Raw genomic sequence first — 72,089 nt, 5'->3', positions numbered from 1 at the left:
AGGCAGGTATCGGCCGTCGGGAAGGAGGCACACGTGGACCTTTCAACAAGGATGTCTTCCGTGTTGGGGTGACTTGGCCAGCAGATCGGAGCAGAGCGGAAGTGGGCGCAGGGGGGACCACTCACCATCGCCAGGGTGGAGAATACCCTCCGTCGGGCAGAGAGGCAGAGTTCCTCGAGGAGACTTGCAGGGAGTTTGAGAGGGGCACAGTGAAGTCCCTGTAAGCCCTCGAGGGGAGAGCACAGGCCCGCCTAGGGGAAATCGACGCAGAGTGCGACGATGCCCTGGCTGAGACTTTTGGGGGGAAACAGTGTGTCACATGACTAGCCCGCTGCCACTGTGCATAGTTTTTTTAGGTGTAAGTTTCCTTTTGTTATTTTTTTCTTTAGACTTTGTGACTTTCCTCCATGCATTGTACATAGTTCTTTGTTATTTTGGTTCTTTTTTGGACATGGTTTGGGACAATGGACCCTGAATTTGTGTAAATAGGTCTCTTTTGAACAGATATTTTTCATTTCACCATGGAGCAATGGTTTTCTTTTGATTTGTCTTTTGATTTATTCACTAATGTAGCACATCTTTGCTTTCAGCTTCATTTGTTAGACTTGCAATTTATTTTGTTTTTGACAATCTTTTATTTATTTGCTCATTTGGTGCTCAATTGGTAAATTAGTTTTATATTAGTTCAATACTGTTTTTAATACATATTATTTTTATTTGAAATCAAAGTGTGTCTGTTCATGATGGTTTAGGACAAGTTTTGCTGTTGCTTACTCTATTCTATGTCCATGATGCTGGCGGTTGTTGTGCATGTGTGTGCACACATGCATGCATGTGTCATGTTTCACTTTCATTGGCATGTGGCATGTTGTGCATGTACAATGGATCGGTGTTAAGGTGCACTTGGAGTGTGCAGCGTGTGGTGGCTTGTTACATCTGCTGCATTCATGTCTATCGGTCCACAGTGTGTTGGGGGATGAGGGGACATGAGTCGGGGCCTGCCTGCAGGTTTCCGTCACAGGTGGGGGAGTGGGGACATGAGGCGGGGCCTGCATGCAGGTTGCCGCTACAGGTGGGGGGTGGGGACATAAGGTGGGTCCTGAATGCGGGGTATGGTCACGGGTGATGATGGGATCCCATGTGTTCTGGTCTGCCTGCGGAGTATGGTCATGGGTGATGGTGGGGTCCCATGTGGTGTGGGCTGCCTGCAGGCTATGATCACAGGTGATGAGGGGGTCCCATGTGTTGTGGGCTGCCTGCGGGTTATAGTCATGGGTGATGGTGGGGTCCCATGTGGTGTGGGCTGCCTGCGGGCTATTTTCACTGGTGATGGTGGTACCATGTGTTGTGGGCTGACTGCGGGGTATGGTCACGGGTGATGGGGGTCCCATGTGTTGTGGGCAGCCTGCGGGGTATGGTCACGGGTGATGGGGGATCCCATGTGGTGTGGGCTGCCTGCGGTGGCTGGTCACAGGTGATGGGGGTCCCATGTGTTGTGGGCTGCCTGCGGGTTATGGTCATGGTCGATGGGGGGTGTCCATGTGTTGTGGACTGCCTGCAGGGTATGGTGACGGGTGATAGAGAGGTCCAATGTGATGTGGGCTGCCTGCGGGGTATGACCATGGGTGATGGGGGGGTCCCATGTGTTGTGGGCTGCCTGCAGGGTATGGTCACGGGTAGGGGTTTAATGGTATAACGGTATACCGGTATAGATACAGTGAACAGCTTAATTGAACTATAATAACGGTCATGTTGTTTATGCCGGTATACCGTTTTAGGGCCTGCAGCTATTAAGTGAGCTTTTCAATCTTATTTGGAAAGGCTGCAGTAAGCAAGAGCTGCACATTCTGGATCTTGCACTGTGGGATGTGGCGTTTGACAGACAAGAGCATAGGGAAAGTGAGGCCACATTAGTAAATACAGCTTTGATGCTGTGACCGCTCGTTCTCTCTGAATAGAGTCGGGTTAAAGATCAGCCCATTTGTAGTTTTCCCACCAATTTACAAGATGCGGAACTACACATCCCAGAATTCAAAGGGGGAATGAACTGAATGCCCTTCTGATGCATGTCCACAAAACACGTTAGCTCTGTAGACTGTATGAACACTGGGCCTATCAGTGCTTTGTGCTAGTATATAAACTACCCCCCCCCCCACTGTCCTCTGCGTAGATATTTACACATTGGCACCAGTTGCTTCGCTTGATCCTTCACATGCCTTCTGCATATGGCACTGTACTCAAGCAGGCAGGACAGATTCTACATTCAATTTGAAGTATCCAGAGCAATGGGGGTGAGATATTTCTCCAGTCTATCCTCGATTTGTGACACCATCAATGAAAGCATTCCTTCGTCTCAACTCACACGACAAGGGTCCTAATGCGCTCAGTCCTGGGAAAATGGTAATGATGGGGCTGTGGTGAGGTGGTGGTCTAAGCCATATTTGTGCCGATATATATATTTTAACTTTGTCATTTTCGAAAAGTTTTTGTGCCACTATCTTTAAGAAGGAAAATTAACATGTATTGCAGGAATCAAGATAGAAATCAACAGCGCCCACTGAACGCTTTCCTGTTAGGATTACATGGTCAGTGGTGACTCCAACATCCGACCTTTAAAATACACCAGGCAGATGGTAAACAAGCTATAGTGACACTTTGACAAAAGAAACACAAAGGGCCTCATTACGCGGTAGGAGGTAAAGGATTACCAGCACCGGTAAGGGTGCCGATGCCGGTAATCCCTTACCTCTATATTCCGAGGTCCCTTAGCGGGTCCCTTCCTTAACGCCTGGTCTGACCAGGTGTTAAGGAGGGTACCCGCTAAGGGACTTCAGAGCTAATAACGGTACCGCAAATTGCGGTACCGTTATCAGCTACTTCCCCATTCCCATTGAGCCCTATTGGGGCTCAAATGGGAATGGGGAATGGTTATCAGAATGGGGACTTACCGGGTCCTCCAAGGTTGGAATGACCCGGTAAGTACCCATTCTGAGAACCCGGACCCGGTATGCGGTAAGGGGGTAGCCATGGCTACCTCCTACCACGTAATGAGGCCCAATGACATGGGCTTTCAGACCTCACATGAGTGACTTTTCTCGCTTTAATGGGATAAAGCGTTATCAAAACAAACTTTTATGACTGATCGCAGCGAGGGGTCATGATGCCCATGCCACGTGTTTCCAAAATAATGCAGGTTGAGGCCGATTTTCAAAGCGATGACCTGTGACTGAGCAGCAAGCTCATTGCTCAAAATGTGCATTTTAACACTTCCACTAGTCACTCTTTCGTACAAGACAGCGCCATGAAAGACCAAATCTGCAGCTGCCTTAGATTCCGTGGAGAATCACCAAAAAAATAAGCAGAGACAAGTTTCAAAATGCTGACAATTTATGACCTTTAAGAAAATATTTGTTAAGATTAGTTAACTCCACCTGCTATACCGCGATAACCATGATATACCGTCATTTGGTAAGAATGTTATCATACCTCCATAAAACCAATACCATGACACCCCTAGCTCAAGGGTGATGCTGGAGTCCCATGTGTTGTGGGTTTCCTGTGGGGTATGGTCACGGTTGATGGCTGCTGCGGTGTGGCTATCCCATCAGTAGGCGTGTGATTCCAGGGGATTTGTGCATGTATTGTGGGGTGGGCGCAGGCCTTTCCACGCGATTTGGCTGCTGCGACCGGGGTACGCGATTACGGTGGGGTGCGGACGCGATACACGCAGGTTTTTCCACGTGATTTGGCTGGTGCAATCGGGGTACGCGATTATGCTGGGGTGCGAACAGGCTACGTGAGGGGTACGCACAGGCTTTTCCAAGCGATTTGGCTGGTGCGACCGGGGTACGCAATTACGCAGGGGTATGGACGGGTACACCCGGGCCTTTCCACGTGATTTGACTGGTGTGACCGGCTACGTGATTACACTAGCATGCGGGACGTGGTACGTGCAGGACTTTTCACGTGATTTGGCTGGTGCAACCGGGGTACGCGATTATGCTGGGGTGCGGTAGAGCTACGTGCGGGCCTTTCCTCGCTATTTGGCTGGTGCGACCGGGGTTTGCAATTACGCTGGGGTGTGGGACAGGGCACGCATGGGACTTTTCAAGCAATTTGGCTGGTGCAACCGGGGTACGTGCAGATTTCTCACGCTATTACGATGGGGGGGCTGTGTGCTGGGCCATGGATGGCGTGGGCCTTCCACCCTATTTGGCATTTCACTGGGTTTTCCTGCGCACAGGGGCGTGTTGGGGGCGTTACTGGCACTGCTTAATGTTCATTGTGCCACGGCTACTGATGCCTCAGAAAATCCATGAATATGCGTGCCGTGCAATTGCTACTTTGTGCCACGGCTAGTGCATGCGTGGCACATGATCTATCTCGGCCCGCGGCGCGTTCTACTTCTGTGCTGGATTCTATGAATTGGGCCCTAAGTCAAGTATCCAAGAGGGAAACAAGGGCTTACATTACAGTAAGTGTCTGTACTACTGCTCTATACATGGCAGAGGAGAAGCACAGAGGACCCCAGCCAAGATTCTCTATTGTTGGTAGCACTGGACGATCAATCAAGGCCTAGCTTCTCAGGAGGTGATACGGGCTGGTTCTTAAGTACAGTGTAGTCCCCAAGCACCCACAAAGGAATGTCCACACACTGTATTAGTTAAAACACAGTCTTTATATAACAAAGGTTCACGATTATATATACTATCATGATAACTCACTTTGTACTCGGTTAATCTACAATGGCAAATATATACAGTTCTACGTGGTACCACAATCATTATTCGATCTCTTTCAAGTGCATCAACTGTATGGTTAAATGCCACACAAATCAGTTTGTAAAGGAAACCAACAATAGATATAGGAGGAAAGCAGTTGGTTAGAACAATAGGCAGAATACTGGCCCCGCTACCTAGGCACAGTTCCGTGTGCAGATCCCCCCCCATCTGGGCAACCTGTAAGATAAAGATATACTACCAGCCCAGTCCATATATTGTTCACAAGAGTCTTTCCAATAGTTCAGCAATTCCAAAGTACCTGGTGTTGTAGAATTCCTCGCCGGGAAATCAACAGCCCTTCTTGAGGGCACTGCCTTTAAGGCAGGAGCCACGGGTCATCGTACGTCTGGTGATGAACAGGGTGAACTACGGCAATGAAGTGGCAACTTCGTTCCTAGCGGTGCTCGTCGACGATGGAGCATAGACGTCCTGCAATACCATATATGGAACTTCCACCCAACAGCCAGTCAGGTGGAATGGACAGAGTCAGGGCTTCTCAGGACTTTGGGAAAACAAAGTAACAGGCAATAGAAAGCAAGAGGCCACAGGGGTCATCTTGTTTCCTATCAGGAATCAACTGATTCCAATGGCAGGACCTGGGTATCCCAAAATGGAGGATACTCAGAGCACCTGTCAAATTCAGCATGGAGCTGCCACCAGCCCATACCCTGCTCTGTGGGCCACACACAGGTGCCCGAAAACATACACTAGGTGCACATGGTTGTACCCCCCACCCATGGGTGCCATAAGGGTATCCCATGGGTCTGTACATCAAACCAAAAGAGAAAGCTGCACCACCAGGAGTCCTACATGAACTCCTGCGTGGAAAACACGACAGAACACATAAAAAAAAGCAGTAAAGGACAAGGATGTGGAGGCCCTGTCCCTCTGATGCATTTCCAGCATCACAGTAAGCAGTTAAAGCAATAATGATATGTCATTTGTAACGTGCATGTACGCAAGTCTTTCAAGGCGCGACAAGACAAAGAGGGGAGACAAAGGGAGGACAAAGCAAACAATCTTACTAGGCCTTTTGTCATTTAGATCGTGCAAGTGCGAGGGGGATGGAAGAGGAGAAGTGCCAAGGGGAGGCAGGGGGGAGAGTGCAATAGGCAAGCTCAAGCAACTGCTGCCGGGGTGGACGGCTCAGGTAAGTGCAAGGAGGCAGGGGAGTGTAGAGTTGCAGATCCAGTCCCTAAGTGCGTGGGAGGCCCAGGTGCAGTGCAAGGGACTACTGGTCGTGCAGAAGCCTGGTGCCGTTATGTTCAGAGGATGGCCAAGTAACCAGATACAGGTATATCAGCAGGGCGGAGAGAGAGAAAGTAGAAGTGAAAAGGAAGGTATTTAGTTGCTTCCAGAACCTCTAGGTTGGTCCTGCTCAGGTTTGAGAGAGACAGGGAGGCTGTTCCAGAGGGAGGCCCCAGCTGAGGACAGAGATCAACCCCCCCCCCCACTCTTTGCCTGGAAAAGCGACTGACCCTCAGAAAGTTGGAGTTGGATGAGCAGAGAGCTCCAGAAGGAAAATGCTTAGCAAGAGAGAGTTGGATGTAGTGTGGCCCCGGCCACAAAAAGACTTGTGGACAATGCAGAGGGTCTTGAACTTGATCCTTGCAGCCACCGGGAGCCAGTGGAGAGATTTCAGGGCTGGAGAGATATAATCCCTGGGCTTGAAGCCAAGGACAAGTCTTGCAGTCCAGTTCTGGATTAGTTGCAAAGGGCAAACGTAGAGGCAGGCAGATTTAGAAAGCGGCTATTGCAGTAGTCCGGCCTAGAGAGAACCAGGGCTCTGGAGATAGTGAGCTTCTGGGGGAAAGTGAGAAAAGGTAGAATACCTCTGAGGAGGTGCAGCTGGTAGTGGGACTTCTCGGAGATGTCTGTGATGTGAGGAGAAAAGGAGAGGGGTGGGGTCGAAGATGACACCAAGGTTTTATGCCTCGCAGGAAGGTGCAGGTAGAGGGCCGAGGGAGGGTAACCAGAGTGAAAGAGGGAAAGTGGGAGCGGGGGTCCCAATGAGAAGGATCTCAGTATTACTACCATTGAGGCAGAGATCATTGGAGACACACCATTCCTGAATCACGGATAGACATTAATGGATGAGCTAGAGAGGAGTGGAGGCAGAGGTGAGCCTGAAGAAGAGCTGAGTGTCATCTGCATAACACTGAAAGTTAGGAGAGAAGGTAGAGATGAGGTGGGACAGAGGTGCCAAATAAAGGTTGAAGAGCCATGGTGAGAGGTTAGAACCCTGGGGAACAACACATGTGGAAAGAGAGTTTATGGAGAGAAAAAACCCCAATTGGACCCGGGAGGATCGATCGGGAGGATGGAGGTTAACCAGGCTAAAGCCTGACCTGTGATTCCCAGGTTGTTACGGAGACGATTGATCAGGATGGCATGGTTGAGCCTGTCGAAAGCAGAAGATAGATCAAGCAGGTTGAGGACAGAAGGAAGGCTAGAGTCAAGATTAGAGAGCAAGTCTTAATGGGTGTTCAGGAGAGCAGTTTCCATGATTCTGGCTGCTCTAGAGCCAGACTGCTGGTCATGGAGACAACCAACAGGTTCATTATGGAGAGTAAACTGGGAGATGGCCAGCTTTTCCAGGAGTTTGCCCACGAAAGGAGTGATAGAGTTCGGGCAGTTTGCCGGAAGACGAGGGATCGGCAGAGGGCCTCTTAAGGAGGGGGTGCACACTGGAGTGCTTTAGGGGGAGGGGAAAGTTCCAGGGGCAAAAGAATGATTGGAGCGAGGGTGTGGATGTGGTCCTTGATGGTTCTGGAGGAGCAGGGGAGCACCTGCTTGAACAAAGCTTTCATAGATCAGACTTGTCTAGAAACATCATCAGGAGAGAACACGTGGAAAGGGTAGAAAAGAAGAGGAGAGGCAGCCAGAGAGGGGCCAAGAGAGGTAGAACGAAAGGAAGATGAGAGACGGACAGGATGTCCTGAGTTTTAGTGGTGAAGTGAGAAGCCAGTGCCATGCAAAGAGCCTTGGAGGGAACAGGAGAGGTAGAGACTGCCGCAGGACTGGCCAGCTCCTTGCTGATTTTGAAGAGTTTGGCCATCTTGTTAGATTCCACAGAGACGCAGGCTTGGATGTAAGCTCTCTTCTTGGACAGGACAGAGAGTCTGTATTGCCTTTGGAGCATGCAGCAGGCCAGTTTGTCTGATGATCAGCCTGATGACCTCCACTTCCTCTAAAGAAAGTGGTCAGTCCAAGAGAGAGGAGTGGTGAGGGCGTTAGAGAGGGGGATGTCTGAAGAGATGGGAACATCCAGGGTGTGCCTGGCAATGTGTGCAGGGCCAGAGGGTAGAATAGAAAGAGAGAGAGAGAGTCGCAGAGATTGTGAAAGAGCCCTAAGGAGGGGCTAGAAGCATCCCGGTGGATGTTGAGGTCTCTGAGGAAGAACAATTGAGAGGTAGATGCAAGGAGAGAGGAGCAGAGGTCGGCCCAGTCAGAGAGGAAGAGGGTGAACTGGCTGGTTGGCCTGTAGATGGTGGCCACAGTAAGAGAGTGGCTGGTAGAGATTGAGAGTACTCAGACCAGGCATTCAAAGGAGGAGTAGGCCTGCAGAGGAATGACAGAAGCAGGGATCCACTCCAGGAAGATCAAGGCTAGTCCACCTCCTGGACCGTTGGTTCTCGGTTCAGAGAGGATCTTGTAGCCATCATGGGGGAGAGTGGCCCTCATTACGACCCTTGCGGAAAGCGACTGACCGGAGCGCCACAGCGTAAATAGCGTTTCCGCCATTGTACGAAGGAGCAAAGTGCGGCCCATTCCGACCCATCGGGCACGAGCACCACGCCACGGCGGAAGTGCAAAGTCCGCGATGGCGGAAATGACCCCAAAACGGCCCACACCGCCGCCGTACGGCGCCCTAGGTGCAATACCGCCACCCCTCTTAGCGCTCACCGCAGTGTGCGCCTACCGGAAAGTACGGTGCCCGGAAATATACGGAAACGGAAGTTAAAACATGGGCCCGGAACGGGAAACAACCCGGCGTACACCTATAAAAACACCAAAACCACACAACCACTAAAATCACTACCCTGAAACACACCCCAACCCGTCAACCACCCTAGCGAAACCAAGAAAAATGGGAAAAGTAGCGAAGAAAGCGTGCGACCGCAAGCGGCAGGTCCACTTCTCCCGTGAGGAACTCACCGTGCTAACAGAGACCCTCCTGGAGAATGCTGCCGTCGTCTTCTCCACGCAAATGACCAGGACGGCACTTGCAAACAAGAAGGCCATATGGGCTCTGGTGGCACAGCGGGTAAGTGCGGTGGGGACCGCACCCCGCACCCCACAGCAATGCCGCAAGCGATGGGACGACCTGCGGATACGCGTCCGCAGCATACTCTCTGCCAACCGCAACATTGCCACAGCCACCGGGGGAGGTCCTGAATCACCCATCAAGTTGACCCCCTGGGAAGAAATCTGTGCCTCCACCATCGGAATGGAGAGCATAGAGGGAGTCGGAGGGATGGAGAAAGGAGTGCAGACATCCGAAGATTCAGGTAGGTGGGCCAGATAAAACAATGCCAAATCCACAAAGTCCAACCATGTGAAGTACCATGCGTCCACATAGTGCAACAGAAACACATGTCCAGGAGAACGTCCACACACATCGGCCTGAAAGCGCACGTCAAAACCCACAATAAATACATAAATAATTAAAAACCCCTAATACACGCACTACACGTGCAGCAGGCACACCCTAACTGCAGGCTGCCAAACAACTGCACCCTCACTCCACACACAAATCAAAGCACCTCCAAGACCCCGACCCAAATCACCCTCAGGTACCACCCCAATGCATGTGATACAATGCCATTCCAATTCCCACTGACCCATCAATAACCCTCGCCCTCCTTTACTCCACCACAGGGTCCGATCCAAACGACGAGCTACAGGACACCCCTACCAGCACACCTGCAAAGAGGGCCAAGACCAACGGCCAGAGACCCTCCACCTCAGCTGCACGCATCAAGACACGGCAGCAGCACAAATCAGGTGGCAGCACAGAGGAGGGAACATCAACAGGCACCCCAGCAGCCAGCATGGCCACAACACCACCACCACAGGTCCCCCCAATGGATGCCACAGAAGGCACTGCCTCTGGTGGTAGCAGCACCATAGGTGACACCCCATTGATGGCAGCATGCTCGGACACAGAAGACGGGGATGTCGAGGTCAGATCCATCCATGACCTGTCCCAATCCCCCTATCTGTCCCATCCCGTACAACATGAGGATACCACGCAGGTGCAGCCACAAGACGACGACTGGCCATCCCCCACAAGCCCTGTGGCAAGGCAACATGAGGACAACAGCCCCTCTGTGACACCACCGCAAATGGCCATGGCCCAGCAGAGGCAACAGTCCCTCGACAAGTTAATCGTCCAACAGCAGCAAATGGCCACACTCCTCAAGGGCCATGCCGATGAATGTGGGGGCACCAAGGCAGACATAGAAACATCAACAGAGACACTTAGGGCAGTAATGGAGAGAGGTACAGAGACGCTAAGGGCACAAATTGAGAGTAGCACCGAGAGCCTGAGGGGGGAACTGCATGCGACGTCCAAAGACGTATGTGCCGAACTTGCCGCAGTGCGCCGTGTGCTCACTGAGCTCTCGCAAACCCTTAGGGACATGCATGGACGTGAGCAGGCAGACACATCATCCGTTGCAAGTTCCGTCCAGGGCAGCCCCCAACGTAGATCTGGAAGGAACCTGCGCTCCACAGGCAGGGGTGCCCCTGATACCCGCAGAGGGGGCATGCAATAGCGACAGCCCACTGACAATGAGCATCTTTGGACACTGGTGTTCGGGGGGGAGGTAGGAGGGTGGAGGGGGTGTGTTGGGCTCACTTGGGTGGCGGGTCGATAGGGTGTTCAACATGATATCACATATGCCATAAAAAGTGCACGATCAACCAATGAGAAGTGTGGACATTGATCTTTGTGTACTAGGCCATCATAGGCGTACAGTCCATATTGTGCATGTCCCAGACACACGCAGTGCCACGAGTCCCGTGTCCATGTATCAGCCACCAGGCGTGAGTGCTAGAAGCATACATCAATGAGATGCTGACGAATGTCACGGCCCTCCGGTGCCTCGCAGACTCCATGAGGTGCTGCCACATCCCCACCCTCATCATGACCATCATCAGGTGCTTGCAGTTCTGCGTCAGGGGGCATGGGCACATTTCTACGTACGCACATGTTGTGGAGCATGACACATGCCATCACCATCTTTGCAACCTTCTCATGGCGGTACAGGAGTGCCCCGCCAGACCTGCTGAGGCAGCGGAAACGGGTCTTCAGTAGGCCGAATGCCTGTTCTATGACTACACGGGTACGTGAGTGGGCATGGTTGTAGTCCTCCTCATGCTGGTCCCGTGGGTTCCGGACTGGTGTGAGGAGCCATCTCTTCAGTGGATATCCAGCATCACCTGTATGTGGACGAGAAACGTATGATGTGGAATGCCATTGATACGTACGCACACCCCCCCCCCTTCCTGGCAGGTCATTGACAATTCACATACCCCACATCATCATGCATGTAATGAGACTCACCGAGTAGCCAGGATCTGTTCCCTGCGTGTCGTTCCATGTAGCGTGGTATTGTAGAGTTCCTCAAGACCATAGAATCATGGGTTGATCCAGGGAATCGGGCACAACAATGTGTAATGATCCTGTTGGAGTCACACACCATCTGTACATTCAGGGAATGAAATTGTTTTCGGTTGCGGTACTGGGCCTCCATGGCATGTGGGACGACCAATTCAACATGGGTGCAGTCGATGGCACCAATGCAACCCGGTATGCCGGCAAGTGCATGGAATCCCACTTTTGTGTTGGTTATTTCCTGCTCCGAGCGTGGTAGAGAGATGTAGTCGTCTGCGTGCTTCAGGAGGGCATCGAGCACTTGCAATAGTGTCCGTGAGAACAGTGGCTGAGAAATGCCATGCAACTGTCCGACTGTGTGCTGGTAGGTGCCTGTGGCCAGGAAGTGGAGTACAGACACCACCTTCAGTAGGGGTGGGATGGCGGTTGGGCTATCTATCATGCTGACAAGGTCAGCCTGTGTCATGTCCACAATGGCGGCTATGGTGTCCCGGTCCAGACGGTAGAGGGTGTGGATCTGCTCATCAGTGAGGTTGAACGGATGTGCTCGGAGGCGTTGAATTGCGGGCTGCCTGCGTGGTGGTAGTGGCTGTGCTGGTGGGCCTTGCTGGCCCTGCCTTGGCCTCCTCCTCCTCCTGCGTCTCCTCCGTGCGGCTGGTTGTAGTTGGTGTTCGTCTACTTCTTGGAGTCGGAGCACTTGCAGTGCTATCAGGTCCCCCAGGGCCAACATCGCGAGTCCTGCCGGTAGCATTTCGGTGTGGTTGTGGGAGGAGACTGGCTGTGCAATTTATGTGTTTTCAGGCTGTATGGCCTCCACCTGTGGTGATTGATTCCACCTGTGCAAACTGCTCTCCCCTTTGGCCGAGCACGTCCCGCGCACAACGCTGCAATTCAGGGAATTGTATCTTGCTATTGCAATCATGTATTTGTACCCGATGGCCGTGTAAGATTGGTTGATATGTTCATTCTGCTGTGGTCCCATTGTTTCACATACTATCTGTGCAGTCGCGAACAGACTTGTGAGGGGTCAGTGGGACGTAGTACTCGAGTAACGGTGGGCCCTCATGCATCACTGTACCGAGTTGCAACGACGGGCGGGGTGTCCCATTCGTGGGTGAAGGCAGTTGCCATTTTCACACACAGCCGCACTCGATGGAATAATTAGTGATTTCAAACGGCCACAGATGCCTTTTCGACGTGATGTTGCAAATGAGGAATTCGAAGGGCGGCGCTTTCGGTTTCCAGCTAGCGGCGAGGAGATGCCCACAGGTCTGACTGCAAATGTAACGTTCTATTGTTCTATGTCCTTGAAACAGGGCCCATGGCGAGGGAGCAATGATTGATATGAATAGTTTGGGATGCGCAATAGCTACGTGGGCGATGAGGCCGTCCGTTCCCAAATACATGTTACTTCACAACACTGGAATTACGGGCTGGGGCACTGTGGATTTAGCAGGCTGCATAACGCACAGACTCAATGGATGTTTCTAATGTCATGTGAGTAATTATTCAGGCATTTTGATCCCGGGATGAGGGAATGATGGATGGATGCATGGGCAGGTGATTTGATACAGAGTTTGCCATGTACAGGGCTTCTTGGGATCTATCCGCCTCCCCTACGCTATGTGATGCAGGGCTGCCATAGTGGGACCATCGTCCATCTGGCCTTGTTGAGCCCTCCCTGTCTCGAGGCGCCCTCAGACACTCGTTTGTGATGGTGTTTGCACCTCGATATAGATGGTTATGAGTCGCAAGTGGTTTTGGGGTGGTGATGTTCCTTTGGAGTGGGCTAGCATGCATATGGCTGTGGATTTCGTGTGATCATTGAAGTGAGTTGTTGGTATGTAGTTCTGATGGCCATTCTGTTCTTTTTCTTTTCTTTTGGTTGACAGGTATCTCCTCCCCTTTTGCCACTGCCATCTGTATGCCACTCCTGCAGATGGATTTTACTCCCGACACCTGCTGCTTCGTGTTAATCAGTGGAGCAGCATTACGATCTTATGGGACGATCGCCAATGGGCCACATGCCCTTACGCAGTACTGGTGGCTCGGAGCAACATTTCGGCCTTTCAGCTGGACTAGTGCCTCCCCATTGGGACGGCCCTGCGGTTCTGTGCGCTTCCATGTTGCCTTTTCGTACGTGAATGTGGCTCTGTGTACCATGGGGGAACAGGGCGACACACAGGTAGTGGCTGGTCATTTCTTGCGGAAGCAGCCCACAATGGTGATTAGTGTTTTGGATTTCATGGCCTGATGGCTGTATGTGCTTGGTGATTTTGATGTGCATAAAATTTCTATTCTGATTTGGCCCGTGTAGCGTTTTTCTTTGCAAGTGATGTGGCATATGCCTATTTGGGGGGCGATGTATTGTGAGGAGATCTGCATTGGGTTCCAGCTTCGGGGTTTAGTTGCGTGGTACTGTGCTGTGCGCGTTTGCCTACGAAGCCCAGTGAGGTCAGGGATGGGGGCTGCCAATATGCCAGTTTGAATGTTGTCATGCTCAGGGGCGGGGGATTGGGTTTTGTGTAACAGATGCCGGTCAGCCAGGTGGACTGGTTGAATGATGTGGTTTTCGGAATATTGCTGGTCACAGGTGCCTGTGTTTGCGTGCGTTTCTTGGTGGGGGACTGTGGTCATGTCCATTGGGATGGCTTCTGTATTCGTGCCATCTGTGCCCTGCAGCTCCCATTGGCCCCTCTTGTGTTTCTTTTGTTCGTTGGCATGCATGGGTGACTTGTACATTTCAATGGTTGCATTGTGGCTTCATTGCACCTACGGGGAGTTGTACTTTGTGGGCAGGGAGCGGTGTACAGGCACTCAGTGGGGCCGTTTACGGTTGATTCGCGATGCCGTACTTCTCGCCATGGCGGAATGGTACATTCCGCCATGCCTGATGGCGTTAGGTACATGTCCGCTAGGGTCGGAATTGGCGTACCGTTGCACCATGGTGGTGTTTGCGGTTTGGCATGGCGCGCGCGCGCGTGCTTGGTGCAGTTAGCGTTGGCGTTCACTACGGTGTCGCTAATGGCTTCGTACTTTGCGGTGACGGGTCATAGTCGCACCGAGCGCTATTCGATGGCGGTATTGCATTTCCGCCATCGTTTTTCGATTTCCGCCAGGGTCGTAATGAGGCCCAGTGTCAACATTCGTGACAGAGCTGGCCGTGAGACCGAGGACATCTAGATCAAGTTCTTCGAGGAGTCGGCAGATGTTGGAGGAGTGTTTGACAGCTGAGTGAGAGTTAAGAGTAGTGAGATAAAATTAGATAAAAGTGACATATGTGTTCCTAAGTATTGAACACAAACACGGTTCAAAAATGTCAGTTTGACTTTCAAGTACAGGTGTAAAAGGTGCAGAGATCAAAACGGCACAGGAATCAAACATTTCTAAATTGGACTTTCAAGATGATACTCAATGACATACTTCCTCTGTACGTGTCCGCAAAATCACGTTTTCACTCGCAAAACGCGGAAGACACCCATTTAATGCATATACATTTATTTTGTTTAGTCACTTCACACAAAACATACTTTAATGTGTCAGAATCAATAACGTAATTCAAGAGTTTAGTATATCCGTATGTTTTATATTAAAATGCAAATTATTTAAAAAACCAATCAGTAATTTCAACTGTTTAGGGCCATCACTGTGGAAAGAACAGAGCACCCATTAATAACATTTTGGGCTATTAAAAATGATCCAAACAATAAAAAACGATGTTATATGAGACAATGGGCCTCAATCCAAGTATGGCGGTAAGGCAACAACGGTGCCGGTATTGCTACCGGCGCCGTTGTTACCATACCACCATACTACGAGTTCTGCTCACTGGTGCCCTTGCAGCCACCAGGTCTGACCTGGTGGCCGTACCGGCACCCGTGAGCAGAACATGATGGTAGCACTGGTACCTTTATTAACCGTTATTAACGGTACCGGTACTACCACCTTCACCATTCCCATTCAGCCCTATGGGGCCGAATGGGGATGGGGAGTCCCTTATGACCGGAACCCACGAATGGGAAATTACTGGGTCCGCCAAACTCGGCATGGCCCTGTAATTGCCCATTTGCGGGTGCCAGAAAAAAATGGATACCGGTGGCAGCCGTGCCTGTACTACAAGCACGGCTACTGCCAGCCTCATAATGAGGGCCAATAAGTTAAGATTTTTTTTTAAATGTGGTGTTGCCCTTCTTGATATTCAATTCCTCAAAACTTTGTTTTTTTTAATGTTCTTAAGCAAACAGAAAATCAAAATGGTTCCTTTGCAATTCCAGTGTTCCATTGACTGACAGCCAAATCCATATGGCACAAACATTTGCGTTCACAATGGACTCACTGTTCACATTATTGGAACAGCGAAGGGCAAACACCCCCAGCACCGTCTTCCCAAATAATAGTGACCAACATTACATTCAACAGCATGTTTTGTTTCTCCCCTCCCTTTCTGCACCCCTCTCCCTCACAGTGGCATGACACAAAATGTGGGGGCCCCCCTGCGAGCCATGCTGAGAGCCCCCCCCACCAACCTCGGCAACAATAATGGGTTGTGCCACACTCTGGGCCCGCCTTGATTATCACGCTTGCACAATAAACACAAACGTGCTTATAAAGGGGTATGTCACACACTGTACTCAGAGAAAGATATAAATATTTGTTTTAATGCAATATACAGAACACTTTCTGAGAAAAATTGGCTAAAAAGCCAGAGCATTTGCAATTGTTTTGTAGGGTAACACCAATCCAATACATGCAAGTCACCAATAGTGCACAGGAACATCCATGTTTTGCTATTAAAAATGCCATGCCACATTGAAAACATGCTCCACTGGCTGCACAATGTAGACCAGTGTAGACACATAATAGATGAGAGGACACATTCAAAGCTGGGTCTCAGAGGCTTCTAACAACACGGCCAAACTCTTTAAAATCTGCATGGAACTGGTCAATCCTGTTATGGTCTCTACCTCTCCTGTTCCCTTCCAGGCCATCTGTATGGCTTTGGTCTCTCACTTCTCCGCTAAAACTCAGGACATCCTGTCCTCTATCTCCTCTTCCTCTCCCTCTCCCTCTTCCTCTCTCGCCCCCCCTTTGCCAATCTCTACCTCTCCTCCTCCTTTCTCCTCTTTCTCTCTGACAACACCTGACAAGGTTACTAGACAAGTCCGATCTATGAAAGTGTCATCCAAACAGGTGCTCCCCTGCGCCTCCAGAACCATCAAGTACCAGATTGACACCCTTGCTCCAGCATTGGCTTATTACTGTAATTACTCTTTCGCCACTTTAACGTTCCCTTCTTCGCTTAAGCACTCCCTTGTGCACCCACTCCTCAAGAAACCGTCTGCTGATCCTACCTGCCTGGCAAACTATCGCCCAATGTCCATTACCCCTTTCCTGGGCAAACTCTTGGAAAAGCTGACCATCTCCCAGCTTACACTCCACACTGAATATGTTGGTTGTCTCCATGATCATCAGTCTGGCTTCAGAGCTGCCAGAGGCACGGAAACTGCTCTCCTGAACACCTGTGAAGATCTTCTCACTAACCTTGATTCCAGCATTCCTTCTGTCCTAATCCTCCTTGATCTTGCCTCTACTTTTGACACAGTCAACCACGCCATCCTGATCAATTGACTAAGTCAAAATGTGGGCATCATGGATCAGGCTCTGGAGTGGCTGACCTCATTCCTCTTGGACTGCTCCTTCCAGGTCCAACTTGGACTCTTTATCTTCGCCACCTCTCGCTCTACCTGTGGCATTCCCCAGGGCTCTATCCTCTCACCTTGGTTTTTCAACCTCTACTTGGCCCGTTTGGCCGACCTGACCTCTACCTTCTCCGCTAACTGTCAGTGTTATGCAGATGACACTCAGCTTTCCTTCGGCTCCTCTCCTCTCTCGCTCATTCCTGACTGTCTATCTGCGATTCAGGATTGGTGTGCTCCAACAATCTCTGCCTTAATGCCATTAAGACAGAGATAATTCTTATTGGGACCCCTTCTTAACCCTCTCTCACTGGGGTCACCCACCTTGGGCCCTCTTCCTTCGACTTCCTGCGAGGCAAAAAACCTTGCTGTGATCTTCGACTCCACTCTCTCTTTCTCTCCTCACTCACATCTTGTGTGTCACCAAGAAGTCCCAATACCAAAGGGACTCTTCCCTTTCTCTCTTTCCCTCAGAAGCTCAATGTCTCCAGAGCCCTGTTTCTCTCTAGGCTGCACTACTGCAACAGCCTCTTTCTCAATCTGCCTTCCTCTACTCTTCGCCCTCTGTAACTAATCCAGAACAGGACTGCAAGATTTATCCTTGGCCTCAAGCCCAGGGATCGTATCTCTCGAGCCCTGAAATCTCTCCACTGGCTCCCGGTGGCTGCAAGGATCAAGTTCAAGACCCTTTGCATTGTCCACAAGGCTTTCTGGGGTCGGGGCACACACTACATCCAACGCTCTGTTCCAAAATACCTTCCTTCTCGAGCCCTTGCCCCAGCTACCTCCAACTCTCTTAGGGTGAGATGCTTCTTCATGCAGACAGTGGGGGGAATATCTCGCTCTTCTGCAGGTGCCTCGCTCTGGAATAGCCTCCCTGCCCCTTTCAAACTTGAGCAAACCACCTGACGTTCCGGAAGCAGCTCAACATTTTCCTCTTCCCCTCTGCTTTCTCTCTCTCCCTCCCCTGATGACATACATGACCTACCTGTCTGCTGTACAGACTGGTTGCTTGGCTACCCTCTGATTCTCACTGAGTCCAGGCTGTTTCTTTATCAGTAACCCTTGCTTTGCCTCCAGGCCTACCATGCACTTACGGACTGTAACTGTAACCCTACAGTCCCTTGTTTTCCTTGCACTACCCAGAGCTGCGCTGCCCTGGATGCCGCAGTAAGAAACAGCTAGACTGGCAGCACCCAAATGCCAGTGTAGCCAGGTAATTACACTTAGCAGGATTGCTTTATCAGAAATGCACAGTTAAAAAAAAGCCATAACAAACTGAGCATGACTAGATTAGCTGCACGAAAATGCCTCTCTAGCCACTAATACCACATATCTTGCCTGCTTTGCCTGGACATGGACAACCATTATGATTTATTTCACAAGCCTGCACCTCCCACACATCCCCTCTCCCTCCCATGCCCTACCCCAACCTCCCAAATCAGCTCATTGGCCCAGAATTACCTTCAAGTCCTTCTTCCTTTTCCCAGAGGGTTCATATGAGGCTCCTTGCCTCATAGGTAAGTACTGGAATGAGGAAGAGTGGGACTAGGAGTAATGAAGATTACAGGTAGCTAAATCAGACATTGGGGGTCATTACGACCCTGGCGTTAAGGGTTTAATGGCGCCGTAAAAGGTGTCGGCGCCGTTAAACCCTTAACGCCTGATTACGAGGTCCCTTTGCGGGACCCGACCTTAACGGCTGGTTTTACCAGCCGTTAAAGTAGGGTGCCGCAAAGGGACCTCGGTGCTAATTACGGTACTGCGATTTGCGGTACTGTACTTAGCTCCTTCCCCAGTCCCATTGAGCCCTATGGGGCGAAAATGGGAATGGGGAAGGGCCATGGTGAAATGGGGAAATACCGCCCCGCCAACCTTGGAATGTGGCTGTATTTCCCCATTCCACCATGGCGGACTTGTTACAACACCGGCACCAACCATGGTGCTAATAGCGCCATGATTTAGCACCGGGGTTGTAATGAGGGCCATTACCTCCATGTACCTCTATCTCATCCCAGTACTTGTGTATGAGGCAGAGTGCCTCATACATAAGTAATGTCTCATACACCAGTACAGGAAGGTGGAGGAATAGGGCTAGGAGTAATGAATATTACCAATAAGTAATCAAGGCATTAAACACAAGTAGTGGTGCAACACCACTGAGTTGACTGGGCTTCAGCACTCCCCCCCTCCAAGTTTCGGCTATGTTGACTCAACCTGGCTGACCTTCAGAGCAGTTGCTGGACAGAACAGGACACACATGTTAAACGGCACCTGGATTTCGATGTTAACAAGTGCCCAGCAATAACTAACGTAAAACATTTCACTGTTAGTACCTGCATTCAAATGCCACATATTAGGCAATTTAAACTGTGATGTAGGTTTAGTACTGGCATGCCAGGGGAGTATTTGGAAGGGCAGAGAGGGAACAGGAGACTGCTTATTCTCACAGCAGTCCATAAGTGGGTGCTTTCAGACTTAAAGAAGAGAGTTGAATTGCTTGTAACATTGAAGCTGCACTGAATAGTCTCATTAAAATGCGTAAAGAAGTTAGCTGCCCCCACACAATAAGTTTGCCCCTCCTCCATCGCCCGTGAAGTTAGCACCTCTCTCAAAATGTGAAGGATTAGTCTCCCCGAAACGTAGGTTTTGTTGCGCCTCCAAACACAAGCACCCACACCATTCACACACACGCACACCCAGATATCCATACATTTAAGTGTGCACTATTTTACCATACATGCACACCCAGGCAGCCATCCATACATGTAAGTGTGAACCCTTCCACCATAGAGGCGCATACACCCAGGCACGCACCCATACATTAAGTTTGCATGTATGGGTGTGTGCCGCCGGGGTCATGATGAGGCCCATTGTTTCATTTTGAAGTCACTCTGGCTTCATAAAGAAATTATTTACGTTAAGGACCAAACGATAACGAAACTAATTTCTTTATGAAGGCAGTGTGACTTCAAAACTAAACTATTTCTTTTTGAAGTCATGACATGGAGGCCTCCAGCCTGGGATCTTCCATATCATGGGTTGGGGGGAACGCTGGGAGATCAAAAAGATAGTGGGCCTCATTATAAGTGTGCCGGTCCGGTAACAATGGTGCCGGTATTACTGGCACCGTTGTTACCAGATTGGTACACTACGGGTTTGCCTGCCAGAGTCGCTGTACCCAGCAGGTCTGACCCTGCCAGACACAGCGACCATGGTAAGCAGACCATAACAGAAGCACCGGCAGCGTTATTAACAGTGCTCGTGCTTCCGTGGTACCCACTCCCATAGAGTCCTATGGAACTCTATGGGAATGGGGAGTAACAGAATTACCCGCGCCTGACTTCCCGGCTGCCGGAGTTGTAATACCCCAGTGTTACCAGGAAGTCAGACGCCAGTAATTTTGTTCGGTTTGGCGGCATGTCGCCGGTATCACCATCAGGCTTACCGCCAGACCCATAATGATGCCCAGTTTCTATTTTGTAGTCACTCTACGTTCATAAGGAAATTATTTCTGTTTCAGAAATAATGTATTTATGAATCTAGAGTGAATTCAAAAAGAAAATGTAAAAAGAAAAAATATTTGAAAAAATATTTTTTACTATTTATTTTCTCCAAGTGGGGCCCGCTCCCAGGACACGTGCTAGCGAGGCCCCTCGCACTGCGGGAGCTGCGGGGGCCCCGGTTATGCCAGTGCTCCCTCACCTTTTGTTTTTCTCCGGCTCTACCAGAAATGTCGTTAGGCCTAGTACAGTAGTCACATGTCTGCTTCCATTTCCTTCCCACTCTCCCCCTCCCTTCCTTGTCTATGGGCCTCATTACACGCTGTGCGGTAACCATGGCGCTATTAGCGCCATGGTTGCCGCCAGTTTTTTAACGTGTCTGCCTTGGTGGATGGCGGAATTACCGGCCTACTCCAACTTGAGCGGGCCGGTAATTCCCCATTCACTAAGGCCTTCCCCATTCCCATTTTTGCCCCCATAGGGCATAATGGGAATGGGGAAGGTAGTAATTACGGTACCGCAAATTGCAGTACCGTAATTAGCACCGAGGTCCCTTTGCGGCACCCTTCTTTAACGGCTGGTAAAACCAGCCGTTAAGGTCGGGTCCCGCAAAGGGAACTCGTAGTAAGGCGGTAAGGGTTTACCACCTACCGTGTAATGAGGCCCTATGTTTTAGCTCTTGCACTATCTAAAATGTCGTTACGCCGAGTACGATAATTAATTTCACATCCTTACTGTTCATGGGCTGTAAGAATGCTATTGTATCTTCCCTTGTTCCCTCCCTTGCTTTGAAGTGCTTTGAAACACATTGGGCCTCATTCCGAGGTTGGTGCTAGTCATGGCGCTATTAGCGCCATGACTAGCACCAGTACCGGTACCGCCACTGACTTGGTGGTATGGGGATTTACTGGTCTATTCCGACCTTTGCGGGACCGGTAAGTCCCATTTGAAAAGCCATTCCCCATTCCCATTTGAGCCCCCAAAGGTATCCCTTTGAGGGTCCTGTCCATAATGCCCGGTAAAACCAGGCGTTAAGGGAGGGACCTGCAAAGGGACCTTCGGAATAGGGCACAAAGGGAGTACCGGCACCGGTGTCATTACCGGTGCCCGGTATCCCTTTGCGCCCAGGTCGTAATGACCCCCAATGTGTATAGGCGCTATATACATAAACTATCATATCATATCATAATGTTCAAAAGTTGAATATGAAGGCCATTGAACTGAATATAGTTTCTGGGGCAGGACAAATATTAGGCTCACATACCTGTGTATCAATAGAGAATTATTCAAGTATCATGCCATAATCGATATTTGTTACACCATTTTCTATAGTTTGACTATACCTGCACCTCTTCAACATGTGCAGAGGTTCAACCAACACGAGTGGTATTCAAAAAGTTGTATGCTTAGCACCCCCATCATCAGAAATACTTTTGGGGAGCTCCCCCAAAATAAAAATATTGTTAATGATTCACCCCACATGCCATATTAAGCAGTCACCCTACTCCCTTTTTTAACAGCCTCGTCCCCCCGCCCCCCTTGAATTTCTTGGTTCTCCCATTAGGGGGAGCATTCACACAGTTTGAACACCTCGGAGCTACTGGGTCCAAAATTGTTTTGGAGGGGATGGTGGGTGATTGGTTATGTGGATTTGGTAGATGTGTGTCCGCATTAGTTCTACTCTCAATATAAAATAGCCGTGCTTATTCCATGGATGATATGGCTGCTACTTGGATAGTACTCGAAAGAGGGTTGCTAATTAAAAGCAATGGCCCTCATTACAACACCGGTGCTTACCCATGGCGCTATTAGCACCATGGTTGGTGCCGGTGTTGTAACGGGTCCACCATGGTTCAATGGCGAATTACCACCCCATTCCAAGGTTGGCGGGGCGGTAATTCCCCATTGAACCTTGGCCCTTCCCCATTCCCATTTTCGTCCCATAGGGCTCTATGGGAATGGGAAAGGCGCTAAGTATGGTACCGCAAATTGCGGTACCGTACTTAGCACCAAGTCTCTTTGCGGGTCCCTACTTTAACGGCTGTTGTAGACCCGCCGTTAAGGTCGGGTCCCGCAAAGGGACCTCGTAGCAAGGCGCTAAGGGCCTCATTATGACCCAGGCGCTAAGTGTTTAACGGCGCTGTAAAAGGCTGCGGTGCCTTTAAACACCTAGCGCCTAATTACGAGGTCCCTTTGCGGGACCTGACCTTAACGGCTGGTTTTACCAGCCGTTAAAGTAGGGACCCGCAAAGGGACCTTGGTGCTAATTACGGTACCGCAAATTTGCGGTACCGTAATTAGTGCCTTCCCCATTCCCATTGAGCCCTATGGGGCAAAAATGGGAATGGGGAAGGGCCATGGCGGCATGAGGAATTACCACCCCACCAACCTCGGAATGGGGTGGTAATTCCACATTCCGCCAACGCGGACTCCGGCATGGACCATGGTGCTAATAGCACCATGGTTTAGAACTGGAGTCCTAATGAGGCCATAAGTGTTTAACGGCGCTGCAGCCTTTTACGGCGCTGTTAAACACTTAGCGCCAGGGTAGTAATGAGGCCCAATGTCTTCATCTACTTTCTGACAGCAATACATATCTGTTTCTACATCTGTAGTCGTTATTTCCATTTTTCCACATCTATACTGTCAAATAATGAAATAAGAAATATGTTAGATCAAGAGTACAAAACAGTAGCTGCTTCCATGTTTGGTATGTCGTGTGGTTTGCTCTCAAACAGTTGTGGAAAGGTTTTTGTGGCTAACTCTATGTAGTCTATTTTGAACAATGCATTGTTAATTTGTGGTCCCTTGTAGCAATATATTATATCTTTGGAATGTGAAGCTGGCTACATTTCTCATTGTTGGATTGGACAAAGAATAAAGTTTACAAAAAAACCTCACCAAGATCAGCGGTGTTGTAACATATGCACTCTTTGCTGGCAAACATTTTCAAATTAAAAAAGAATTGTATAGAGTGCCGTGCAAATAGAGAAGACATTGGGCCTCATTACAAATGTGGCGGTAAGGCAACAATGCCGGCGGTAGTGCTACCGGCGCCATTGTTACCATACCGCCACATTACGAGTTGACTCGTGATTGCACTGGCACTGTTATGAACGGTGCCAGTGCAACTATGCTCCCGACCCCCATTCTGCCCTATGGGGCGGAATGGGGATCTGGAGCCCGCCCAAATGGCACCCGTGAATGGGCTATTACCGACCCCTTCAACTTGTTATGGGCCGGTTATGGTCCATTCGCGGGTGCCGGTGCAGGTAGCGAGATCGGAGGTAACCGTGCCCTTAATAAGGGCATGGCTACCGCCAAACTCGTAATGAGTCCCATTGGCTTAATCAATCAAACTCTATAACATCATTTTAAATTTTATTTATCTGTTTTTTAAATGTTCCTGAAAAGTAATGTTTCGTTTTAAGGGGGAGGGATTGCTGGCCACCCTACAGTGGGATCAGAATCAGTGAGCACCCATGTACTGGTCCAGGCAAAAACAGAGGAACATTCCCCTAACTGGCACAAACCTCACTCCTTTGGGAGGGGTGTTAGCAGGGTTAATTGAGTGTGTCCTCAGGGTGTTGGAGTTTGTTTGAAAGGGGTGGGGTTCTCCTGTTGACCCTACTCATCTTATCTTTTGTTATGTCTCACGCTGTGTAGCATTATGCTTGGTCAATGTAAATTGTATTGTGTTAGGGTGCACTTTGATGGCAGAATAAAGTTTTCTTGATGATAAAAAAAAAAAGGCCAGGAGGCGCCCGCGGGACTAGAACCCCCAACGGGGCTGTCTTTGTCGAGAAAGAAGGAACCGCTGAGCTATAGCTGACCCGAATGTTTCTGTGTCAAGATTGTATAATAGCTGTGAGCAGGCAGGCTGGGGCGGAGTAGCATAAAGTCAGAAGCAGGCTGGCCGCTTGCGTAAGCCGGGAAAAAGAGTAATGATAGATACTGCAAGCTGGCAATCACCTCCGCAGGCCGGGAGAGTGTGTCCATTTCCCTAACCTCGACAGTTTGCTCTTGCACTAAGTGCACCCCTCTGGCCGCAAGATATATTCCTTAAAAGAGGAACTCGCGTGTACGGTTCGTTTCTTAATCGTCACACTTCACATGAATGGCGCGGCGGCAGCTGCTTGGTTTCTGCAGGTAGCTGAAGCAGGCAAGTGAAGCCATCTGCAGAAGGTGGAGCTCCGAAGACTTGTAAAGAATTCTCTAGTACTGTTAAGAGCAGGCACTGGACGCGTTACTCGGCGTTTTACGCGATAGCTTCGTTGTATGAGAGAGTTTACTAAACGTGTGTTGAACAGCTTTGGTACCTTCTAAATTCATTAGTTCTCTGCTGTGGTGCGGTCTGCTATTAAGAAATATCACCCATTGCTCACTTACGTCTAGCAACACAGTATTCTGTATAATGGTTGTTACTTATTTAAGTTAATTCTCTTAACGTATCCGTGTAGACGGCGCCAGGGCCTTTCAACTTTTTCAGTTGAAATGGACCTCGTACTTCAGGAGTTCCCCGAACTGCTGTGGCCATGTTTGCAGTCTTATCGCAAAGAAAAATACTTTAATTCAGTACATTAAATGTGGTTTCCAGCAGGTGCATTACAGACTGCCTTTCCTGGTGCCCCAAGTCTCACCTCTCTTGGGCCTTTCAGTATCCACCAACTTTCTTATCACTGCTTGCCTTTTGACTCCATTTTCGACTGAATTGGCACCTGGCTGACAGAGAGAGCTTAATAGCTTTTCAGTGGACATTTAAGGCCTGATCATGAGTTTGGAGGCATTACACACAGTAATACCTCAAAACATGTTTTTCCCGTTACCACAAGCAGTAATTACCGATTGGCCTGGTAGGTACGCATGATTACGAGCCATGTAGACCATACTGTTAATCTCCATTTTCGAGTCCTATAGGACTCTATGGTGATCCGGTAAATAGCACACACATTAATACTGCAACCAGCAATTACCACATGCAGAACCTCGTTGCGGTGAGTCTGCAGGCCAGTCCGAGATATTTGTAGAGGCATCCTCGTGCCTTTGAGCCCCAATCACCCCCTGTTTTCCATCCCGACCGTGCCCGCTCCCCGCTTCCTGGTCCCTCCACCTCCCGCCTCCTGCCCCGCCCACAGCCCTTCCCATTGGCCACCCGGCCCCCTTTCCCAGGCCATTACTGCACCTCCCAAGGCAGCCCTCTGCCTGGCAGCCCCTGCGGCTAAGGACCCGAGGCAAAGGACGACTCCTCCAGGGACGAACCCAGATCGTATCTGCAGGTATCCGCAGGAGAAGCAAGAAGCCAACAACAAGTAAGTGTGGCAAGGGCAGGGCCAGAAGCAACTACTTCAGGCCGTACTACCCTACCACTCCTCTAAAACAGCATCAATCCCATTATAAGTTACACTCAGAAACCCGCCATTGCATTGCTCCCAATTGTACTCTGAAGTTGCGCCCATTAGCCTCTCGCAGGAAAGTTCAATTAGAAGTGTTCCCAATTGCATTTAAGAGTTGCGCCCAATAGCCTCTCTCAGGAAAGTTGCATTTAGAAGTGCACACAATTCCATTTAGTAGTGTTCCCAACTGCATTTAATAGTAATAGTGCTCCCAATTGCATTTAGGTGTTGCACCCAATAGCCTCTCTGAGGAAAGTTGCATTTTAGAAGTGTTCCCAATACCATTTAGTAGTGTTCGCAACTGCATTTAATAGTGCTCCCAATTGCATTTAGGTGTTGCGCCCAATAGCCTCTCTGAGGAAAGTTGCATTTAGAAGTGTCCCCAATTGCATTTAGTAGTCTTCCCAACTGCATTTAGGTGTTGTGCCAAATAGCCTCTCTAAGAAAGTTGCATTTAGAAGTGTTCCCAATTGTATTTCTGAAGTTGCCCCCAATAGCCTCTCTAAGAAACTGACATTTAGAATTGTTCCCCAAATTACAATTAGAAGCTGCGCCCAATAACCTCTCTGAAAAAAGATACATTTTAGTAGTGTTCCGAATTGCATTCATTAAGTATTACACTCCTATAGCCTACGTGCGTATGTAGAAGTTGTGCCCAATAATCCCTCTAAGAAGTCTCTCTGAAACTAACAACCTAATACCCCTTCTAAGCAAATAGAATCTTGAGGCTGTCCGAATATCCTCCCTGGCGACAGAGGAACTTAGAAGGGTACCCAATAAACTAAAATAATCTCTGTTTACAACTCTAGCTAGAAGTGTACCCAATAAACTAAAATAATCTCTGTTTACAACTCTAGCTAGAAAGCACCAAATAAATCTAATACCTTCTTGAGCAGTTGAACCCTGAAGTGTGCCTAAAAGCGTGTCATCACTGACCTTATAACTACAATCAGAAAACCCTCCCAAACCAATCTTAAAACTCGCACCAATCATGAGTGCACCCACTCCACCAGAATCAGTCAGAAACACCACCCATGGACCACCCCCACTCTCCGATCTGTCTTCCGTCCCTTCCTGCCTCTCCCAAACCCCCCCACCCTCTCTCGCACTCCCTGCTTTTCCCCTCTCCAAACACCAAGCAAGGGGGGCACGATGGCGAGCCACCCACCCCAAGACCACTCATCCCCTGAACCCCACCCCGACCCACCAGCATTACCCATACCCGCTCCCCTCTCTATCATACCTGACACACCCCACCCTGCAATCACCCTACTCCCGCCCTCCCCTTATACCCCTGCCACCATCCCCACTCGACCTCACCCCTTCCCCTCCCTAAAAACTGCACGGCTAGCCCTAGCAAGAACCGAAGCTGCCTCCCGCTCACCCTCCGACCCCCCCACTCTCTCCCACACACTAGTCGCAGCAAGGAAACTAAAGAGGAAACGTTCTTGGTCCCCCTCAATCTCACAGCACTCCTCGCCCCCCCTATCTCGACCAATCACATCTATCCTGCAATCCCCCCTCTCCCCCGCGGCTTCCCCCGCCTGAAACCCCTCTCCCTCGATTTCTCATCAGCTGCAACTGAAACTCCTAACCGTCAACATCCCTCTTTCAAATCCCCCTTCCAAAACCCGACCATCCTATCACACGCAGCCTCCCAACCCCTCCCGAAGCCTGCCAATCTCTCTGCTCGCCCACTATTCCCATCTATCATCACCCAACCTACCCCCCTCCCCCCAAACTCTCCACCACTGCACCCTCCCCCTCCACCACCAAGATCATCCCTGACTGCCGATGTGAACTGCATCCTATTTAACGCCCGATCAATAGCAAAAACAGACATTCCATCTTTGACCTCCTCACCTCTGACAAACCAGACCTAGTTTTCATCACTGAAACCTGGTTCTCTGACGACTTCAGCCCAATCGCCAACGAAGCCTTTCCCCCCAACTACTCCCTCATCCCACTGAACCGTCCGTCCAGGGGAGGAGGGGTAGCATTCGTCTTCAAATCTCTCTTCCGCGCCTCAATCATCGATAACCAACCCTCCATTCCATCCTGCGAATCTCTCCTTGTTAAACTATCCCTCTCACCATCGCTCTCACATAGCTTCCTAATAATCTACAGGCCCCCAGGCTACGATAGACACTTTGCAAATAACCTTTGCGACTCTATTGCCACCCTCCAACTAAACCATCCCACCTCACCCTTCTTGGAGACTTCAACATATGGCTCGACATCCCCACCAACCCTATGACATACTCCCTGGTTGACGGATTAGATGCAATTAACCTCCAACCCCACATAAACGGACCGACCCACTATAAAGGACACACTCTCGATGCCATCTTTTGCTCCAACAACCTGATTCAGCTAATGCCGCCCACCCCTATCATCTGGTCTGATCACTTCATTCTCCCTTTCACCATCCACTCACCCGAACCCCTCCCCTTACTCATATCCGAACCTCCGAATATAGGCAAATGCTGGTAGAAACTAATAATCAACCCAGACCTAGCCGAGGTTCTCCTCCAGTCTCCACCACCATCCTGCCCTCTCAACAACCATCTCACCCCTGAGGCCCTTGATTCATGGCTTAGCGCATCCCTGATGCGCCTCACCCCCTCCTGCAAACCATCAACCCACCGTGGCCCTTTCCCCAGATGGTTCACTCCTGAGCTGAAGACCACTAAACGACTATACAAACACCTAGAACGCAAGTGGCATAAAGAGAAAACCCATGAGAGCAGGACCACCTTGGCCCGACACCTGTATCGGTACAAAGCCGAAATCCGGAAAACAAAAAAGGCCCACTACAACTCCCGAATCCTAAACTGCAAAAACCCAAGTAAAGAACTCCACAAAATTATCTCCGAATTCACCAATCCAGCTTGTAACACAACCATCCCGACCGCATCGCAATCACTCTGTGACTCACTCTCCCTCCACTTCTACTCCACGGCTATAGAAAGGACAAATACTCTAACCTCCAAACTAGCACTCTTACAGCCACTAGACAATCCTCAGCCCGTACCACCCAACCCATCAGCTGCAACCTCCACGCAACCAACGTTCGACTCCTTCAGTCCATTAACAACAGGACAGTTTCTCAAACTCCTATCTGCCCGCAAACCATCCGGATCACCATTGGATCCATGCCCAGCCACTACCCTTAAAGAAATCTTTGCCTCCACCTGCGCAGGAGAACACGCAAGATCCATCATAAATACCTCCCTCTCTTCCGGTACCTTTCCAGACGCATTCAAATTGGTGCACGTCAAACCCCTGATTAAAAAACCCTCGCTCGATCCGCTCGAGCCCAAAAACTACCGCCCCATATCAAACACCAGGTTCCTCGCCAAACTCATTGATCGAACTGCCTACTCTCAACTTAACGCCTTTGTTGAAGCCAACAAACTCCTAGACCCCGCCCAATCAGGCTTCAGAACTTGTCACAGAACTGAAACCACCCTAACCTCTATCTGGGACGACCTTAAAATGACTGCTGACTCCGCGGGATGCGCCGCACTAATCCTTCTCGACCTATCAGCCGCCTTTGACACGATCAATCACTCAATACTCCTTGATCGCCTCCACTCCCTAGGAATACGTGGAACCGCCCTCAAATGGATAGCCTCATTCCTCAAGGACAGGCACCAAATAACGACACTCTCCAACTTTACCTCCCAAGCCCGACCAGTCGACACAGGAGTCCCACAAGGAGCGTGTCTATCCGCCCTCCTTTTCAATCTCTACCTGATCACCCTCCCACCGATAATTCGTGCACACAACATCCTATGTTACAATTACGCCGATGACACACAACTAATTCTAAAATTCTTGAACACGAATCCTAACTCACGACCTGACCTGGCATCCTGCCTCCTTAACATTGAATGCTGGATGACCCAAAACCACCTCCTGTTAAACCCCTCCAAAACAGAAATCATGGTGTGCGGCAACCCAGATCTTCTCCCGCACCCACTACCCTGGCCAACCGCCATGGGCAACTCACCGATACCCTCCAACACAGTGAAAAATCTTGGATGCACCCTAGACTCTGACCTAACACTCTCGCGCCAAGTCAACAATGTCTCAAAGTCCTGCCACTACCACCTCAAAAACCTTAGGCGCGTCTTTCCATATCTATCATTTCCTAACAGAGTCTCTGTGGTACAATCAATCGTCATCTCACGGCTGGACTACGGCAACCCCCTATACCTCGGAATCCATGCCTACAAAATGAACAAACTTCAAAGAGCACAAAACGCGGCGGCCAAAGTGTTACTTGCGCTTGGTCCAAGAGACCACGTATCCCCAGCCCTCAAGACACTGCACTGGCTTCCAGTAGCCCGTAGGGTAGCTTTCAAAACCTTATGCCTCACCCATCGAGCAGTACATAAAACTGGACCGCAATATCTTCAAGAAAAACTAATAGCTTATCACCCCACTCGCACCCTTAGATCAAGCACAGCCGGCCTCCTAGTAATTCCTAAGACAAACTCAGTCAGGTTAGGCGGAGCATCATTCTCAGCCCTAGCCCCAACCCTGTGGAACTCTCTCTCACCCCACATCAGGCTAACCGAGGAGCTAACAGCTTTCTGCAAACTACTGAAAACCTGGCTCTTTCCCTAAAACCAACCGGTTCCGTTCTAGCATCATCAGAATAACACCGACCCAGCGAAGCACCTAAAGCAAAAGCAAAAGCAAAAAAAAAAAAAAAAAACGGATTGTATCAAATATTCACAAAAGAAATTAAAACGAGTAATGTAGATCTAAACAGTGAAGTCAATAATACGAATTGATCACTGGATAAAAGAAAAATAGAGCGTGGACGAGCTTGGAAAGCCGATGAGTGTGGTGAACGGATGAGTGAGAAGGGCAAATGAATAATGATGATTCTAGACAAGTATAAATGAGTGTGGTGAACGGATGAGTGAGAAGGGCGAATGAATAATGATGATTCTAGACAAGTATAAATGAATGTGGAGGATGAAAGCGGTTGACAGGTGTGTCTGGAAGACGGTTGAGTCTGGAGACCTGATGAATAATACGAGCAAAATCAATGGGGATGACGGATGAGTGTGTAAACCAATTGACTGTAGAAAGCGGTCCGAGTATGGAGAGCAGCTATGTGTAGAGAGTGGAGGAAGGTGGAGAATGGAAGAGCATGCAGAGCGAAGGAGCTTGTTGAGCGAAGAGAGCATACAGAGCAGAAGAACGTGGAGAGCAGATGCGCGTAATGAGTAGAGAAAAGTATCAGCGACTGAATGGGGGAGCGACAGGGTGTGGAGAGCGGAAGAATGTGGAAAGCAGAGGAATGTGGAGGGTGAGAGGCCGGAAGTGGGAGACCGACTGAGTACCAACGAGTGGAATGCGCGTGGAAGATGAACGCTGCTGACAGATGATTGTGGAGGGCGGATGACTGTGGAAGGCGGATGACTGTGGAGGGCGGATGACGGTGGAGGGCGGATGACTGTGGAGGGCGAATGACTGCGGAGGGCGGATGATTGCGGAGGGCGGATGACTGCAGAGGGCGGATGATTGCGGAGTGCGGATGATTGCGGAGTGCGGATGATTGCGGAGGGCGGATGACTGTGGAGGGCGGATGTCTGTGGAGGGCGGATGACTGTGAAGGGCGGATGACTGTGGAGGGCGAATGACTGTGGAAGTCGGATGACTGTGGAGGGCGGATGACTGTGGAGAGCGGATGACTGGGTAGGGCGGACGACTGGGCAGGGCGGATGACTGTGGAGGGTGTATGCCGGTGGAGGGTGTATGCCTGTGGAAGATGACTGTGGAGCGCGGATGACTGTGGAGGGCGGATGACTGTGGAGGGCGGACGACTGGGCAGGGCGGATGAATGTGGAAGGTGGATGCCTGTGGAAGATGACTGTGGAGGGCGGATGTCTGTGGAGAGCGGATGTCTGTGGAGAGCGGATGTCTGTGGAGGGCGGATGACGGTGGAGGGCGGATGACGGTGGAGGGCGGATGACGGTGGAGGGCGGATGACGGTGGAGGGCGGATGACCGTGGAGGGCGGATGACCGTGGAAGGCAGATAACTGTGGAGGGCGGACGACTGTGGAGGGCAAATGCCTTTGGAAGATGGGTGTGGATGGCGGAAGACTGTGGAGGGCGGATGCCTGTGCAAGATGATTGTGGAGGGCGGATGCCTGTGGAAGATGAGTGTGGAGGGCGGATGACCGTGGAGGGCGGATGACCGTGGAAGGCGGATGACCGTGGAAGGCGGATGACTGAGGAGGGCGGATGACTGTGGAGGGCGAATGACTGTTGAGGGCGGATGACTATGGAGGGCGGATGACGGTAGAGGGCGGATGAATGTAGAGGGCGGATGAATGTGGAGGGCGGATGACTACGGAGGGCGGATGACTGCGGAGGGCGGATGACTGCGGAGGGCGGAGGACTGCGGAAGGCGGATGACTGCGGAGGGCGGATGATTGCGGAGGGCGGATGACTGCGGAGGGCGGATGATTGCGGAGCGCGGATGATTGCGGAGGGCGGATGACTGATGGGGGCGGATGACCGCGGAGGACGGATGATTGCGGAGGGCGGATGACTGCGGAGGGCGGATGATTGCGGAGGGCGGATGATTGCGGAAGGCGGATGATTGCGGAGGGCGGATGATTGCGGAGGGCAGATGACTGCGGAGGGCGGATGATTGCGGAGGGCGGATGACTGTGGAGGGCGGATGACTGTGGAGGGCGGATGACTGCGGAGGGCGGATGATTGCGGAGGGCGGATGATTGCGGAGGGCGGATGATTGCGGAGGGCGGATGACTGTGGAGGACGGATGACTGTGGAGGGCGGATGACTGTGGAGGGCGGTGAGCGTACAGAGCGAACGAATATGAAGAGCAAATAAATGTGGTGGACAGATGAATGTGGAGAACACATGAGTGTAGAATGCGGCTGAATGAATATGGAGAACACATGAATGTAGAAAACGGTTGAGTGTAATGAGGGGAAGAACATGGACCGCGGAGGAGCTTAGGGAACGGCTGAGTGTGGCTATCGGCTGAATCTGGCGAGCGACGGAGTGTAGCGAGCGGCTGAGTATGGCAAGCAGCTGAGTATGTCGGGCGACCGAGTGTAGTAAGCGGCTGAGTATGGCGAGAGAACGGGTATGCGTCGAACGAACGAGAATAAGAGCGAGAGAACGAGTGTACACAAAACAGATAAGTACATTGTACGGAAGAGTGAATGGAGCTGATGAATGCAGAACTGACGAGTGGCAGATGAGCCTCTGAAGCGAATGCGTGCGTAACAGATGAGCCTGGGGAGCGGGTGAACGCACGAAACAAATGAATGAATGGACCAGAGCGCATGATTATGCTAGATGGAGGAGTATGCTATACGGATGAATTCGCTGAGCCGATGAATAGTGCATAAGAGCAGATGAGAAACAAAACACATCGCACGGACCGGACCCCTCTGAATTGCGTGATGTGCAGACTTTGATGTGGAACGCAAGGAACCGTTGTAAGAGCATACTTCATTTCACACCCCACGCTTACTCTCTCCTTACACCACCACTCAAGTAGAACACAGAGATACTATGACACCATTCGGTATAACTGTTCTCATATCAACATCCGCCGCTCACTCCCCATCACTCTAAGTAAACATTGCTGGTTTCTCACCCCCAGCCAGGCGTTCTCGTCAGGCCTAACGCTGCCTCACTCGGACTGGATAACTCCTGCCAGACCGAACACATACTCCTGATTCCTCAACCACCACACCTATTCGCTAGGAAGCAGCTACCACAGAAATTCCGCACCAGCTGCACACATACCTGGTGCGCACACGCACCTTTGACTCTCTCTAATCTCTCCACTGACCCGAACCTCGGTTCCCAAGGGCGTTCAACCTACCAGCGCCTTCAGACCATACCAATGGTATATAAGGCGCTATATAAATGCAAAATAACAATAACAACAATAACATGCAATACTGGTTTTGTGTTGCGATAAAATCTGCCGCACAAAACCAGCTATAAAAAAGATTTTTCGTAATGAAATTCATAAATAGTTGGTGCAGCCGCAATTACCAGGTGTATCTTCTTTCGCCATCTTGAGTTACCTCAAAGGACTGATCAATTCTGGCTATTCCCTATGCCTTCAGATACTTCCAGCATTATTTGGCAGAACCACAATGGAGTTTCTTCCAAATACATTTTGCCCACTTGTGGCTTTCTCCATCGATCCTTCCTTCTCTGATATTGTCATTTGCCTCGTCTAGAACGGGGGCTTACGAATGAGTGCTCTGTTGCCCACCTCAATGTCCATCTTCTTCAGTGTAGTCCCTTAGTTGTCGTTTGTGCACAACCTCAATGTCTACTTCTGGTGTCTGTCTGGACCCATGTTTCGGGAAGACCGCCTTACTTTTCATCTCAGAAAAATACCTGTGGCTAGGTCAGGGGTGGTCTGTGGGCCATTAAGTTGCTCGAGCTTCTCTTAGTGAGTCCTCTTTCTCAAGAGCAATGCAGAATGTCTTTTCCAATGTTCTAATGATCCTCCACTAATCCCATTAGCTCTCGGGCAACATGCTTTTATGCGCAATGCACCACTATCTGTCTATGAATTCCATGCATGGATTTGGGGATTGTGGTGAAAACTTGCTATCAAACACAGGTAGGACTCCAGCTGTAGTTGATGAGAGAAATCTCACCACGGGTACCTTGAAAATTCATCCAGCGAATTCCGGAATGCAGGCAGCAGAGGCAGCAGCATAATCCTGTAGCTCCTGGCCCTCTCCCTATCTTGATTATTATTAGATTATGAACTCTAAGAAGAAAATTGAGACAGCAGACAATCCCATCCCCAAAAAATCAAAACCAGTTTCTGAGATGGGGGACACCCCCAGCACAAAGGTTATTTATTCTCTGCTTCAGAAGATGGCTCAAGACCTTGGAAAAGTGGTCCAGGATGTTGGGGATGTTAAATCTGCTATGGAGGATATGTCTCTAAAGGTTTCCCAGCTGGATTGTAGAGTTTCTACCTTGGAGAGATAGCAGGTAGCTTCCGGGCATATAACAGCTTGAAAGAAGTAGTACAGAAGGGGAGAGATAAGCACCTAGAGTTGGACTTAAAATTCAGAAATAAGAACCTGAGACTGGTTGGTGTAGGAGAGGATAACGCTGAGGATCTGCTGAAACTGGTGTTGGACATCTTAAAATCCTCCTTTGGATGCGATCACATTTCTCAAAATGACATTGACAATGTTTATAGGGTTGGCAGGAGGGGCAATCCTAATCCAAGACAGATTCTTCTATCCTTTGTCTATACCAGGAATAAAGAGGATGTCCTTAGGAATACAAGGAAGAAGGGTAATGTCATTTATGGAGGTAAGCAGATTTCTATATACCCTCACTATCCTAAGGAATCTCTGCTTATCAGGAAATCCTTCAAGGAGGCTAAGGATTTGGCCAACCTTGTGGGAGTTAAAACATATCTAAACAGGAACAATGTCCTGACTGTGGCACTCCCAGGTGGTGAAAGGGTTACTTCTGATCCGAAAGAAGCTGTGAGCTGGCTGGAACCTTTACATAACAAAAAGGGTTGAAGCTGCTGTATGCACCCCTCCGATATTCCAGCATTTTTTGACTTATTAGTGGTTATTTTGTGTTTGCAAGACATTTACTAAGTGATTTAAGATGGCGCCGCAGACCTGCTACAGTTGAACGTCTTGGTTCATTTGAAAAATACACATGCATCATCAAGAGGGTTCTCCCGGCTTCTTCAGCTTCGAATCGGGGCTGGGGGGCAATCGTCCATGGCAGAAAGGACCTGCCAGCGGTGCATTGTCACGTGGATTCCCCTGGATGTGACGTGTTTTACGCTGCAGCGTGTATTTTCAGGAAATGGATGGCAGCGAACGGACGATGGCGGCCGGCGGGAGCATTGGTTGGCGAGCGCGAGTAGTATGCAGTGGAGCCTCAGCCGCTCGGGTGCTCCGCTCCGCTCTCGATCCTTGGCATTAGGAAGCAGCATGGTGCTAGAAGGGAGAGAGTGGTTGCGATGGAATTGAGGGAGAGTCGTCAGGGCGGCTGCCGTTCACTTTTCTGCTCAATGGTTCCCCAACTGGCCTTAGGAGGTGGACTATATGGAATGGTGAGAGGGGCAGATGTGTATTTTTAAGGTGAGATACTGCCCCAACTCCCCAACGCCCGACTTTGATGTACAGCATGTACGGGAGATCAGCGTTCATACGTACAGTGACTACCTAGGGCAGAGCAAGCAGGAGCACAGACAATGTACTTGTATGAAACAGTGGCAGCATTATTCCAAACACAAGAATTGAAGATATTTGGTCATTTGCATTTTGTAAAAGTAATGGTGGTGTGCGCATGCTTACAAATTCCTTTCTGTATTTGGTCTTCTCTTTCACTTCTCTGTCGCTTTCCTCATCCTTTTTTAGTAGACCTTTGAGCATGTAAGCATGCGCAGGTTTAGGCACAACCATGGCTGTTTCAATACTCTGGTTCCATGGGCTGAGAAAGTCCCGATGCTGACATTGACCCTCCGGTGACCTGTTCTCAAGCACCCGTCCGGGCACAATGCCCCCTTTTTACTACGGGTTTCTTCCTTCTCACCTCCCCCCCCACCTTTTTTTGCATGGACTTAAGAGGGCATTTAGTGTTATCCATGAAAACTAAGTGGAATGATTTAATGAATGCAGTTATTTTTACTTGTAAATTCTTAAGGAGAGGGGGTTTATAGTGCAATTGTGAGGAGGATACTTGTGTTGGTTTAATTCTGTTGCTACTCCTAAATTTTGGTCAAAGATTCTGAAATGGGTAGCCTAGTGGCTGCTTTGTATGGGATTTGTCATTTAAAATATATGCAATTGGGGATATGGTTGGGATGTAGGTGTGTACCAGGGATTGATATTGATGTATTGACGTTGACATGTGGGTTTTATACGTCGGATTGTAGAGAGGATTGGATTTTTCTTCCCTCTAGATGTCGTTTTTCATAACTGCCACTGCAAGAGGGGAGGGGGGATTTTTATTTTTCTTCAAATTAATGCTGGTTGTTTTTCAAATGCTTAGGTAATTGGCAGATTGCTATGTCGTGTCCTCTTCCATGGGTAATTAAGTCCTTAATGTGTGCCACCTGATGCAATTGATGCAAAGGGGGGGTTGGTATATTACTGTACCCTTTGCCTAGATTCTTAAGGTATTTCTCTGTTTGGATTTGAGTAGGTCATGGCTGTGTTATGGACATTTCGGTGATGTATGTGTGTTTATTAGGGGTCTGCGATGGTAGTTAATTTGTATGGGACTGGAATCAAAAGGGGGGGTGCTTCAGCGGTGGGGGATGGGAGATGTTAAAGTATTTTTTTGCATAATTTTTACGGATTTGAAATGTAAGTTCTATATGATTGGGAGGTGGGCTGGGACATTAGGGCTATAGAATGTATTTTTTGAATGGTTGCGTTGCTGTGTGGTTTGCTTTCTGCATCTATATAGGTGGGGGTGGGTTGGGTTTGTTTGGTGCGGGTGTACATAGGTTACCTGGTCTATTTGCATTTCTAGTCGGACCCTTTCATTTGTGTTGGGATTGGATTGATGTGCTAAAGATGGGTGATGATTTGAGACTTGTGACATGGAATGTAAATGGGTTGAATAATGTGAAAAAGAGAATGAAAGTGTTGCATTGTTTGGATGACCTGAAAGCGGACATTTGTTTAGTGCAGGAGACACATTTGATGAAAGAAGAGATTGAAAGGCTGCGGAAAGGATGGGTAGGAAAGGTTTGTGGTTCTTCATTCAACTCAAGATCGAGGGGGGTTGCAATATTGATTAGAAGAAATGCTCCTGATAAAGTTTTGAGAGAGGTGTCGGATGGTGAAGGGCTGATGGTGGCTCTGTTAATGGATGTACAAGGCCAAATGGTATCTGTATGTAACATATATGCACCGTCAGTCGATGATGGAACTATCTTTAGAAAAGTAGCTCAGACTTTACAAGACATGGGGTCGCGGGACATTGTCTTAGGTGGTGACTTTAATATTGTATTGAATTCCGGTACGGATAGGAGTGGGAAATCGGCTAAGGGGGGTCTGGACAGGCAACACTTAGCTTTGAAACAGCTGGGGGGGAAGTTGAGTGAGCTCTCCAAGAGGGTTATGGCGGGACCGGTAGGTGCTGAGATAATGGCAGATCTAAAAAAAAACGAACAAAGAGCTGAAGGCATTGGTTGATGAGCGTGCAGAACGAAGTAACTTTTTTCTTAAATGTGCTTATTACGAGAAAGGTGAGAAATGTGATAGGTGGTTGGCCTATAGGTTGAGGAAAAGGGATGCTGAGAGAGCCATTCCGGCGATTCGGAATGGGAGTGACAATCTTACGTATCATCCTGGTGAAATAAATAACGTTTTTCGAGACTTTTATGTGAATCTATACAAAAATGAACCGGAAGTGACTGGGAGGGGCGAAGCTTTGTTGGACAGGTTGGATCTAATGAGGATTGGAGAAAATGAATCCGAGCTGCTAGATGCGGATGTTACGGTTGAGGAAATTGTACCGGCAATTGGGAAATTGAATGTGGGGAAATCCCCCGGCCCGGATGGGTTTCCAGTTGAAACCGCAATCGGCACTTCTGCTCTTGAGAGACATTTGGAATTGTTTGTGAATGGTGTTTTGCCGGATTCTACTAGACATGCCATGATTTCTGTCTTTCTGCAGAAGGGTAAGGATGATACTCTACCAGCGAGTTATAGACCTATTAGTCTTGTAAATGTTGATAACAAGATTCTGGCAAAATTGCTGGCGGTTCGGATGGAAAGATTGCTTCCGACATTGATTTGTGCTGACCAATCAGGCTTTGTTAAAGGTAGGAAGACCTCTAGTAACATTAGGAAGATCTTGAATGCTATTTCTAAATCGGAGGGGCGACAGGGGGATTGCACTATGTTGTCATTGGATTCTGAGAAAGCTTTTGACAGAATAAATTGGGATTTTCTGTTCTCTATTTTGTCCAGGATGGGTTTTGGTGAAAAATGTGTTTCTTGGATAAGGCTATTGTATGCAACTCCGACTGCTGAGGTTAATACTAATGGTATGCGATCTGAGAAGTTTGAACTGGAAAGGGGGACTAGACAAGGATGTCCGTTGTCACCGCTACTATTTGTGATTGCGATGGAACCTTTGGCTGAAGATATCAGGGAGGCGGTTGAGGTGGTGGGACTTACGAGCTGGGGTTTGTCACAAAAGATTTGGCTATTTGCTGATGATATGCTGTTAGCACTGGATGATCTGGAATGATCTGTGCCGGCGCTTATGGGGATAATAACTAATTTTCAGCTTTGTTCTGGATTCAAGGTGAATTGGACTAAATCGGAGGTTATGCCTTTAAAGCTCTTAGTGAATAGGAACTTTTTGGAGGACCTGGGCTTTCGGTGGTGTCCTGATAAGATGCATTACTTGGGGATATGGCTGTCTCCCGGGATTAAAGATTTGATTTCAGAAAATGTGAAATCAGTGTGCAGTGGGTTGAGGGTTGACCTGGACAGGTGGAGGTTACTGAATCTCGCGCTTTGGGGCAAGGTGAACGCCCTGAACATGATCTCAGCCCTTAAAATTAATTATGTTTTGGGTATGCTTCCTTTGGTGTTACCGGCTTCATTTTGGAAGGATTTGGACAGCATGCTTCAGGAATTCTTGTGGGATTGGAAGCCTCCCAAGTTGAAGTTGTGGAAATTGCAATTGCCATTGAATGAGGGTGGTTTAGGGGTTCCTAACTTCAAGGCCTACCACTTGGCTTTCATGTCTGATTTCCTGGTACCGTTCGTGGATGAATTACATGATGAGTGGGTGGAAGCTGAGACTAGTTTTGTTGGACCATTGACTCCACGAGCTGTGTTGACTTCTGTTTCAAAAAAGGCCTGTGGAAAATACCTGCTGATTGAGAATTTGAGAAGTGCGTGGAAGAGTATATGCGGATATTTGGGTGTGGACGCATTTAAAGAACCTGGTGCGTCATTGTGGTTTAATCCAGCTATTAGGATTGATGGTAATATGGTTTTTTGGGCAGATTGGTTTTTAAGTGGAGTGAGGTGGGTGGCGGATCTTTTTAAAGACGGTAATTGGTTGACAGCAGGGGAAATGCAATTGCACTTTGACATAGAGAATTTTAGGACCTCAGATTATGTGAAGCTGAAACAGGCTATTGGGGTGGCGGACATTGATCGGAGAATTGATTTGAGTTTGTTCACTAGAAAGCCAATTGGGAGCGAAGGTGGACTGGCCAGTCGTGTGAATAAGGAGATTGTGTCACATTACAATGGTAATGACTTTTTGAGAATGGAGTGGGGTAGGAGAATTGGTTCAGATATATCTGAAGACATGTGGCGCCGGATGTGTGAGAATGTAAAGTTGTGTTCCTTGGGGCTCACAGAGAGGTCGAGACAGATAAAGATCCTTAATCGGGTATTTTGGACTCCAGAGAGAATGGTGAGTAGGGGGATGCTGGAGAGCTCGGATTGTTGGAGGTCTATGCATGTAGCAGGTTCATTGGAGCACATGCTATGGGACTGCAGGTTGGTGAGGTTGTCCTGGGGTGAAGTTGGTAGGGTGTGTGGTGAAGTGATTGAGGATTTACCTGCTTTGGACTTCAAATTGATGATATTGGGGGATGATGGGTCTCTGGAGGATCTTAATCTGAATCAGAAGAAATTGTTGTTTCGAGGGGCAATGATCGGAAAGAAAATTGTTTTGCGAAATTGGAAGTCTGCAATAACTCTGAATATTGAGGAGTGGTTGACTGAAATGCAAGAGTTGGTGTCTATGGAAAGGACAATTTACAGAAGAGAAGGGAAATTGAGTTTATTTGAGAAAATCTGGGGTACATTTCTTCAGCTATACTAGACTTGGTGTTATAATGGTGTAAATAGGATGTGGGGAGGTGACTGGGTGATGTTGATAAGTTTATTTGGGGGTTATCTTTGGCATTGTACAAAGTTATTTTGTAATAGTTTTAATAATTTTGGGAAGTTTAATGTTTTATGGAGTGTATTGGGTTATATGTGATTTTATGGTTTTGTTATAAAATGTAAAATAAAAGTGCAAAAAAAAATGAAATTCATCCAGCACAACTATGATGCGCTTGTCCTGTAAAACCACCCCAAAGTCTATACTGACTGCCTGCCGTGCTTTAGTGCTTCTGATCATACATGTGAAAGGGGTAGCCGCCCGCTACATCTTATAGTTGCAACCAACAGCAGTTTTCCACAGCCACGTATCGCTCTTCTACCAAATAAGGGCATCATACATTTGGCCTTAGGCGGGCCTTTGTTTTACTTGCCCCTTGATGTCCATTTAGGTCAGGCTAATGACTATAATTGACCAATAGCAAATACATTGATTTTGGACCAAATATCGATCTATGGCATTTTATCGTTTGGTTACATTTCGTGACATTAACATCTGCGAAGCTGAGGGGTCCCCAACCTCCATCCTGTGATAGACTAATCCATTCCACGATCGCCCTAAGGTCAAGTGCTCTGGTGGCAATAAATCAAACCCTGTGCCCCTCTATGTGACATCGAAGGCTATGCAATGCTCCCTTGTTGTGATGATTTATTTATTTATTTTCATTTATTCATTGAACATTTGAATGGCGCCTATACAGCAAAAGTTTTTCCAGCTGCCAAAAGACAAAAGAAGGTGGGAAACAAGGGAGAAAAAACAACAATAACGGCCCTACTAGGCCTAGTGACATTCAGATTCTGAAATTGCAGTATAAAAGTGCAGTGGGAGGGGCGGAGATCAGGGTGAGGGGATGGGATAGGGATGGGGTGCAGGGGGAGAAGTGCTAGAGGGAGGGAGCCCAGGGCTGGTCAAGTGCTCAAGGTTACCCAGGAGGAAACCAGGAGGTAGGATCAAGTGCAAGGACAGGGGGGACAGGCCTCAGAAGGATAGTCAGGGAAGGGTGCCCGATGGCAAGTGCTGGTATGAAGGAATGCAGGGGAAGGCTGGTCGAAGGAGGTCCTGACCCCAGTAAGACTCATTAGGGAACACAGGCAACCACTATCAGCGGCAGGAGGAGATTAGCAGGGGAGGGGGGGAGGTGGGGAGGAAAGGAGGAGGAGAAAAGGAAGGTCTTGAGAATCTTCCGGAACTTAAGGAGATGCGGATCATGTCAGAGAGAGGCAGGGAGACTGTTCCTATGGGAGGCTCCTGCCAAAGAGAGAGTTTCCCCCCACTCTCTACTTGGCGAAACGTCGTATCTGCAGAGAGTTGGAGCTAGATGACCATAGGGCTATAGCAGAGAGGTATTTAGGGAGAGAGAGTTGGATGTAGCGGGGTCCCAGGCCCCTGAAAGCCTTGTGGATGACGCAAAGGGTCTTGGATTAGATCTTTATAACCACTGGGTGCCAGTGGAGAGATTTTAGGGCTGGAAAGGGGCAGTCCCTGGTCTTGAGCCCAAAGATAAGTCTTGCAGTCCTATTCTGGATTAGTTGAAGAGGGTGACAGGTGTTGTGGCTGAATAGAATATGGAATGTTTGGGGAGTGGAACTTGGAATGGAATTGGGAGAGGGTAGTTGATTTATGGCAATAAAGAAGTGTAGACACACAGAATGTATTCATTCATTATTTGAAGACATTGGACTATTTATAAGTGTATAAAAGGAATACAACAATTGGCGACAAGCTAGTGACTCGAGTAACCCATGGAAGTGACTGAAGGAAAGCAGCCGCGGCTTGTAAGCAACAACCTGCGTTACTGCTGAAGGAAAGGAACTAATGTAACACGGCAAACGCAGCCTGTGGAGGTGCTGAAGTGATACCATGGAAATAAGGAAATATTGATTGCAAATGTATGAGGGGTCGTGAAGGAAACATAACCCAGGAACAGGAAACTACGGACAAGGATGGCAAATGAAAGCAGTCCGTCGAGGAAAGCAAACAAGTAAATGGAAGGAAAGAAAGATGTGTGGCGCAAGGTGCGGTCGATGTATTGGGACATTTAAAGATTTAAAACATAAAGAGTAATAGGTGGCATTATCAAGGAAAGTGGCCTACAAAAGGGAAAGGCATTAGTTTTAAATAATGCAGTAAGCGAATTTACTCAGGGCGCGACATACAGTGCGAGCATCAGCCAGGAGTCAAGAGGACTGACGTACAAGGCAACGTCAGGGGATTGTTAGAGAAAAGGACCTAATAATGTGAGATAATGTGCCTCCATATTTGTTTACAGCTGAGGCAAACTATAAAGGCTGTCATAGCAACATAACGCTGAAATGAAAGATTTTACAGAAGTGAAACAAAAGGGATCTCGATGATGAAATTCAACCAGGGCAAGTTACAAAGGTTTTTATAGCAACGCAAAGCATCAAATGAAATAAAATATTGTGTGGAAGCAAAGGAAGTGACCCAATAAATAAAATAAGCACCAAAGTTAAGTAAATTTTTAAAAAAAATCTATACTTACAAATATCCTTGGGTGCAAGCAATACTTTGGCAACACAGCAAGCATAAGTGAAATTAAACAGAACTGGTTACTGATGCAATGAGAATTGGACTAGCATGGTACAGATGTTCGATGAGAATAAAAAGGAGCAAAGTTGAGCGGGAAATATAAGCAAAACAAGAGACATATGAGATATTGACAATACAACACAACACAAAACATGGGCCTTTGAATATGAGAGGATTGAAGTGAGCAGAACGATTAAAGAAAGCAGAACGATTAAAGAAATTGCTGCCAGCCCATTCGCATATGCTTAATCGGTTGGCACAATCAGTTGCCACTAACCGACTTAAGCAGAACTATCAAGATCACATGATCTCATGACAAATGAACATTTGAGTAACCATACAGATGATTTTGCTGCATCAGCTCCAAGCTTTGAACACATGCAGAAGTATTTAAACATGGACGTGAACACCACTTGGGAAAGATGATGATGGAAAGCTACAACGCGCATAATGAATGAGAAGCATGGCGTGTTGACATTTTGTGATCAGCCTTAAATAGTAAAGTGTAGCATCACAGAACACGAAAAATAGTGTGATAAAGAAAGATAGTAACAGACTGCACTAAAGGAAAACACAATGGCACTAAGAAAGCCCAAAGCAATGAACAGCCGAACCACTGCGATTGCGTCTGGATGTGATTGGGGAATATATATATATCTCAACAAGTAATACACTTATGAGCGCAAGATTTTGCTACAGGATTATTTCCCTATATCTTGCCGCAATTTTGCTGATGCAGTGCCCTGGACATTTCACATCACAGATGGACCAGCAAACGACCATCATACAAGCGACAGAGTGTTTAAAGTGGTATTAAGTTTTAAGGTTTGCTTCAAGTGCATTCACATACGGATGCATATAGAATTGGGCAAATGAGAACTGCATAGATGAAATAACTTGGCAGACAATAAAGGAAATAACCTTGTGCCACCAAACAACAAGCACAGCAACAGTGTGCATGATTACATAGTTGTTGGTAAAGAGTGAAGCAACTGTCAGAAGTGAGTAACCATGTTCCTGAATATCACAAGCGAGGATACAAGACCAGCAGAGAATGATGGGTTTCTAGTGAACTATTTGCATTGCCCTGACCCATTTATACTTGAGCCACAAGAAGATCAGGGGCAACGGTGGCAGGAATGGATAGAGGAATTTGAGGACTTTTTGAGAGCGGCAGGACATCAGGATGCCTCAAACAAAATGGACATATTCATTAATTTGGTAGGAAAGGAGATGAAAAATGTGATAATGGGCATTCCGGCTCAGGAAAGATCTACGTATCAACAATTGGTCTCTGCTATTGGTGAACATTTGGTGTCCCTCCCAATCGGGACTATGAACGGTACGCATTTAACCAGTGCACACAGAGTCCACATGAAACAATTGACCAATTTGCATTACAATTGATGGGAAAGGCAACATATTTCAAATTCGTATGCTTTAGTGATGATGAGGCAATTAGGCTGAGAATCATTGAAGGATGTATGTCATCACATCTTTAGAGACATCTCTTAAGAATGCCTCTCCCATTAAAGGAAGTCCTGGAATTGGCACGGGTGTATGAAAGAACTGAAAAGCAAGTGGCCAATATGCAAAACAAAAGTGAATCGAATATCATTACTGGTGTTAGGTCTAATAGGCAGAGGCAATCCCGATGCTCGAACCTGTTCTCCGCATAAAGTGCATGGGATGGTGAAGGTAAGGGTCGACTGGAAAAGAAATGTTATAGATTTGGATTGGATTTTCCACAAAGAGGTGTATGTCCAGCTTTTGGTCAGATGTCTATGAGATGTGGACAGATAAATCACTTCTGGATCGTGTGCAATGAGGGGGTTCCATTATTGACAACATGGAGATCCAGGGCACAATTGCTACCAAAAAGGGTGCGTGACATATTGAGGCTTCCTGATGCGAGATTGTACTGGGAGAGAGAGAACAGACAACCTAGTGCGAGTAGCTATGTGAAATCTTTCAGTCCCAGCGGGAATGTGTCAAAGTAGTAAAACCAAACCAAAGGAAAGATCTAGCCACGAAGCATGTTGAAAATGGGGAGGGGGGGGTATGGAAGAAAGAAGACTGTAGGCCAGTGTAGATTGGATAAATCGCAAGATGAGGAGAATTGAAGGAAATCAGATGACCGTGAGTGAAAGCAAATCTGTACTAAGCAGGCAGAAACAACGAAGGAAGATGGGATCAGTTAGTCAAAAGGCTAAGAGTGACTGCTGTGAAAAATGATGGCGTAATGACAGAAGATGATTCGCTCTTCCATGCAATGTTCCAGGATGAATTGGATGAAGAAATATATGAGGAAGGGAGAAATGAGCAACCTGCTGGTCTCATGTCACATGAGGAACCTGCTGGTCCCATGTCACAGAATGACTCAAATAGAGAACTGTTTGGGGAAAGGAGGAATGAAGAACCTGATGGTCCCCTGTCACTTAAAGACTCTAGACATTCTCCACCTTGTTTGCTTGGCATTGGTCGCCCTCAAAGGACTATATGCAAGCCCTTATGTCTCATTGAACAAATGTAGAGGTGACCCGGCCAGGCTGATGGAGAGAGTGCACTACCATGATAAGCAAGGGGGAGGTGTTTTGGCTGAATAGAATATGGAATGTTTGGGGAGTGGAACTTGGAAAGGAATGGAATGAGGAGAGGGCAGTTGATTTATGGCAATAAAGAAGTGTAGACGCGCAAAATGTATTCTTTCATTATTTGACAACATTGGACTATTTATAAGTGTATAAAAGAAATACGACAACAGGAGGAGAATTAGGCTAAGGAAGAGGTTGTTACCGTAATCAAGCTTTGAGAGAACCAGAGCTTTAGCGACATTGAGTTTCTGGGGGAAAGTGAGGAAAGGGAGAATGCCTCTAAGAATAGGGAGGATTCTTGGTAAGGTCAGCAATATTAGGAGAGAGGGAGAGATAGGAGTCATAGATGACACCCACGCTTTCAGCCTCACACGAGGGGGATGGGATAGGGCCCAAGGAGGGCGGCCAGAGTGTTGGAGGGAAGGAGGAATATGAGTCCCAATGAGAAGGTTCTCAGTCTTACTGGCATTAAGGCAGAGATCATTAGCAGTGCACCATGCCTGAATAGCAGTCAGACAGTCAGGAATGAGAGGAAGAAAGGAGAGCCACAGCGAGAGGATAGAGCCCTGAGGGATGCTGCACGTCGAGAGTGAGGTAGAGGAGAGAAAAGGGCCCAGTAGAACTTGAGAAGGCTGATTTGAAGAAAGAGTTCAACCAGGCCAGTGCCCGGTCTGTGATACCCAGGATATCACGTAGCCAATTAATGAGGATGGAATGATTGACCGAGTCAAAGGCAGAGGACAGATCGAATAGGATAAGGGCGGAAGGAGTGTTGGAGTCTAAGTTTGAGAGAAAGTCGTCACAGGTGTTCAGGAGTGCCGTTTCCATGCCTCTGGCTGCTCTTCAGCCAGACTGGTGTGTCATGGAGGCAGCCGCCCAATTCAGTGTGATGAATTATTTGGGAGATGGCCAACTTCTCCTGGAGTTTGCCCAAAAAGGGTGTAGTGGAGATAGGGCAGTAGTTAGACAGGCTGGAAGGGTCCGCAGATGTCTTTTTTTTAGGAGGGGGTGCACAAGGGAGTGCTTGAGAGGTGAGGGGAAGGTGCCAGTGGCAAAATAGTGGTTACAGAACTCAGCCAGGTAGGGAGCAAGACAATGTTGTCCTTGATAGTTCTAGAGGAGCAGGGTAGCACCTGTTTGGAGGAGACTTTCATAGAGCAGACTATCTTGGTAACCTCATCAGGTGCTATGGGTGAGAGGAAGGAGAGCAGGGGCCAGCGAGTGGGGGTTCAGGGGAGGCCTGCATGCAGGTGGGGGAAGGAAGAAGGGAAGGAGAAGAGGAGAGAGAGAACAGGAGTTTTGGTTGTGAAATGTGAGGCCAACGCAGTGCAGAGGGCCTGAGAAGGAGAAATGGAGACTGCAGTAGGACTGGCAAGTTCCTTACAGATTTTGAGAAGTTCAGCCTTGTTGTTTGAGGCTCCAGGAATGCGGGATTGTATCTGGGCCCGTTTCTTGGAGCAGATGGAGAGTCAGTATTGCCTTTGGAGCAGGTGGCAGGCCATTTTTTCAGAGGATTTGCTTGAAGCCAACCACTTCCGTTCTACAGCTTTGCACTTGCGTTACAGCGATGCAAGATCGGAATCATACCAGCTATTGCACTTGGCGTCTAGCTTCATGCGGATCCTCGTGGCAGGTGCAAGTATGTTAAGGGCATTGGAGATGGCGAGGAGAAGGTTAGTAAGAAATTATTCAATGTGAGAAGGAATAGTAGGAGTGTGGGGGTGAATAATTCGGCAAAAACAGCTACTGATACACGCTTCATTGGTCGAATGATGGAGAAGGAAACTGGCAGTGCGGGTAGAGGCTTACCAGGGGAGCCCAGGAGCTCAATATGAGAGGAGAGGAGCGGAGAGCATGGTCAGTCCAGGAGAGAGGAGTAGTGAGAGGTGTGGAGGAGGAGATATCAGCAGAGTTGAACGCACCCAAGATGTGCCCAGCTGAGTGGGTTGGGTAAGAAGGAGGAATGGCGAGGGAGAGAAAGTCCCAGAGGTTGTGGAAGAGGAGAATCCATATGAATATTGTAGTCTCCGAAGGGGAGAAGCTTAGAGTTAGAGGTTGGAAGAGAGGAGGCGAGGTCGGCCCACGCCGAAAGGAAGGGTGAGATTGGCACAGGAGTCCTGTAGATAGTAGCAAGAGTGAGCAAGAGGATAGGAGAGATGCAAAACCCGCAGACAAGACATTCAAAGGAAGAGTCAAATTGAGTGGGTAACATTTTAGCAGGGACCCATTCAGGAAAGACAAGGGCCTCTCCACCTCCAGACCGGTTAGGCCTGGGCTTGGAGAGGATCTTGTAGCCCTCAGGAATGAGAGTGTCAAAAGAAGTGGCAGAGCTGGCATTGAACCACGTCTCAGTGAGGGTATGGATCTCAAGGTCAAAGTCTTCAAGAGGTGACACATGTCAGAGGAGTGTTTAACAGCAAAGCAAGATTTGAGGGTATCTAAGTGAAGCTGGTTGCCACCTTTATAGGTTTTCCGAGGTGGGGTACAGGGACAGGGTACAACCATTGGTGGGGCAGAGAGGCCAGGGGGGTGGAAGGAGGAGGAGTGGCCGGAGAAGAGAATACATTTAATGAGAGATGGGAGACGCCTGTTAAGGAGGAGGTTGGGCTGAGAGCCCTGGGCCAGGATAGTGCCATCATGGTAGACATTTCTGATGCACCTTGATGATAAGTGTGCAAAGGGAACTTCCCATCTGGTTCCACCATTAATGGGGGAGGACAGAGACCATATGGGGAGTCCATAGGTCCGGGGAGTATGTGACAAAGAGGATGTCATTGATAGTCTGTATGGAAGAAGCATTGACATAGCTGTTGGCAATGGGCAGACCTAGATTGGAGGCCAGGAGCGATTTCTTAAACCTCTTCCTTCCAGGCTTGGCGAGAGAGGTACGATAGGTGATAGAGTAACAGTTTGACTAGATAGGGGAGACAGAAAGCACCATAGAGGCAATGTGCAGTGGAGGAGGGAAGGTACTGTGCACAAGGAACTCACCAGGTGGCCTAGCAGCCATAACAGGGAAAAATGAAACAGAGGAACACTAAGTCAAGCATCCAAGAGGGAAACAAGGGCTTACGTTACATTAAGCAGTTAAAGCAATAATGATATGTCATTTGTAACGTGCCTGCGCAAAAATCTTTCAAGGCGCGACAAGACAAGGAAGGAGAGACAAAGGGAGGACAAAACAAACAATGTTACTAGGCCTTCTGTCATTCAGATTGTGCAAGTGTGAGGGGGATGGGAGAGGAGAAGTGCCATGGGGAGGCAGGGCGGAGAGTGCAATAGGCAAGCTCAAGCAACTGCTGCCGGGGTGGACGGCTCAGGTAAGTGCAAGGAGGCAGGGGACTGTAGAGTTGCAGATCCAGTCCCTAAATCCATGGGAGGCCCAGCAGCAGTTCAAGGGAATACTGTTCGTGCAGGAGCCTGGTCCCCGTTATGTTCAGAGGGTGGCCAAGTAACCAGATACAGGTATATCAGCAGGGGGGGAGAGAGAGTTAGTAGAAGTGAAAAGGAACGTCTATAGTTGCTTCCAGAACCTTTAGGTTGGTCCTGTTCAAGTTTGAGAGAGGCAGGGAGGCTGTTCCAGAGGGAGGCCCCAGCCGAGGACAAAGATCTGCCCCCCTTCCTTTGCCTGGACAAGCAACTTACCCTCAGAGAGTTGGAGGTAGATGAGCAGAGGGCTCCAGAAGGAAAATGCTTAGGAAGAGAGAGTTGGATGTAGTGTGGCCCGCCACAAAACGACTTGTGGACAATGCAGAGGGTCTTGAACTTGATCCTTGCAGCCACCGGGAGCCAGTGGAGAGATTTCAGTGCTGGAGAGATTTGATCCCTGGGCTTGAAGCCAAGGAAGCGTCTTGCATTCCTGTTCTGTTTAGTTGCAAAGGGCGAAGAGTAGAGGCAGGCAGATTTAGAAAACGGCTGTTGCAGTCGTCCAGTCTAGAGAGAACCAGGGCTCTGAAGACAGTGAACTTCTGGGGGAAAGTGAGAAAAGGTAGAATACCTCTGAGGAGATGCAGCTGGTAGTGGGACTTCTTAGAGATGTCTGTGATGTGAGGTACAAATTAGAGGGTGGGGTTGCAGATGACACCAAGGTTTTTTGCCTCGCAGGAAGGTGCAGGTAGAGGGCCCAGGGAGGGTGACCAGAGTGAAAGATGGAAAGCAGGAGTGGGGGTCCTTGTCTAGAAACATCATCAGGAGAGAACATGTGGACAGGGGAGAAAAGGGGAGGAGAGGCAGCCGGAGAGGGGCCAATAGAGGCAGAAGGAGAGGAAGACGATAGAGAGGACAGGATGTCCTGAGTTTTAGTAGTGAAGTGAGAAACCAGTGTCATGCAAAGAGCCTGGGAGGGAACAGGAGAGGTAGAGACTGCAGCAGGTCTGGCTAGCTCCTTGCAAATTTTGAAGAGTTTGGCCATGTTGTGAGATTCCACAGAGACACGGGCTTGGATGTAAGCCCTCTTCTTAGATAGGACAGAGAGTCTGTATTGCCTTTGAAGCAGGTGGCCGGCCAGTTTGTCAGATGATGAGCCTGTTGCCCTCCACTTCCTCTAAGCCACCCTGCACTTGCATTTAAGGGTGGTGAGGTCAGAGTCATACCAAGAGTTGCACTTGGATGTGGGCTTCAAATGGATCCTCATGACAGGTGCAAGACATCAAGAGTGTTAGAGATAGCGAGATGCAGGTTGGAGAGGGCTGTGTCTGAGTGTGAGTCAGGCATAGGAGGAGGAGAGAAAGTAGCGGTGAAAGCCTCCACTGACACATGTTTCATGGGTTGGATGACCAAGAAGGTGGATGGCAGTGCTGGGGTCGGCTTCACCTGGGGGACAGAGAGTGACAGGTGGGAGGAGAGAAGAAAGTGGCCAGTCCAAGAGAGAGGAGTGGTGAGGGGGTTAGAGAGGGGGATGTCTGAAGAGATGGGAACATCCAGGGTGTGCCTGGCAAAGTGTGCAGAGCCAGAGGGTAGAATAGAAAGAGAGAGAGAGTCGCAGAGATTGTGAAAGAGCCCTGAGGAGGGGCTAGAAGCATCCAGGTGGGTGTTGGGGTCTCTGAGGAGGAAGGACTGAGAGGTATAGGCAAGGAGAGAGGAGGAGAGATCGGCCCGCTCAGAGAGGAAGTGGGTGAACTGGCTAGTTGGCCTGTAGATGGTGGCCACAGTAAGAGAGTGGCTGGTAGTGATTGAGAGTACTCAGACCAGGCATTCAAAGGAGGAGTAGGCCTGCAGAGGAATGACAGAAGCAGGGATCCACTCCAGGAAGATCAAGGCTAGTCCACATCCTGGACCGTTGGTTCTGGGTTCAGAGAGGATCTTGTAGCCATCAGGGGGAAGAATGTCAACACTCGTGACAGAGCTGGCTGTGAACCATGTCTCGGTGATGCCGAGGACATCCATATCAAGTTCTTTGAGGAGTCGACAGATGTCGGAGTGTTTGACAGCAGAGCGAGAGTTAAGAGTAGTGAGATAAAATTACATAAAAGTGGCATATGTGTTCCTAAGTATTGAACAGAAACACAGGGGTCAAAAATCTAAACTTCACTTTCAAGTACAGGTGTAAAAGGCGCATAGATTGAAACGGCACAGGAATCAAAAATGTCTAAATTTGACTTCTAAGATGATACTCCATGACATAGACAAACTACCTCTGTACGTAGCCACAAAATCACGTTTTCACACTCAAAATGTGGAAGAAACCCATTCAATGCATATACATATATTATGTTTAATCACTTCACACAGAACATACTTTAATGTATTTTAATCAGAATCAATAAAGTTGTTCAAGACTTTTGTATATCCGTATGTTTTAAATTAAAATGAAAATTATTAAAAGAACCAATCAGTCAATCCATCTCTTTAGGGCCATCACTGTGGAAAGAACAGAGCGCTCATTAATAACATTTTGGGCTTTTAAAAATGATCCAAACAATAAAAAACGATGTTATATGACACAAGTTTAACATTGTTTTTAAATGTGGTGTTTCCCTCTTTGATTGTCAATTTGTAGAATTCCTCAAAGATTTTTGTTTTAAATGTTCCTAAGCAAACAGAAAATAAAATGGTTCCTTTGCAATTCCAGTGTTCCATTGACTGACAGCCAAATCCATATCGCACAAACATTTGCGTTAACATTGGACTTGAGGGACGGTTCTTCAGAAGCACATGGGATTCCAGTTAGCTGAGTATTTTGCGGTTGACATCGAAAAATGGTTTGCTTATTTTTATTTAAAATCTTGCAATGTGCGCACTGTTCACACTATGGAACAGCGAAGGGCAAACCACCATTACCTTCAACAGCATGTTTTGTTCCTCCCCTCCCTTTCTGCATCTTTTTCCCTCACCTTTTGTTTTCTCCGGCTCTAACAGCAATGTCGCCAGGTCTAGTACGGTAGTCGCCTGTCTGCTTCCATTTCCTTCCCACTCTCCCCCTCCCTTCCTTGTCCATGTCTTATCTCTTGCACTATCTGAAATATAGTTAGGCCAAGTACGATAGTTAATTTCACATCCTTGCTGTTCATGGCCTGTAAGAATGCCATTGTATTTTCCCTTGTTCCCTCCCTTGCTTTTAAGTGCTTTGAATCACATTGTGTATAGGCGCTATATACATAAACTATCATATCATAATGTTCAAAAGTTGACAAAAGTTGAAAATGAAGGCCATAGAATGGAATATAGTTTCTGGGGCAGGACAAATATTAGGCTCACATACCTGTGTATCAATAAAGAATTATTCTAGTATCATGCCATAATCGATATTTGTTACACCATTTTCTATAGTTTGACTATACGAGCACCTCTTCAACATGTGCAGAGGTTCAACCAACACGAGTGGTATTCAAAAAGTTGTATGCTTAGCACCCCCATCATCAGAAATACTTTTGGGGAGCTCCCCCAAAATAAAATATTGTTGATTTACCCCACATGCCATATTAAGCAGTCACCCTACTCCCTTTTTTTAACAGCCTCAACCCCCTCCCCTCCCCCACTTGAATTTCTTGGTTCTCCCATTAGAGGGAGCATTCACACAGTTTGAACACCTCAGAGCTACTGGGTCCAAAATAGTTTTGGAGGGGCTGGTGGGTGATTGGTTATGTAGGTTTGGGAGATGTGTGTCCGCATTAGTTCTACTCTCAATATAAAATAGCCGTGCTTATTCCATGGATGATATGGCTGCTACTTGGATAGTACTCGAAAGAGGGTTGCTAATTAAAAGCAATGGGCCTCATTACACGGAAGGCGGTGAGCCATGGTGCTATTAGCGCCATCGCTCATGCCGGTAAAATACCGGCACCGCCTTGGCGGAAAGGGGATTTACCGCCCCATTCCAAGGTTGGTGGGGCGGTAAATCCCCCTTCCGCCATTGCCCTTCCCCATTCCCATTTCTGCCCCATAGGGCTCTATGGGAATGGGGAAGGCGCTAATTACGGCAATGCAATTTTGCGGTGCCGTAATTAGCTCCAAGGTCCCTTAGCGGTTTGGTTTTTAACGCCTGCAAAAAGCAGGTGTTAAAGCACCAACCCGCTAAGGGACCTCGTAGTAAGGCGGTAATGGTAAACGGTCACCGTTACCATTAACGGTGGCCGTTAACCATTACCGCCTTCCGTGTAATGAGGCCCAATGTCTTCATCTACTTTCTGACAGCAATACATATCTGTTTCTACATCTGTAGTCGTTATTTCCATTTTTCCACATCTATACTGTCAAATAATGAAATAAGAAATATGTTAAATCAAGAGTACAAAACAGTAGCCGCTTTCATGTTTGGTATGTCGTGTGGTTTGCTCTCAAACAGTATACTATGACTATGTAGTCTATTTTGAACAATGCATTGTTTATTTGTGGTCCCTTGTAGCAATATATTATATCTTTGGAATGTGAAGCTGGCTACATTTCTCATTGTTGGATTGGACAAAGAATAAAGTTTACAAAAAAACCTCACCAAGATCAGCGGTGTTGTAACATATGCACTCTTTGCTGGCAAACATTTTCAAATTAAAAAAGAATTGTATATAGTGCCGTGCAAATAGAGAAGACATTGGGCCTCATTACGAGCATGGCGGTAAGGCAACAATGCCGGCGGTAGTGCTACCGGCGCCATTGTTACCATACCGCCACATTACGAGTTGACTCGTGATTGCACTGGCACTGTTATGAACGGTGCCAGTGCAACTATGCTCCCCACCCCCATTCTGCCCTATGGGGCGGAATGGGGATCTGGAGCCCGCCCAAACCGCACCCGTGAATGGGCTATTACCGACCCCTTCAACTTGTAATTGCCCGGTTATGGCCCATTCGATTGGCTTAATCAATCAAGCTCTATAAAATCATTTTTAATTTTATTTATCTGTTTTTTAAATGTTCGTGAAAAGTAATGTTTCGTTTTAAGGGGGAGGGATTGCTGGCCACCCTACAGTGGGATCAGAATCAGTAAGCACCCATGTACTGGTCCAGGCAAAAACAGAGGAACATTCCCCTAACTGGTGCAAACCTCACTCCTTTGGGAGGGGTGTTAGCAGGGTAAATTGAGTGTGTCCTCAGGGTGTTGGAGTTTGTTTGAAAGGGGTGGGGTTCTCCTGTTGACCCTACTCATCTTATCTTTTGTCATGTCTCACGCTGTGTAGCATTATACTTGGTCAATGTAAATTGTATTGTGTTAGGGTGCACTTTGATGGCAAGATAAAGTTGTCGTGAGGATTAAAAAGGCCAGGGGGCGCCCGCGGGACTAGAACCCCCAACGGGGCTGTCTTTGTCGTGAAAGAAGGAACCGCTGAGCTATAGCTGACCCGGATGTTACCCTGTCAAGATTGTATAATAGCTGTGAGCAGGCAGGCTGGGGCGGAGTTACATAATGCGTCAGAAGCAGGCTGGCCGCTTACGTAAGCCGGGAAAAAGAGTAATGATAGATACTGCAAGCTGGCAATCACCTCCGCAGGCCGGGAGAGTGTGTCCATTTGCCTAACCTCGACAGTTTGCTCTTGCACTAAGTGCACCCCTCTGGCCGCAAGATATATTCCCTAAAAGAGGAACTCGCGTGTACGGTTCGTTCCTTAATCGTCACACTTCACATGAATGGCGCGGCGGCAGCTGCTTGGTTTCTGCAGGTAGCTGAAGCAGGCAGGTGAAGCCATCTGCAGAAGGTGGAGCTCCGAAGACTTGTAAAGAATACTCAAGTACTGTTAAGAGCAGGCACTGGACGCGGGACGCGGCGTTTTATGCGATAGCTTCGTTGTATGAGAGAGTTTACTAACGGTGTGTTGAACAGCTTTGGTACCTTCTAAATTCGATTAATTCTCTGCTGGTGTGCAGTGTGCTATTAAGACATATCACCCATTGTTCACGTACGCCTAGCAACACAGTATTCTGTATAATGGTTGTTACTTATTTAAGTTAATTCTCTTAACGTATCCGTGTAGACGGCGCCAGGGCCTTTCAACTATTTTCAGTTGAAATGGGCCTCGTACTTCAGGAGTTCCCCGAACTGCTGTCTCCATGTTGGCAGTCTTATCGCAAAGAAAAATACTTTAATTCAGTACATTAAATGTGGTTTTCAGCAGGTGCATTACAGACTGCTTTTCCTGGTGCCCCAAGGCGTCACCTCTCTTGGGCCTTTCAGTATCCACCAACTTTCTTATCACTGCTTGCCTTTTTACTCCAGTTTCGACTAAATTGGCACCTGGCTGACAGAGAGAGCTTAATAGCTTTTCAGTGGACATTTAAGGCCTGATCATGAGTTTGGAGGTATTACACACAGTAATACCTCAAAACATGTTTTTCCCATTACCACAAGCAGTAATTACCGGTTGGCCTGGTAGGTCCGCATGATTATGAGGCATGCAGACAACACTGTTAATCTCCATTTTCGAGTCCTGTAGGACTCTATGGTGATCTGGTAAATAGCACACGCATTAATACTGCACCCAGTAATTACCACATGCAATACTGGTTTTGTGCTGCGATAAAATCTGCCGCACAAAACCTGCTATAAAAAGATTTTTCGTAATGAAATTCATAATTAGTTGGAGCAGCGGTAATTACCAGGTGTATCTTCTTTCGGCATCTTGAGTTAGCTCAAAGGACTGATCAATTCTGGCTATTCCCTATGCCTTCAGATACGTCCAGCATTATTCTGCGGAACCACAATGGAGTTTCTTCCAACTACATTTTGCCCACTTGTGGCTGTCTCCATCCATCCTTCCTTCTCTGATATTGTCATTTGCCTCGTCTAGAACGGGGGCTTACAAATGAGTGCTCTGTTGCCCACCTCAATGTCCATCTTCTTCAGTCGTCTCTTGTTTCTTTCTTTCTTGTAGTCCCTTAGTTGTCGTTTGTGCACAACCTCAATGTCTACTTCTGCTGTCTGTCTGGACCCATGTTTCGGGAGGACAGCCTTACTTCTCATATCAAAAATACCCGTGGCTAGGTCAGGGGTGGTCTGTGGTCCATTAAATTGCTCGAGCTTCTCTTAGTGAGTCCTCTTTCTCAAGAGCAATGCAGAATGTCTTCTCCAATGTTCTAATGATCCTCCACTAATCCCAATAGCTCTCGGGCAACATGCTTTTATGCGCAATGCACCACTATCTGTCTATGAATTCCATGCATGGATTTGGGGATTGTGGTGAAAACTTGCTATCAAACACAGGTAGGACTCCAGCTGTAGTTGATGAGAGAAATCTCACCACATGGACCTTGAAAATTCATCCAGCACAACTATGATGCGCTTGTCCTGTAAAACCACCCCAAAGTCTATACTGACTGCCTGCCGTGCTTTAGTGCTTCTGACCATACATGTGAAAGGGGCAGCCGCCGCGTTACACCTTATAGTTGCAACCAACAGCAGTTTTCCACAGCCACGTATTGCTCTTCTACCAAATAAGGGCATCATACATTTGGCCTTAGGCGGGCCTTTGTTTTACCTGCCCCTTGATGTCCATTTAGGTCAGGCTAATGACTATAATCGACCATTGGCAAATACATTGATTTTTGACCAAATATCGATCTATTGCATTTTTTGTTTGGTTACATTTCGTGACATTAACATCTGCGAAGCTGAGGGGTCCCCAACCTCCATCATGTGATAGACTAATCCATTCCACGATCGCCCTAAGGTCAAGTGCTCTGGCGTCAATAAATCAAACCCTGTGCCCCTCTATGTGACATCGAATACTATGCAATGCTCCCCTGTTATGATGATTTATTTATTTATTTTTATTTATTAATTGAACATTTGAATGGCGCCTATACAGCAAACATTTTTCCAGGTGCCAAAAGACAAAAGAAGGTGGGAAACGGGAGAAAAACAACAATAACTGTCCTACTAGCCCTAGTGACATTCGGATTCTGAAATTGCAGTATAAAAGTGCAGTGTGAGGGGCGGAGATCAGGGTGAGGGGATGGGATAGGGATGGGGTGCAGGGGGAGAAGTGCAGGAGAGAGGGAGCCCAGGGCTGAGCAAGTGCTCAAGGGTGCCCAGGAGGAAACCAGGGGGTAGGGTCAAGTACAAGGACAGGGGGGACCGGCCTCAGAAGGATAGTCAGGGAAGGGTGCCTGATGGCAAGTGCTGGTATGAAGGAGTGCAGGGGAAGGCTGGTCAAAGGAGGTCCTGACCCCAGTAAGCCTCATAAGGGAACACAGGCAACCATTCACAGTGGCAGGAGAAGATTAGCAGGGGAGGGGGAGAGAGCAGGAGAAGGACAAAAGGAAGGTCTTGAGAAGGTTCCGGAACTTGAGGAGATCCGGCTCACGTCAGAGATGGGCAGGGAGACTGTTCCAAAGGGAGGCTCCTGCCAAAGAGAGAAATTTACCCCCACTCTCTCCTTGGAGAAACGTCTTATCTGTAGGGAGTTGGAGCTAGATGACCATAGGACTATAGCAGAGAGGTATTTAGGGAGAGAGAGTTGGATGTAGCGGGGTCCCAGACCCCAGAAAGCCTTGTGGATGATGCAAAGGGTCTTGTATTTGATCCTTAACCCACTGGGTGCCAGTGGAGAGATTTAAGGGCTGGAAAGGTGCATTCCCTGGTCTTTAGCCCAAGAATAAGTCTTGCAGTCCTATTCTGGATTAGTTGAAGAGGGTGAAAGGGGGAGAGTTAGGTTAAGGAAGAGGTTGTTACACTAATCTAGCTTTGAGCAAACCAGAGCTTTAGCGACATTGAGTTTCTGGGGGAAAGTGAGGAAAGGGAGAATGCCTCTAGGATAGTGAGCATTCTTGGTAAAGTCAGCAATGTGAGGAGAGAGAGAGAGAGAGGAGTAGTAGATGACACCCACGCTTTTAGCCTCACACGAGGGGGGTGGATAGGGCCCAAGGAGGGCGGCCAGAGTGTTGGAGGGAAGGGGGGATATGAGTCCCAATGAGAAGTATCCCAGTCTTACTGGCATTAAGACAGAGAACATTAGCAGTACACCATGCCTGAATAGCAGTCAGTCAGACAGTCAGGAATGATAGAGAAAGGAGAGCTACAGTGGGAGGATAGAGCCCTGAGGGATGCTGCAAGTCGAGAGTGCGATAGAGGAGAGTAAAGGGCCCAGTAGCACTTCAAAAGGCTGATTTGAGAAGAAAGAGGTCAACCAGGCCAGTGCCCAGTCTGTGATACCCAGGGTATCACATAGCCGATTAATAAGGATGGAATGATTGACCATGTCAAAGGCAGAGGACAGATTGAGGAGGATAAGGGCGGAAGGAGTGTTGGAGTCGAAGTTTGAGAGCAAGTCGTCACAGGTGTACAGGTGAGACGTTTCCATGCCTCTGGCTGCTCTACATCCAGACTGGTGTGTCATGGAGGCAGCCGACCAATTCATTGTGATTAATTATCTGGGAGATGGCCAACTTCTCCTGGAGTTTGCCCAAAAAGGGGGTAGTGGGGATAGGGCAGTAGTTAGACAGGCTGGAAGGGTCCGCATATGTCTTTTGTAGGAGAGGGTGCACAAGGGAGTGCTTGAGAGATGAGCGGAAGGTGCCAGTGGCAAAAGAGTGGTTGCAGAACTCAGTCAAGGAGGGAGTGAGGCAACGTTATCCTTTATAGTTCTAGAGGAGCAGGGTAGCACCTGTTTAGAGAAGACTTTCATAGAGCAGACTATCTTGGTAATCTCATCAGGTGCTATGGGTGAGAGGAAGGAGAGTATGGGTCAGGGACTGGGGGTTCAGGGGAGGCCTGCATGCAGGTGGGGGAGGTAGGGGGGAGAAGAGGAGAGAGAGGACAGGAAGTCCTGAGTTTTAGTTGTGAAATGGGAGGCCAACACAGTGCAGATGGCCTGAGAAGGAGCATTGGAGACTGCAGCAGGACTGTCAAGTTCCTTACAGATTTTGAAAAGTTCAGCCGTGTTGTTTGAGGCCCTAGAGATGCGGGATTGGATATGGGTCCATTTCTTGTAGCAGATAGAGAGTATGTATTGCCTTTGGAGCAGGTGGCAGGCCATTTTTTCAGAGGATTTGCTAGAAGCCAACCACTTCTGTTCCGCAGCTTGCACTTGCGTTACAGCGATGCAAGATCGGTATCATACCAGCGATTGCACTTGGCGTCTGTCTTCATCCGGATCCTCGTGGCAGGTGCAAGGATGTCAAGGGCATTGGAGATGGCAGGTGAAGGTTAGTAAGAAATTAGTCAATGTGAGAAGGAATCGTAGGAGTGTGGGGGTGAATAAGACGGCAAAAACAGCTACTGACACACGCTTCATTGGTCGAATGATGGAGAAGGAAACTGGCAGTGCAGGCATAGGCTTAGCAGGGGAGCCCAGGAGCTCAATATGAGAGGAGAGGAGCGGAGTGCGTGGTTAGTCCAGGAGAGAGGAGTAGTGAGAGGTGTGGAGGAGGAGATATCAGCAGAGTTGAGCGCATCCAAGATGTGCCCGGCTGAGTGGGTTGGGTCAGAAGGAGGAATGGCGAGTGAGAGAAAGTCCCAGAGGTTGCGGAAGAGTAGAGTGGCTGCATCTGCAGAATCCGGATGAAAATTGAAGTCTCAGAAGAGGAGAAGCTTAGAGCTAGAGGTTAGAAGAGAGGAGACGAGGTCAGCCCACTCTGAAAGGAAGGGGGAGATTGGCCCAGGAGTCCTGTAGATAGTAGCGAGAGTGAGCAAGAGGGTAGGAGAGATGCAAACCTGCAGACAAGACATTCAAAGGAGGAGTAGGATTGAGTGGGTATAATGTTAGCAGGGACCCATTCAGAGAAGACAAGGGCCTCTCCACCTCCAGACCGGTTAGGCCTGCGCTTGGAGAGGATATTGTAGCCCTTAGGAATGAGAGTGTCAAAAGCAGTGGCAGAGCTGGCATTGAACCACGTCTCAGTGAGGATGTGGACCTCAAGGTCAACGTCTTCAAGAGGTGTCAAATGAACAGCAGAGCTAGAGTTGAGGGTAGCTAAGTGAAGCTGCTTGCAGGTACAACCATTGGTGGGGGCAGAGAGGCCAGGGGAGTGGCAGAAGGAGGAGTGGTCGGAGAAGGGAATGAATTTAATGAGAGACTGGAGACGCCTATTTAGGAGGAGGTTGGGCTGAGAGCCTTGGGCCATGATAGTGCCATCATGGTAGACATTTATGATGCACCTTGATAAGTGTGCCAAGGGAACTTCCCATCTGGTTCCACCATTAATGGGAGAGGACAGAGACCATATGGGGAGTCCATAGGTCCGGGGAGGAGGTGACAAAAAGGATGCCAGTGATAGTCTGTCTGGAGGAAGCATTGACGTAGCTGTCAACGATTGGCAGGCCTAGGTTGGAGGCCAGGAGCGATTTCTTAAACTTCTTCCTTCCAGGCTTCGAGTGAGAGGTACGATAGGTGATAGTGTAACAGTTTGACTAGATAGGGGAGACAGAAAGCACCATAGAGGCAAGGGGGTGGAGGAGGGACTGCACTGTGCACTAGGAACTCACCGGGAGGCCAAGCAGCCATAACAGGGAAAATCAAAACAGATGAACACTAACTGCCCGATTCATGGAATAATTTGTGTGTAAAAACTAGTACTTGCACACAAAAACATGTGCAAGCCCCTGTTCACCCATTCATGGACCACATTGTGCGTGGCTTACCTGAGACGTGCACGGAATCAGCACGCGCTCAACATGTCACAGCAACACCACAAACACATTGCGCGAGATGCCCAGCGAAGGCGCATACTGCCTAGCGCAGTCACTTAAAAAGGGGGCGGCACACGTGGAATGGAGAACAAGCGTAAATGTGGATGTAACATGGGAAGTACCACAGTAAAATGCAACGCCCATATGTGCGCTTACAACACATATTCATGGAATAAAACAGGGCTCACCAGCGCAGGGGAAAAGACGCGCTAATCCGGAAACACATCTGCCAAGCGCAAGCTGGCGTAAGCATCACCACGCACAAATACAATGCATAAATAGACTCGCAAAACAAAAATGTGCTTATACATCTACGATGAATGTGCCATTTCTCACAGCAGTGATCGTGCGACACCGCAAGAGGAGGAGGATAGCCAGGGCCTGAATTGTTTTACCCAGGACCAGCCTTTTTGGGATGCCTGTTGTCTATGTCTATGGCAGGTGTAGCTTCCCACCTCATATCATCCTAGACCTGGTCAGGGAGTGGGAAGATGACCTCACATCACCCACCCTGTGCTCCCAAGCACTGAGCACCTTAGAAAAGGTGCTCAATGTACTGCATTTTATGTCCACTGTGTCATTTCAACGGACAACTGCCATAGTTGGGGGCGTTTGACAGGCCACGCAGTCACGCTGCCTACACCAGGTGTTGGCAATCATGACTGCACGCCTCTCAGTCCACAGGCACATATACATGCCCAGAACACCTGTGGAAAGGCAGGCCGTGGTCCAGGACTTTTACGGGGTGGCACACTTCCCTAAAGTGCTCGGTGCCATCGATTGCACACATGTGGCCCTACATCCACCTATGGCCACTGAGCACATCTATCGGAATATCAAGCTCTGGCATTCCACATGCAAGTTTTATGTGATGCCAAGGGAATCATCACCTCTGTATATGTCAACTATTCAGGATCCACCCACGATAGTTTCATATACAGAATGTCACCCCTACACCGAGCCCTGGAAGCTGGGAGGCATGGAAACACATGGCTCATTGGTGAGTACAAATGGCCCTGCACATGCATGCATGTCTCATACAGACTAAACCACAACACTGACAAACCATCTTGCCTCCACAGGGGACAGTGCCTACCCACTGATCACCTACATGATGACGCCAATACGGAACCCCACCACACCACCCAGATGAGATACAACGCAGCCCATATTGCAACTCGGGGCATAGTCATGCTTCCGCTACCTTGACCACTCCGGTGGAGAGCTACTATATGCACCACCAGTAGTGTGCAGGATCATTGTGGCAGCATGTGTCCTGCACAATGTTGCAACACGACGGGACGTACCGGTCGACATGGTGGTGCCCCCACATTCACAACCACATGCACGGCCGCTGCGCTTGGGAGGGGAAAGGGCACGTGGTGAGGCTGCCCGTACCCAGCTTGTGGCACAATTTTTCACGTAAAATCTACCCCCCTGCGCAGTGCACACAGCCTGGCACATTCCGGGTGACAATCGATGATGACAAAGAATCAATCCTCTGTCACAACATTACCACCCTGAGAACCTGTCCTTGGAAGTGCTACATTGTGTGCATCCCTTACAACTAAAATGAAACCAAACTTGTGAGCACAAAAGGCACACCTGGAAGATGCAGTATGCCTTCAACCCCAAATACACATCCAAATGATGGTATGTCACCTTAAGCCTCCCAAACTTCATATCATGCTAAGCAACGTCAATAGTCACACATACATGGCCAGCACACAACAGTACTTTCAAAGAGGCCTGAATGATAAACTGAACCAGTACTGAAATAACACTCTCTCACACATCAAAACAATCATGTACACAGGAACAACAATTGGCCAGTATGACTTACCACAAACACAGGACACAACAGTGAATATAACTGACAGTCAAAAATCAGAATACCACAAGTGCCTCAATGTGCCCTAACTAACACATGGCACCCTTCAATAAGTAGTGTTGGCCTGCCAACTAAAGGTGGCATGGAAGCCCATACATCAGGAAGTCCAACAACAATGGCAACGGGCAAGCAAATACATGAAGATGTAACATGAACAAAGGATGTATCTCAATGTCAAAACGAAAAGGCATGCCAACCGTGCACGGCCAAACAATCATGAATCCCACTAGGGTTTGTATACACAGGTTGGACTTGAGTCTGCCCACAGATGAAACAGAACCCCAATGCCTCTTTTTCAGTTACTTTCACACGCTGAACTCCTTGCAAGCCCATGGAAAGGGGAAGCAGGAGTCACATATGTGTCTGGACCCTAAGGCATGAACAAGCAGTGTACCGACATGATACAAACCTGTATGGGCCCAGCTGGAACCTACAGTGGATGCCCTTGGATGCCACACAAATCAACACACTGTCACATAAATGCACAATAGACAAAAAAGTCAAAAAGAAATAAAAAATTCCCATGGTGGAGCGAGGGGGGGACCGACCCAGGAGAGTGGAGGGGCAGGGTGCACCTCAACACCCACATGTGTTGATGTTGAGAAAAAAAATAAAACCCCTCCATGGGTTCATGGTCCGCACGGCCATCATGGACTGGGAGAGCTTTCGCTGCTGTCACTGCTGTCACCATCCTCTAGTGTAGCAATAGAAGGTGGCTGTGTTAAGGGAGGTATACCACGTGTAGCCCTGGCCTGGTCCTCCATGGCAGCGGGCATGCGGGACTGAGATGTGCGCATCTGTAACATGATGGCACAGAGGTCTGCATGCAACACCTCAATGGATGCATGCAGTTCTGCTTGCAACACCTGACGGGTTGCTCGCAGTTCCTCAGAGATGGTGCGTGTCAACTTTTGCCTGTGCTCTTCTGCAAGTCTACTGCATGCTGCCTCGAGTGCAGTCAGTGTAAGTCGCAGTTATCTCTCGGGTGGATAGTTCAGGGGACAACGTGCTCGCCTTGAAAGCGGGACAACACGAAACAACACAGGTTCGAACCCCGGGTCCGTGCTTAGAAACCACGCGGTATTAAGCGCGTTATAAATAACCTATCATATCATACCTAGCCTCATCACTCATTGATCACCGCCTGAGCTGTACGCCTCTCATGGCCCATGGCGTTTATACGATCCGTGATGGCCTGTCAGTGGGCCATTCACTGAGCAGGTGTATGTGTGCTCCCTGCCCGCATAAGCATGTCACAGTCGTGCTCCAGCACGTAGTCCAGGAGGATGTCCAGTTCCTCATTACAGAAGATCTTCCTCGACGTGTGGGGCTCCTGTGCCATGCCTTGGGTGGAGCCTTTATCGCTACTGCACGCTTTTGCTTTTTGCAAGTTGGTGCCGACCCAGAGTGGCCTGGACTACTTGGGTCAGTAGGGGCTGGGCACTAGTGGACTGGGCCATGGCATCAGCCACTGATGGGACAACAGTAGGCTGGCTTGCAGGTATCCGTCCCAGGGTGCTGGTGCCAGTAGCCTTTACGGCATGTCTCTTGCCCTTACGGACAAGGACATCTACCCCTGAGGCACTCTGTGTCTGGGCCACTGCAGTCCGGCCTGGCTGAGCCTGGGTATTGGTAGCCACAGGTGCCCCTGCAGCTTCCACACCCTGGCTGCTCTGGATAGCAGATGGCACTGCTGGACTGTGACCCTGGGTGCTGGTGCCAGTAGCTTTCACTGCACGACCCTTGCCCATAGGGAGATGAAAATCTGCCCCTGAGTCACTCAGGTCCTGGGCTGGGACCACTCCAGTCCAGCCTGGGTGACCCTGAGTCTGGTTGGTGGTAGCCGCAGCTGCCCCTGCAGCTTCCACACCCTGGCTGCTCTGGACAGCAGATGGCACTGCTGGCCCGGGACCATGGGTACTGGGGACATCAGCAGCAGCTGCATCTCCCTGATCCTGTTGGGTGGGGGGGGCATAGCTCTCCCTGCACGGCCCTGTACACCTTGTCCACGTGGCCCACCTCAGCCACCTCGCACACCCCAGCCACCTTGGCCACCTCGTCCACCATGGCCACCTCTGCCAGGACGCCCACCTTTGCCTCCCTTCCATCTTGCTGCCCTCCCAGCCATGACACTGATGGACTAGCTCAATGGGAGGTGCAGCTAACAATTGCGCTGGGCAATTAGAATGAGGGGGCAGGGTACGTTATGTAAAACGTACCACTGTTCTCCAATAAGGCTCTATGTAACCCCTGGTGAAACATTAACTGGTCGCGTAACGCACAGGTACCCCAAAAACAAAAATAAACATGTACGTGACCCCTCGGTAGCCCACGTATGAAGAAATAACATCACGCAGTATGCTGTGGCACCCAGCAACACAAAAAATGCGTGCATGAGGAACACGTAGTGTACTATGACCTTGTAAATGGGATACGCGACACACAGGGGCAACCACAGTATGAAAAAGCATGCTCGTGTCACCGTCTGCCTCGAAGAAAGAAAAATAATAACACACGCGTAGGCAACTCCCCCGCCAAAAGAAGAAGTACGCACTCAAACAGTAGTGAACAATTTGAGTGGGACCCCAAAATACTCCGAAGTTCATGCGTCCTTCCAAAACGAAATGCACGTACATTGTAATGTGGTCCTACGCACACCTTTAACCCAATACTGAACGGCAACGCCCAATGTTCAACGCGTGTCATGTAACTTACGCACTTAGGGCCTTTCCTCTGATTACACACTAACGTGCTCTTTCCGCACATGTGGAGTCACTCTGTTTCCGGCTGGCCCTGCAAAGAACACGGAAGACCCACACTCCTGCCTACCAGCCAATTTACCTCCCTCCAACTGCCCTGAGCTGCCTTCTATGAGCCATCTGCTGCTGCCTGGCCGCTCTGTGTGCCTTCTGCCTACGTGCCCTTCATTTTTGTGCCTGCTCATCAGCCGTTGCCAGTGATCCTGTCGTCGTGACCACTTCTGCTGATCCTGAAGACTCCCAACTGCCATACCACCGCTCAACAGCCCAGCACCAGGACCACCCTGCCCACACACACCTGCAATGTGGGTTGCCATGTCTGAACAACACCATCTGAGGCAAGTGGCAACCCATCGGCAGAGAGGCCGAGGGCTGTCAGCTTCTCACCCAGGAAAGTTGGCATCCTGGTGCAGCAAGTCCTGGTGCATCATAATGGCATCTTCCACGGACCATCACAAGTCGGCAATGAAGGACGGAAGAAGATCTCGGTGGACATCGTGGGTGCCATCAACGCAAAGGGGTTGGCACCCTGTGACTACCAACATGTCCGTAAGCGCTGGGAAGACTTCAAGTCCAGGACCCTCAACAAGGTCCGGTGCCTCATCAAGGATGGTGGTGTGGGAAGGGGGCGCCGGGGCCGGTTGACCACCGATGAGATGGCAGTCTTGGAGCGATTCTACCCAGCGCTCCCCGCCCAGGGCATGGAATTGGATCTCTGTCTGGAGTCGACTGGTAAGTGTCCATGTGTTCTTGTCCACCATAGTGCATGTGCATGTTGACGTGTGGTTGGAGTATGCACCTTGGCCTCATGTCTGGCATGCCTCCTGTACAGATGTCTGTGTGCATGTCCCAGTCACAGCTGCATGTGAGTCCATTGAAGCGTGTGCCACATCAATGGTGTCTGTGTTGGAATGTGTTATGTGCGCCTAAACAACATGCACATATTTGCATTGTTGAGTCTGTACCGGGGCAAGCCAGAGGTGTGACACATGGGTGTTTATTGCCCACATCATGGACATACATGGTGTACATGTGCATGTGTCTGAGAAGTGAGTGTGTGAGTGGCCAACACTCCAGGATGTCTGTAACTTAAGCTTTTGATTGTGTGATTGCCTCATGCTGCCAATTTGACCTTTAGTGCTCTGAACTGATGGCTCCATGGCCTGCTTTGTGACTGTCAGGTGATGTGTGTGAATTACATGTGTATGTGCCATAATGCGTGTGAGGTGAATGCACAATTTACAGGTGCTGGTTGTGTCTTGTCCAAGGATGTGAATGTCTAGTGTGAATGACAGACATGATTGTGCATGTGTGTGAATGGCACTTCCCTGTCCTAGTGGACGGTGATGATGGTTCCAACCTTTGACAGTGCCACTGATGTACAATTGCATTGTGACATAAACACATATGTTCATTACCCTGAGGTATGTGTTCTATGTTTCCTTATCCACAGCGATGATGGAAGGAGAGGGCGGAGAAGGTGCTGTGGAGTACGGCAGCACGGATTCCTCCACAAGGCGTAGACGCAAGGCCCAGTCATCCTCCCAGGTATTGTCATCTCCCTTGAGTGAGGAGACTGGTGCCACGTCTGAGTCAATGGCCGCAGCTGCTAAGGGTATGTTCAAGAGGGCGAAGGTGGTGGAGGACTCCTCTGCAGTGGGAGGGACAGGTGAGCCCACACAGGGGCAAGACACTGCGGAAGAAAGTGGGCAGGCATCCAGATTGGCGGGGCAGAGAGGAGGAGGAGGCCACATCAGCCCAGCCCATGCAGCCCCGCGGGGTTGGTGATGTAGGTGTGACTGCTGCTGTCCAGGGTCAGAGGCCGGAGGCAGTTCAGGTCGCAATGGAGGGGCCTGTGCCTAATCCTGTCCTTGGTACTGTGACGGCAGAAGTATGCACCTGCGGGCATGCCCCAGGCCGGACCCATCCAAAGGTGGCAGACGATTCCACCCAGACGGAAAAACCAATGTCTGTGGATGTCGCCATTCGGTACAGGGTGGAACCTGAGCTAACCGGTATCATCGTGCGGGTAGACCCCATTTGTGATGATGTGCAGGCTTGCAATCGGGAGCTTGCACGTCATCACAAGGAGGTCTGCTGTCTCGTGAGCTGGATGGACCATTTCCTGGTATCGCAATGGGTGCAATGGTTGGCCACTTATGTGACCCCCTCCTCACCTGCCTCCTCTGTGCGCCAGTCATCCTCCCTGCCGTCTTCCAGCCCAGATAACAACAGGGCCCCCTGTGCATCTGTCCTAAACCCGCGGCCAGTCTGGTGGAGACCACATCCCTGCCAGTATCGCGAGTTGACGGAGGATCAGCAGAGGTGGTCACCACGGAGATCTATCCAGCAACAGGACATGTGGCAGTGGTGGAAGAGCAGGCAACAAGCAGCAGGGCACATGCACGACAGCCCTGGTGGTTGTCCTCATCCGAGAGGCTGTCCCAGAGGCGTAGGCACCAGGCTTTTCGGCAGCGGCAGGCTCAGTGTAGGAGGCAACAGGACTCGGGGCCTCCAATGGAGGAGAGGCAGGTATGGGCCGTCGGGAAGGAGGCACACGTGGACCTTTCAACAAGGATGTCTTCCGTGTTGGGGTGACTCGGCCAGCAGATCGGAGCAGAGCGGAAGTGGGCGCAGGGGGGACCACTCACCATCGCCAGGGTGGAGAATACCCTCCGTCGGGCAGAGAGGCAGAGTTCCTCGAGGAGACTTGCAGGGAGTTTGAGAGGGGCACATGAAGTCCCTGTAAGCCCTCGAGGGGAGAGCACAGGCCCGCCTAGGGGAAATCGACGCAGAGTGCGACGATGCCCTGGCTGAGACTTTTGGGGGGAAACGGTGTGTCACATGACTAGCCCGCTGCCACTGTGCATAGTTTTTTTAGGTATAAGTTTCCTTTTGTTATTTTTTTCTTTAGACTTTTGTGACTTTCCTCCATGCATTGTACATAGTTCTTTGTTATTTTGGTTCTTTTTTGGACATGGTTTGGGACAATGGACCCTGAATTTGTGTAAATAGGTCTCTTTTGAACAGATATTTTTCATTTCACCATGGAGCAATGGTTTTCTTTTGATTTGTCTTTTGATTTATTCACTAATGTAGCACATCTTTGCTTTCAGCTTCATTTGTTAGACTTGCAATTTATTTTGTTTTTGACAATCTTTTATTTATTTGCTCATTTGGTGCTCAATTGGTAAATTAGTTTTATATTAGTTCAATACTGTTTTTAATACATATTATTTTTATTTGAAATCAAAGTGTGTCTGTTCATGATGGTTTAGGACAAGTTTTGCTGTTGCTTACTCTATTCTATGTCCATGATGCTGGCGGTTGTTGTGCATGTGTGTGCACACATGCATGCATGTGTCATGTTTCACTTTCATTGGCATGTGGCATGTTGTGCATGTACAATGGATCAGTGTTAAGGTGCACTTGGAGTGTGCAGCGTATGGTGGCTTGTTACATCTGCTGCATTCATGTCTATCGGTCCACAGTGTGTTGGGGGATGAGGGGACATGAGTCGGGGCCTGCCTGCAGGTTTCCGTCACAGGTGGGGGAGTGGGGACATGAGGCGGGGCCTGCATGCAGGTTGCCGTTACAGGTGGGGGGTGGGGACATAAGGTGGGTCCTGAATGCGGGGTATGGTCACGGGTGATGATGGGATCCCATGTGTTCTGGTCTGCCTGCGGAGTATGGTCATGGGTGATGGTGGGGTCCCATGTGGTGTGGGCTGCCTGCAGGCTATGATCACAGGTGATGAGGGGGTCCCATGTGTTGTGGGCTGCCTGCGGGTTATAGTCATGGGTGATGGTGGGGTCCCATATGGTGTGGGCTGCCTGCGGGCTATTTTCACTGGTGATGGTGGTACCATGTGTTGTGGGCTGACTGCGGGGTATGGTCACGGGTGATGGGGGTCCCATGTGTTGTGGGCTGCCTGCGGGGTATGGTCACGGGTGATGGGGGATCCCATGTGGTGTGGGCTGCCTGCGGTGGCTGGTCACGGGTGATGGGGGTCCCATGTGTTGTGGGCTGCCTGCGGGTTATGGTCATGGTCGATGGGGGGGGTCCATGTGTTGTGGACTGCCTGCAGGGTATGGTGACGGGTGATAGAGAGGTCCAATGTGATGTGGGCTGCCTGCGGGGTATGACCATGGGTGATGGGGGGGTCCCATGTGTTGTGGGCTGCCTGCAGGGTATGGTCACGGGTAGGGGTTTAATGGTATAACGGTATACCGGTATAGATACAGTGAACAGCTTAATTGAACTATAATAACGGTCATGTTGTTTATGCCGGTATACCGTTTTAGGGCCTGCAGCTATTAAGTGAGCTTTTCAATCTTATTTGGAAAGGCTGCACAGCCTTTCTAAGCAAGAGCTGCACATTCTGGATCTTGCACTGTGGGATGTGGCGTTTGACAGACAAGAGCATAGGGAAAGTGAGGCCACATTAGTAAATACAGCTTTGATGCTGTGACCGCTCGTTCTCTCTGAATAGAGTCGGGTTAAAGATCAGCCCATTCGTAGTTTTCCCACCAATTTACAAGATGCGGAACTACACATCCCAGAATTCAAAGGGGGAATGAACTGAATGCCCTTCTGATGCATGTCCACAAAACACGTTAGCTCTGTAGACTGTATGAACACTGGGCCTATCAGTGCTTTGTGCTAGTATATAAACTACCCCCCCCCCACTGTCCTCTGCGTAGATATTTACACATTGGCACCAGTTGCTTCGCTTGATCCTTCACATGCCTTCTGCATATGGCACTGTACTCAAGCAGGCAGGACAGATTCTACATTCAATTTGAAGTATCCAGAGCAATGGGGGTGAGATATTTCTCCAGTCTATCCTCGATTTGTGACACCATCAATGAAAGCATTCCTTCGTCTCAACTCACACGACAAGGGTCCTAATGCGCTCAGTCCTGGGAAAATGGTAATGATGGGGCTGTGGTGAGGTGGTGGTCTAAGCCATATTTGTGCCGATATATATATTTTAACTTTGTCATTTAAGAAGGAAAATTAACATGTATTGCAGGAATCAAGATAGAAATCAACAGCGCCCACTGAACGCTTTCCTGTTAGGATTACATGGTCAGTGGTGACTCCAACATCCGACCTTTAAAATACACCAGGCAGATGGTAAACAAGCTATAGTGACACTTTGACAAAAGAAACACAAAGGGCCTCATTACGCGGTAGGAGGTAAGGGATTACCAGCACCGGTAAGGGTGCCGATGCCGGTAATCCCTTACCTCTATATTCCGAGGTCCCTTAGCGGGTCCCTTCCTTAACGCCTGGTCTGACCGGGTGTTAAGGAGGGTACCCGCTAAGGGACTTCAGAGCTAATAATTGGGGCTCAAATGGGAATGGGGAATGGTTATCAGAATGGGGACTTACCGGGTCCTCCAAGGTTGGAATGACCCGGTAAGTACCCATTCTGAGAACCCTGACCCGGTATGCGGTAAGGGGGTAGCCATGGCTACCTCCTACCACGTAATGAGGCCCAATGACATGGGCTTTCAGACCTCACATGAGTGACTTTTCTCGCTTTAATGGGATAAAGCGTTATCAAAACAAACTTTTATGACTGATCGCAGCGAGGGGTCATGATGCCCATGCCACGTGTTTCCAAAATAATGCAGGTTGAGGCCGATTTTCAAAGCGATGACCTGTGACTGAGCAGCAAGCTCATTGCTCAAAATGTGCATTTTAACACTTCCACTAGTCACTCTTTCGTACAAGACAGCGCCATGAAAGACCAAATCTGCAGCTGCCTTAGATTCCGTGGAGAATCAGCAAAAAAATATGCAGAGACATGTTTCAAAATGCTGACAATTTATGACCTTTAAGAAAATATTTGTTAAGATTAGTTAACTCCACCTGCTATACCGCGATAACCATGATATACCGTCATTTGGTAAGAATGTTATCATACCTCCATAAAACCAATACCATGACACCCCTAGCTCAAGGGTGATGCTGGAGTCCCATGTGTTGTGGGTTTCCTGTGGGGTATGGTCACGGTTGATGGCTGCTGCGGTGTGGCTATCCCATCAGTAGGCGTGTGATTCCAGGGGATTTGTGCATGTATTGTGGGGTGGGCGCAGGCCTTTCCACGCGATTTGGCTGCTGCGACCGGGGTACGCGATTACGGTGGGGTGCGGACGCGATACACGCAGGTTTTTCCACGTGATTTGGCTGGTGCAATCGGGGTACGCGATTATGCTGGGGTGCGAACAGGCTACGTGAGGGGTACGCACAGGCTTTTCCAAGCGATTTGGCTGGTGCGACC

The sequence above is a fragment of the Ambystoma mexicanum genome, chromosome 3q, assembly GCF_040938575.1.
Source record: "Ambystoma mexicanum isolate Mex_15411 chromosome 3q, UKY_AmexF1_1, whole genome shotgun sequence".
Taxonomy (NCBI): Eukaryota; Metazoa; Chordata; class Amphibia; order Caudata; family Ambystomatidae; genus Ambystoma; species Ambystoma mexicanum.
This window is presented reverse-complemented; position numbering follows the sequence as displayed.